Source organism: Urtica dioica, chromosome 4 (genome assembly GCF_054948205.1).
Source record: "Urtica dioica subsp. dioica isolate 48M chromosome 4, U.dioica_male_clone48M_v1_H2, whole genome shotgun sequence".
NCBI lineage: Eukaryota > Viridiplantae > Streptophyta > Magnoliopsida > Rosales > Urticaceae > Urtica > Urtica dioica.
The window spans coordinates 39,798,952-39,870,497 of record NC_142759.1 but is presented as its reverse complement, the minus strand read 5'-3'; positions in this window follow the sequence as shown (position 1 = coordinate 39,870,497).

The window sequence follows — 71,546 nt, the reverse complement described above, 5'->3', positions numbered from 1 at the left end:
TGGCCATACTTGGGATTTAAAAATGTCATTACTGTTGTCGCGGTTTTTCGGACAACGATTTAGGAGTCGCAGACGGTTAGACCCAAGGCCGGACCAAGTGGTCTCGTCTCGACTCGAGCATGTCGGGCTTGGTATCCCAAGCCGTCCCTTAGCTGTAGATGATCTCTATCTCGTCCAAGCACCTGAAACGTGAACAGAAAGGTGTGAACTACAAAGGGGAAACAGAGGGGTTGCCTCTGTTTACCTCTCCGACGCTCAACATTAGTAGGATTGAGGTGGTTTGTAGAGGGTTTAGTGTTTAGAGGTCGAGACTTGAGAGAAACGAGCGAGGTACGAGTTCGACAGCGTTTCAGTACTCAAATTCGGATTACCTGGACCAAGGGAGGTACCTTGGTATTTATAGGCGACCAAGGAGCGTCGTGGACAGCCCCTTGGCCGAGAGACTCCTCTGACCCGGCCATGGACGGCTCTGACCCGGCCATGGCCGGCTCTGACTCGGCCGTGGAGGCCATGGCCGGCTCTGACTCGGCCGTGGAGGCCATGGCCGGCTCTGACTCGGCCGTGGAGGCCATGGCCGGCTCTGACCCGGCCATGGCGGGCTCTGACTCGGCCGTGGAGGCCATGGCCGGCTCTGACCCGGCCATGGCCGGCTCTGACCCGGCCATCGCCGGCTCTGACTCGGCCGTGGAGGCCATGGCCGGCTCTAACCCGGCCATGGCCGGCCTTGAGGTGGCCGTGCGCCGGGAGAGGCTCGGGGAAGCCGCCATATGATGTCGTTTCCGTACCGGGCCGGGACGGACCGGTAACATTAGCCCCCCGAGTTTATTATCGAGTGTAACTCGTGTGATAAACTCGAAGCATCCGCCGTCATTGGCCCACCGGAATAGCCCATCGCCAAGAGGTACGCCCCGGCGCCCTTTAATATTATTATTTTATTTTTTGTCGATCATTCTCATCTCGTTATTCGCGCCCATGGACCCCATCGACCGCCTATCGGGGTGTGGGACCATTGAAGACGATTTGTTTCATTTGCTCGGGGATCAACACGTGGACTTGGAAACTTTTTGGACTCAATTCTCATCTTTCCCGAGCGTTGCTAACGCGCCTCACTCATCAAGCACGAGCAGCGTCGTCACGATGGCCGGGGAAGACCTTGCCTTGGTCGAAGCGTGGTTGACCGGCGATGGAGGGGGCGCTCGGGCCGGAGACGGCCAGCGCCGGCAGGTGGACGCCGGAGATGATGCGTGCGCCGGAGGAGGCGGCCGGGCTCAAGGCGGCACCGGCGGACCAGGAGACGTCGAGGAAGACCCGCTCGGGTCGAGGGACAGCGCCTTGGCGCTCACCGGTGGTCTGGGTGGAAAGGGTGCGCCGGAGGAGGTCGGCCGCGGGAATGGCGCCTCGGCCACGGGAGGCACGGCCTGGGTCGACCCCGACCTCGAGGGAGCCCTCACTCGGCCGGGCGAGGCCGTCGGGACGCCCGCCTGTCGCGTTGGCGGGGAGAGCCGCTCGGGCGCAGCGACCGGCCCCGGGGAAGCCGCGCACGGCGAAACCAGCGCCGGGGGGGGGTGTGTCGGCCGGCGTCGGCGCCTTCTGTGCCGGTCCCGACGTGGGGGAGGTCACCGGGTGCCCTGGAGACCGCGCCCAGGAGGAGAGCCCCTCGAGCCTAGCTGCGCCGGCGAGGACGAGCGCCGCCGGGGAATCGCCGGCGCCGGGGGACGTCGCCCGTGGAGGTGCCAGCGCTGGGCAGGAGGCGGCCCGGCCTGGCGACCCCGGGCAGGAGGTGGCGGCTCGCCTGGCCCCTGGGGAAACCCTAGGCCCGAATGGGCCGGGCTTGTGTGGTGAAGACTTAGCCGGCTGGGAATTGGGCCGGGCCGGCAGGTCAGGCGCGCGGGAAGAGGACCCGGCCGGGCAGGGGCCGGACTGGGCCAGTGGGACGTGCGCGCGCGAGGGAAGCCCGACCAACCGGGGCCTGGGCCGGTCTGCCGGGCCGGGTGCACACGGGGCGAGGGCTGGGGCGCCCGGGCAGAGCCCACGGGCCGAAGGCTTGGCCAGCCGGGAATCGGGCCGGGCCGTCGGGCCAGATGCATGCGTCGGGAGCGCCGGGCCGCTCGCGCCGGGCCCGCGCATGGAGGAGCCACCCAGCCAAGAGACGGGCTGGGTCCTCGGGCTGCACGCGTACGCCGGAGGGAGCACGGTCGGCCGGGAGCCGAGCCGGCCTGACGACGGTGGACCGACCGGGCGGCGATCGGGCGCGCCCTCGAGCGACCACGCCGGGGCCGAGGGGAGCCAGCCGGCTTGTGAGGGCGGCCATGACGAGGCCCCACCTTGTCCAAGCGCGGGTCACGACGCCGATCGTTCGAGTGATTCGCCCAACCACCACGATGCACCTGCCGCGTCGCTTTCCTCGACCGTGCGGGAAGAAACGCGAGCCTCGGCCTTCCCGGTTGGAGAGTCGGCCATACGGGGCGAGCTCGATTGCTCGGGCATCGACGTCCCAAGTTCGCTCTCGATCATCAACTTTACGAGCCTAAGAAGGCGTTACAGTATCCCAGAGTGCGTGTCGATCCTGAGGCTATTACCCGACGATCTTCCTACTCGCCCGCGCAAGGGGTTCGCAGCGGTCCACGAGGCGAGTCTCCGCGGAGGACTAAGACTTCCCTTTCAGCCGGTCATCCAAGAATTGTTAGTTCGCTTAAGGGTGCACGCCTTGCAGATGTCCCCGTCCTTCTATCGGGTGGTTGCGGCGTGGCACATGATGTTTTTTCGGGCGAAGAAGAGGGCCATCACTGCCGACGATATTCAGAACCTCATGATGGTGCGAGGGGTGCCCGGGAAGCCTGGCTTCTACCTGGCGTCGCACCGCAAGCGCCTCGCCATTCTCACCAAGGTGAACTCGAAGCATAGATACCCCTGGGTATGGGTGTCCGAATCGTCTTTCGGGGTCGCGCCCCTCGTCTTCGGTCCCGTGGCCGACTTTCCACCCATGGGTGACATCGAAGGATCCGAGCTTGACGCGGTGATCAGAACGGTCCCAGAATCGAGGCGGCAAGGAACGCTCTTCGAGTCCCCAGACCTAATGGCGAGGACGGGGTGGTTCGTGCCTAGTGACGATGTTCCTTTGTGCCCCGACCTCGACGCGGGGCTCCCGGAGGATCCCGAGTCCGAGGCGGGGGGGTCGTCAGCTCGCGCCCCCGACTCGAGGGGTACTGGCCACGCACATACTTTCGTGTTATCGTGTTATCGTTGTTTCCCATTATTTGTGCTCGTCGTCATGTTTTAACTGACAAACGCTCTTCTCTCCTCTGTAGGTACCATGGCTCGACGTCATCGACCGCGCGCGCAAATGCCGAGAGCGATGCCCGCTGACGACGCTACGATCGCGGCTCGCCCCCCAGCCGAGGCCCGTCGCGGGGGGTCACCATCGCGGGCGAGGAACGAGGCGACCTCTTCCAACAAGCGACCATCATCGACGGCTTCTCTCGGGTCACCGTCCGGACACAAACGTGCTCACACGTCGACGGTGTCAGACAGTTTGGACTCCATGCTCTTAGCGGAGGCGGCAGAGTTGAGAGACCAGTGCTCCCGGGGGATCCTTGAGACCTCCTTGCGGGATTTCAAGGGCCTGCTGACAACGAGCGATCTTGAGCACTTCCAGAACGGGATCGGCGACGGTGGAAAGGTATGACTCATTTTCACGTGTTATGTATCGTTGTCGTGCTTATTGTGATTATACGTGTTTCCTTCGTTTCCACAGATGCTCGCACGCCAAGAGCGGAGCGATCGCATTCTCCGAGATATGCTACGACGCATGCAGATCATGGAAAAGGAGAAGGCGAGCATGACGGCTGCGCACGCTGCCGCCCTAGCGGAGGTTCGCACCGCCCAAGAGTTTGAGACGCTAGAGAAGGAGCTGGAGCGAGCTCGCGGAGAATCGGCCGCCGAGAAAGTGCTTCGTGAGAAGGCGGAGCAAGCAGCTGACACCTTTCTGGGGGAAACGAAGAAACTCCAGGCGGCACTCTCGAGCCGGGATGCGGAGCTGAGCATCGTCCATGCTCGGCTATCGGCGAGCGAGATTGCTCGGGTCAAGGTGGAGACGGAGAGGGACACCTTGCGGGCGGAGATGCAAACGCTCGTCGAGGAGAAGGAAGATGCCGTGCGATCCAAGGCGTAGTTGGAGGACGACTGGGACTTGACGTTGGAGGCGGCCCGATACGAAGCGGCGAGGCGAGTCCGAGACGCGACCGCGAAGGAGAACGCGTCCCGCGGGACTACATTTTCTTTCTTTAACGCCATGTTCCCTCCTTATGATGACGAGCCGCCGGAGGACGACCTGCATCCACAGATCCCCGCCGAGGCTGCTCAGTCGACGACCCACCAGCCTGACGGAGAAGCCGTTGGCGGGTTTGGCGCCCCTGACCCCGAAGGAGACGAAGAGCAAGTCGACTTTGGCTCGGACTAGTTGAGTTTTCCTTGGTTTTTCGCGCACTTGTTTAGCGCTCGCTTTATGCTTTCTTTCGGATTATTGTAATGTTTGCGTCGTACTTTCGTACTTTTCTTGTTGGGTTGTTTACGCAATATCGTTTTGCTTTGATTGAAGCTTTCTTTTCATCGTGCGTCTTATTTTCTCGACTTGCTACGCTTAGTGTAATCGATTTGCGCAATTTGAATAGTGCGTGTCTTACGAGCCCGGCTTGCTATGCTTAGCGTAACCGGTTGGCACGGCTTACTGCCGTATTTGGCGGCGAAGTTTCCCGCGGACGCTGGCTAGACCAGTTTCATCCGGCGGGTGCGATTTTCGGCCATCCATTTGTGACTCGCTGCCTATCGGCGTGCGCGAGCTGGGTGGCCGTCACGCTCATCCTCCGGCGAGTACGCTACCTATCGGCGTGCATATCGCGACGAGCTCGCAGTTCCCAGTGAGCGTGGTACATGTCGGTACGCGTGTCACGTTTTGGGTTTTGACTGCCAGGATCGACCGTCCGGTGCGCGGACGTGATCCATCGATGCCTTGTTGCCTATCGGGGTGCAAGGTGCATCGATGCGCGAGAGGGTCGCAGCAAAAGGCGTGCGAGGTTGGAGGTCCGGTGCGCGGATCCAACTTGTCGACGTTTCGCTATTTCTCGGTGTACGACCTCAACCCGTGCGAGACCGTCGCACGAGGAGGGTACGAGGTCGGAGGTCCGGTGCGCGGATCCGATTTATGGGTGTTTTGTTACCACTTAGTGCGTGGAAAGTGGAGTAAGCGAGCTTGTTACTCTCATCTTATCCTGCTTAGCCCCCCGAGTTTCTTGGGTGCTCGTAGAGAAGGCTAGAAACTAAGATACAAAGTTTTGAAGTTAAATGTAATTCATTAAATTATTGAAATGGTTCAAAAATTACATCCCAGGCCTTTGGCCAAACTTGAAATTTAAAATTGACTTTGCTAAAATCGAAAGTTACATGAGAACAACAAAGCGTAAAAATGGACGAATGAACATCTATTGATAATATTGTCGGAGGTGCTCCGCATTCCACGGGTGTGTGAACACGAGTCCTTCCATGTTCTCGAGCTCGTATGTGCCATTGTGGATGGCTCGGCGCACACGGTACGGGCCTTCCCAGGTGGGGCCTAGAACTCCCGCACCTTGCACTTTGGTGTTTTGGAACACCCTTCGAAGAACGAGGCTCCCGTCGGCGAACTTCCGCAGCTTGATCTTTGAGTTGTAGTACTTCTCGACCTTCCTCTTTTGCGCAGCAAGCCGGGTGAGTGCGTCCGCCCTCCTTTCGTCTATGAGGTCTAGCTCGAGCCTGATCGCGTCGTCGTTGGCGGCTTCGTCGTACTCCTCGATGCGCAAGGTTGGCAGCTTGGTCTCGACGGGTACCACAGCCTCGACGCCGAACGCGAGAGCGAAAGGGGTTTCGCCGGTCGCGTTTCGAGCGGTGGTGCGATATGCCCATAAGACCATGGGGAGCTCGTCGGCCCAAGCCCCCTTTCTTGCCTCTAGCTTCTTCTTCAGGTTCTCCTTGATCGTCTTGTTCACCGCCTCGACCTGACCGTTGGCTTGAGGATGGCGGGGAGAGGAGAAAGTCTTGCTAATGCCAAGTTGTTCGCACATTTCTCGGAGGCGCGCATTGTCGAATTGTTTTCCGTTGTCGGTTACAATTGACGCAGGGATCCCGAAGCGGCAGATGATGCTTTTCCAAATGAAGCTTGTCGTGTTCGCCTCGGTGATCTTTGCTAGCGGCTCAGCCTCTACCCACTTCGTGAAGTAATCGATAGCCACGATCGCGTGCTTGTATTGTCTCGGGGCCGTAGGTAGCTCGCCGATGAGGTCGATTCCCCACTTCGCGAAGGGTCGCGGCACGATAATCGGACACAAAGGGGCCGGTGCTTGGCGCGGAATGTGGGCGAACCTTTGGCACTTGTCACACTTCTTGGCCCACTCGTGGGAGTCCTTTTTCAAGGTCGGCCAGAAATATCCAAGTCTCAGCAACTTCAATGCCAAAGATTGCCCGGCGGCGTGGTTACCGCACACCCCCTCGTGCACCTCGTGGAGTGCTTTCCTCGCCTCCACCTCGGTCAGGCAACGGAGAAGGGGCATGGAGTAGCCTCTCTTGAACAAACTATCCTCCCTCATCGTGTACTTTGGGGCTAGGCTCCTCAGCTTTCTAGCTTCTTCTTTATCCTCGGGGACGACTCCTCGTTTAAGGAATTCCACGAGCGGGGTCATCCATGAGGGAGGCGGAGTCTCATCAATGACCCCTACGTCGCCTCTCGAGACGTAGGGTCGGGTCAACATTTCGATTGGGACGCTGCCCTCGCCCTCCTCGTCTATCCCAGACGCGAGGCGAGCTAGGGCGTCGGCGTCAACGTTCGCCTCTCGAGGAACCTGGACGATCTCGAACCACGACAGGGCCTCCAAGTTCTTTTGGGCCTTGGACAAGTAGGCGATCATGTGTGGCTCCTTTGCGGCGTAGTCGCCCTTAACCTGATTCACGATCAATTGCGAGTCGCAATGGATGTGCAGGTTTTGGGCGCCCAACTTGTTCGCTAGCTCCAAGCCACCAATCAGAGCCTCGTACTCTGCCTCGTTGTTGGAAGCCTTGAACTCGAACCGCAGGGCGTACCTCAGCTTTTCCCTATCGGGATTTGTGAGCACAACGCCGGCGCCAGCCCCCCGGGCGTTTGACGCGCCATCCACGTGCAAGTCCCAGACCGGCCCTATCGGGTCGTTGGTTCTCTTCTTTGACGACTCGCTATGGTCGTCCTCCTTGTCTTCCGTGGTCTTACTACTTTCGTCGCCCTCGTTGGTTGGGGGCGCGCTTGTGAACTCGGCGATGAAGTCGGCGAGGGCCTGACCCTTAATGGCGGTTCTCGGTTGGAACTCGACCCCGTATTCGCCCAGCTCTTGGGACCATATCGCCATTCGAGAGGAGGTCCCTTTTTGAAGGGCCTTCTCGATGGGATGCCCCGAGCGGACCACGATGGGGTGCGCCTGGAAGTAGGGCCAGAGCTTTCTCGCGCTCATGACGAGGGCGAGGGACAGTCTCTCGATTTCGGGGTATCGGGTTTCGGCGTCGAGGAGCGCCTTGCTAACGTAGTAGACCGGCCATTGTACCTTGTCCTCTTCGCGTATGAGGACCGCGCTCACGGCCCTATCGGAAACCGCGAGGTAGAGGTATAGGGTTTCGCCATTCTTTAGCTTCGCGAGGAACGGGGGGGAGGTGAAATAGGCTTTCATATCTCGGAATGCTTCCTCGCACTCCTCCGTCCATACGAACCCGTCGGTCTTTTTCAGTGCCTTGAAGAACGGTTGGCACCTATCAGTGGCTTTGGAAACGAATCGCGTCAGGGCGGCGATCCTTCCCGTCAAGCTTTGAACTTCTTTGACCTTTTGTGGCGATCTCATCTCTAAGATCGCCTTAATCTTTTCAGGATTGGCCTCGATCCCGCGGCGGCTCACCATGTAGCCCAGAAACTTTCCAGACTCGACCCCGAAAGCGCACTTGTTGGGGTTAAGCTTCATCTTGTAGCGCCGCAGAATCGTGAACATTTCCCTAAGGTCTCGAACGTGGTCGCGGGCTTTGAGGCTTTTGACAAGCATGTCATCCACGTAGACCTCCATAGTCTTGCCAATTTGATTGGCGAACATGCGGTTCACCAACCTTTGATACGTTGCTCCCGCGTTTTTGAGGCCAAAGGGCATGACCTTGTAACAGTAAAGTCTGCGGTTCGTAACAAAGGTGGTTTTAATTTGATCCGGCTCGTGCATGCGGATCTGGTTGTAGCCTGAGTAGGCGTCCATGAAGCTTAGCAATTCGTGGCCCGCAGTGGCGTCCACGAGCTGCTCGATCCTCGGGAGAGGGAAGCTGTCTTTCGGGCAGGCTTTGTTGAGATCTTTGTAGTCGATACAGATCCGCCACTTCCCGTTTGGCTTCTTGACCATTACCACATTGGACACCCACTTGGGGTGCTCCGCCTCCCGGATGAAGTCGGCGGCGAGAAGTTTGTCAACTTCTTCACCAATGGCTTGGTACCTCTCCCCACTGAACGCCCGTCGCGGTTGAACGCGCTCATCCACCCTCTTGTCGTCGTTGAGACGATGAACCATGATCTCGGGGTCGATCCCCGGCATGTCGGCGTGTGTCCACGCAAAGACATCTTTGTGCTCTCGGAGGAAAGCGGCGAGCTCGCTTCGGGTCTCAGACGGGAGTTAGGTGCCTACCTTGACTACTTGGTCAGGCTTGGCGTCGTCCAACACGACGGAAACGAGGTCGTCCGGCGTCTCCACCTTTTGACGCTCGACATCGTCCCTTTGGTCTAGCTCTCCGAAGGTGCCTCCCTCCTCTAAGTTGCACGGGAATTTGTCCCCGAGTTGGAAGACGGTGCACACCACCTTCCCTTTCCCTTTTCCGTCCACGCCCTGGATGTAGCACATCCACGCCATGGATTGGTCTCCCATCATCACGGCGATTCCCTTCTCGGTTGGGAACTTCATCATCAGGTGATACGTGGACGTTATGGCCTTCAACCGATTGAGAGTCGGGCGGCCGACGATGATGTTGTACGCCGAGGGTTGATCCACCACTAGGAACGATACGATGTGGGTAACCTCGAGCCCCCCCGGCGTACCGAAGGTAACCGGGAGGTCGATAGTTCCCTCCGTCATAACCCTCTCCCCAGAGAAGCCGAAGAGCGGGGTTGAGATCGGGGTCGGTCTTACCCCGGAAAGTTTCATCCTGTCCAATGCCGACTTGAAGATTATGTCGGCGGAGCTCCCATTGTCGATCAGGATTCTCCGGACGAGGTTGTTGGCGACCGGGGCAGAGACGACTATCGCGTCGTTATGTGGATGGAGTACTCGTGTCTTCTTGCCCGGTGAAGAACATGGATTCGAAGGGGGCCGGAGGAGGGACCTCGTACGTATGGTTGATGTAGTGCGCTATTTTCCCTTGGGAAACTTCGCGCACGTACTTCTTCCTCTGCGTAGCCGAGTCTCCGAACTCCGGGCCGCCTAAGATCGCGCCCACTACGTGAAGTTGCGAGCTCTGTGGTTCTTCGGTTGCCGCGCGGTCCGTGACGGTCACCGTCGCCGGACCTTTCCTTCCTTGCCGCGGGCGGCCCCCGTGCGCCGCGGCCGTCCCGATAGTTCTAAGGACGTACTCCTTCAGCTTCCCATCTTGAATCAGGGCCTCAATCTGACGCTTGAGCTGATAGCATTCAGATGTCAGGTGCCCGTGATCCTGATGGTAGTCACAGTACTTGCTTTGATCCCTCTTGGCGGGATCCTTCGTGAGAGGGGTTGGGCTCCCCAACTTGTCACGGTGCAGAGCTAGGATTTGCTCCGGCGGAGTGTTCAGAGGAGTGAATCGCGAGAACTTTCGAAAGCTGTCGACATGTGGAGGCCTCGGCCCGGGGATGGAACGGCCGTTAGGGGCCTGGCTTCCCTTATTCCTCCTCTTTCGGGGGTCGGGACGATCTTCATCTCGATCGTCGCGGCGGCGACTCCCCTGTCCTCCTGACTTTCGACCATCTCGGCCATCGAGATAGTCCTCGACTCCCATGTATGTGCGGGCTCTTGTCATTAGCTCCGCCATGTCACGCGGGACTTGGCCAACAATAGACTTGAGGAAGTCGCTCGTGCGTACTCCCTCAGTGATCGCCGTGATGGCGTCCCTGTCGTCGAACCCTTCGACCTTGTGAGACTCCTCGGTGAAGCGAGCGAGGTATTGTCTCAACGTCTCGTCTTTTCCTTGTCGGATAGAAAGGAGGTGGGTCTTCGGCTTCTTTTGTGCCACGAGGGTGGCGAATCGGGCGAGGAAAGCCTCTCGCAAGGCCCGGAAAGACGGGATGCTTCCCGGCCTCAAGCTTCGGAACCATTCAAACCCCGAGCCTGTGAGGGTCAGGCTGAAGGCTTGGCAGAGGGTGGCGTCCGCCTGCCCCTGCATAGTCATCCACGTCTCATAGTGTTGGACGTGGAAGTGGGGGTCCGTACGTCCATCGTAGGGGGGAATGGACGGTAACTTGAAGTTCCCCACGCATGGTTGTGCGAGGATTTGCGCGGCGAAGGGAGAGTATGATTCCTCGATCCCTCCGTACGGCCTTTGCCTCCCCGACTCCCTCATTTCGATGATTTGATTCTGGAGGCTTTGAATCATCGTGACAATGTCGAGCCCGTTAGCGGGGCCGACCGTCGGGGCCACGGGAGTCACCGATTGGCGTTCGTTGGACGCTTGGTCCACGACATTGGCCTGCGGCCGGCCGAGAGTTGCGGCGGGGAGCGCATCCCTTCGAGAGTTTAGCCTTTGGCGGAGATCCTCCCCTCGGGAGTTTCTCTGCGCCGTCAAGCGCTCTCTAAGGTCCACACTCGGTGCGGGGCGAGGTGAGGTCGCCCTTGGTCGGACCGTCCGGCGGGCGCTTCGGCTGTCGGCCCCATCATCTACCGGAGTCGCTCTCTCCTCGGCGAGGGGCCGTGTCCGGCCGCCTCTTGAAACCGAGGGGGCGAGTCCCCGGGAATGTGACCGTGCCTGCTGCCGCGCTAGGTGCGACGGCCCGGCCAAAGCATCGTTGGGCCTCTCGGGCCGCGAAGGGGCGAGGCTAGGCGTTGCCTCGTTGGTCCTCGACTCCCCCACATATTCGGAGTCGGAGTAGTCTTTGGCGGACCTATCTTCGACGTCATAGCCGAGGAGGTCGGCTATGAGCGTACCGTCGACGCTGGGGCGGTCAAGGAGCTCCGCAAGCCGCCGGGCCGTGTCCTCTCGGAGCACGGCCTCGGGGTCAATCATCGGGTCTTGGGGCTGGCTCTCGCTATCGCGAGGTTGCCCTTCAAGACGATGTGCGAGGCGTCGAAGACCGTACCTCGAGCTCGTCGCTCGGGTACCCGCGGAGGTAGTGGGAATGTGACTCATCTCTCGAGAGTCGTGAGAACAAAGGGAGAAAACAGGTAGAGGGAATGCGTCGTCAAGGTCGAGAGACCTCCTCCTTCTACCGCCAAAATGTTGTCGCGGTTTTTCGGACAACGATTTAGGAGTCGCAGACGGTTAGACCCAAGGCCGGACCAAGTGGTCTCGTCTCGACTCGAGCGTGTCGGGCTTGGTATCCCAAGCCGTCCCTTAGCTGTAGATGATCTCTATCTCGTCCAAGCACCTGAAACGTGAACAGAAAGGTGTGAACTACAAAGGGGAAACAGAGGGGTTGCCTCTGTTTATCTCTCCGACGCTCAACATTAGTAGGATTGAGGTGGTTTGTAGAGGGTTTAGTGTTTAGAGGTCGAGACTTGAGAGAAACGAGCGAGGTACGAGTTCGACAGCGTTTCAGTACTCAAATTCGGATTACCAGGACCAAGGGAGGTACCTTGGTATTTATAGGCGACCAAGGAGCGTCGTGGACAGCCCCTTGGCCGAGAGACGCCTCTGACCCGGCCATGGACGGCTCTGACCCGGCCATGGCCGGCTCTGACTCGGCCGTGGAGGCCATGGCCGGCTCTGACCCGGCCATGGCCGGCTCTGACTCGGCCGTGGAGGCCATGGCCGGCTCTAACCCGGCCATGGCCGGCTCTGACTCGGCCGTGGAGGCCATGGCCGGCTCTGACCCGGCCATGGCCGGCTCTGACTCGGCCGTGGAGGCCATGGCTGGCTCTGACTCGGCCGTGGAGGCCATGGCGGGCTCTGACCCGGCCATGGCCGGCTCTGACTCGGCCGTGGAGGCCATGGCCGGCTCTGACCCAGTCATGGCCGGCCTTGAGGTGGCCGTGCACCGGGAGAGGCTCGGGGAAGCCGCCATATGATGTCGTTGCCGTACCGGGCCGGGACGGACCGGTAACAATTACAAAAGTTGAAAATGAAATGACACGACAAAACATAGAGTGAGTGGGAACAGGCATCTATTGGTAGTACCGCCGAAGGTGTTCCGCGTTCCAGGGGTGCGTGAATACGAGTCCTTCCAAGTTCTCGAGCTCGTACGTGCCGTTGTGGATGGCTCGACGCACGCGGTACGGACCTTCCCAAGTGGGGCCCAAGACCCCCGCCCCTTGCACTTTGGTGTTTTGGAACACCCTCCTGAGGACGAGGCTTCCGTCGGCGAACTGCCGCAGCTTGACCTTGGAGTTGTAGTATTTTTCGACCTTCCTCTTCTGTGCAGCAAGGCGGGTGAGCGCGTCCGCCCTCCTCTCATCTATGAGGTCCAGCTCGAGCCTGATTGCGTTGTTGTTGGCGGCTTCTTCGTACTCCTCGATGCGAAGGGTCGGTAGATTGGTCTCGACGGGCACCACGGCCTCGACGCCGAATGCGAGAGCGAAAGGGGTTTCGCCGGTCGCGTTTCGTGCGGTGGTTCGGTATGCCCATAGGACCATGGGAAGCTCGTCGGCCCAAGCCCCCTTTTTCCCTTCCAATTTCTTCTTCAGATTCTCCTTGATCGTTTTGTTGACCGCCTCTACCTGACCGTTGGCCTGAGGGTGGCGTGGGGAAGAGAAGGTCTTGCTAATGCCCAATTATTCGCATATTTCCCGGAGGTGCGCGTTGTCGAACTGCTTTCCGTTATCGGTTACGATCGACGCGGGGATTCCGAAGCGGCAGATAATGTTCTTCCAGATGAAGTTCGTCGTGTTTGCCTCGGTGATTTTTGCCAGCGGTTCGGCTTCTACCCACTTCGTGAAATAGTCGATTGCCACGATCGCATGTCTGTACTGCCTCGGAGCCATAGGTAGCTCGCCGATGAGATCGATTCCCCACTTCGCGAAGGGGCGCGGCACGATGATCGGACATAGCGGTGCCGGCGCCTGGCGCGGGATATGGGCGAATCTTTGGCATTTGTCGCATTTTTTGGCCCACTCGTGGGAGTCCTTTTTCAAGGTCGGCCAAAAATATCCGAGCCTTAAGAGTTTCAACGCCAAAGATTGTCCGGCGGCATGGTTTCCGCACACCCCCTCATGCACCTCGCGAAGCGCTTTCTTCGCCTCGACCTCGGTCCAGCAGCGGAGGAGGGGCATGGAATAGCCTCTTTTGAACAGGTTATCCTCCCTCATTGTGTACTTCGGCGCCAGGCTTCTCAGCTTTTTGGCCTCCTCTTTGTCTTCGGGGACGACTCCTCGTTTAAGGAATTCCACGAGCGGAGTCATCGATGAGGGGGGCGGAGCCTCGTCAACCATCCCCACGTCGCCTCTCGAGACGTAGGGTCGGGTCAATACCTCGATTGGGACGCTGCCTTCGCCCTCCTCGTCTATCCCGGACGTGAGGCGAGCCAGGGCGTCAGCGTCGATGTTCGCTTCTCGGGGAACTTGGACAATCTCGAACCATGACAGTGCTTCTAGGTTCTTTCGGGTCTTGGATAAATACGCGACCATGTTTGGTTCTTTAGCGGCGTAGTCGCCCTTAACCTGGTTCACGATCAACTGCGAGTCGCAGTGGATGCGCAAGTTTCGGGCGCCTAGCCTGTTTGCCAGCTCCAAGCCAACGATCAGAGCCTCGTACTCCGCCTCGTTGTTGGAAGCCTTGAACTCGAACCGCAAGGCATATCTCAGCTTTTCCCTATCGGGATTTGTGAGTACAACGCCGGCGCCAGCCCCCCGGGCGTTTGACGCGCCGTCCACGTGCAAGTCCCAGACCGGCCCTATTGGGTCGTTGGTCCTTTTCTTCGATGGCTCGCCGTGGTCGTCCTCTTGGTCTTTCGTGTTCTTACTATTCTCGTCGCCCTCGTTGGCCGGGGGTGCGCTCGTGAATTCGGCTATGAAATCGGCGAGAGCCTGGCCCTTGATGGTGGCTCTCGGTTGGAACTCGACCCCGTACTCGCCCAACTCTTAGGACCATATCGCCATTCGAGAGGAAGTCCCTTTTTGGAGGGCCTTCTCGATGGGATGTCCCGTGCGGACCACGATGGGGTGTGCTTGGAAGTAGGGTCGGAGCTTCCTTGCGCTCATGACAAGGGCGAGGGACAACCTCTCGATTTCCGGGTATCGGGTCTCGGCGTCGAGGAGCGCCTTGCTAACGTAAAAGACCGGCCATTGCACCTTGTCCTCTTCGCGTATGAGAACCGCGCTTACGGCCCTGTCGGAAACCGCGAGGTAGATGTACAAGGTTTCGCCATCCTTCGGCTTTGCAAGGAACGGGGGGGAGGCGAAATACGTTTTCAGCTCGCGGAACGCTTCCTCGCACCTCTCCGTCCATACGAACCCGTCGGTCTTCTTCAATGCCTTAAAAAATGGTTGGTACTTATCGGTGGCCTTGGACACGAACCGTGTCAGGGCGGCGATCCTTCCTGCCAGACTCTGAACTTCTTTTACTTTCTGCGGCGACCTCATCTCTAAGATCGCCCTAATCTTCTCAGGGTTAGCCTCGATCCCGCGGCGGTTAACCATGTAGCCCAAGAACTTTCCAGACTCGACCCCAAACGCGCACTTGTTGGGGTTGAGCTTCATCTTGTAGCGCCGCAGGATCGCAAACATCTCTCCCAGGTCTCGAACATGGTCGTGGGCCTTGAGGCTTTTGACGAGCATATCGTCCACGTAGACCTCCATGGTTCTGCCAATTTGATTGGCGAACATTCGGTTTACCAACCTCTGATACATCGCTCCCGCGTTTTTGAGGCCAAAGGGCATGACCTTGTAGCAGTAGAGTCCGCGGTTTGTAACAAAGGTGGTCTTGATCTGGTCCGGCTCGTACATGCAGATCTGGTTGTAGCCCGAGTAGGCGTCCATGAAGCTCAACAACTCGTGGCCCGCCGTGGTGTCCACAAGTTGCTCAATCCTCGGGAGGGGGAAGCTATCTTTCGGGCAAGCCTTGTTGAGATCTTTGTAGTCGATACAGATCCGCCATTTCTCGTTTGGCTTCTTGACCATTACCACGTTGGACACCCACTTGGGGTGTTCCGCCTCCCTGATGAAGTCGGCGGCGAGAAGTTTTTCAACCTTTACACCGATGGCTTGGTATCTCTCTCCGCTGAACGTCCGACGTGGTTGAACGCGTTCGGCTACTCTCTTGTCGTCGTTGAGGCGGTGAACCATTATCTCGGGGTCGATTCCCGGCATGTCGGCGTGTGTCCATGCGAAGACGTCTTTGTGCTCGCGGAGGAAGGTGGCGAGCCGGGCTCGAACTTCGGACGGGAGTTGGGCGCCTACCTTGACTACTTGGTCAGGTTTGGCGTCGTCCAACACGACGGAAACAAGGTCGTCAGGTGTCTCCACCTTTCGACGCTCGACATCGTCTCTCTGGTCCAGTTCTCCGAAGATTCCTCCTTTCCCTATTTCGCATGGGAACTTGTCCCCGAGCTGGAAGACGGTGCTCACCATTTTTCCCTTTCCTTTCCCGTCCACGCCTTGGATGCAGCACATCCTGGCCATTGATTGGTCTCCCAACATTATGGCTATCCCTTTGTTCGTCGGGAATTTCATCATCAGGTGGTAAGTGGAAGTGATAGCCTTTAAACGATTGAGAGTCGGGCGGCCGACGATGATGTTATATGCCGAGGGCTGGTCCACGACCAGGAATGACACGATGTGGGTCACCTCGAGCCCCCCGGTGTGCCGAAGGTAACCGGGAGGTCGATAGTTCCCTCCGTCATGACCCTTTCCCCGAAGAAGCCGAAGAGCGGGGTTGATATCGGGGTCGGTCTCATCCCGGAGAGCTTCATCTTGTCTAACGCCGACTTGAAGATTATATCCTCGGAGCTCCCATTGTCGATTAGGATTCTCCGGACGAGGTTGTTGGCGACCGGGGCCGAGACGACTATCGCGTCATTATGTGGGAGGAGGACTCGTGCCGCCTCTTGGCCAGTGAAGAACATGGACTCGAACGGGGCCGGGGGAGGAGCCTCGTATGTGTGGTTGATGTAGTGCGCTATTTTCCTTTCGGAAACTTCGCGCACGTACTTCTTCCTTCGCGTGGCCGAGTCTCCAAACTCCGGGCCTCCCAGGATCGCGCCCACGATGTGCAGTTGCGAGCTTTCCGGTTCTTCAATGGCTGCTCGGTCCGTGACGGTCACCGTCGCCGGACCCTTTCTCTCTTGCCGCGGGCGCTCATCGTGCGCCGCGGCCGTCCCGATCGTTCTAAGGACGTATTCCTTCAGTTTCCCATCTTGAATCAGGGCCTCGATCTGGCGATTGAGTTGATAGCATTCGGATGTCAGATGACCGTGATCTTGGTGGTATTCGCAGAACTTGTTTCGATCCCTCTTTGCAGGATCCTTTGTGAGAGGAGTAGGGCTCCCTAGCTTGTCGCGGTGCAGAGCTAGGATCCGCTCCGGTGGGGTGTTCAAGGGGGTGAACGCTGAGAACTTTCGAAAGCTATCGACGTGTGCCGGTCTCGGCCCGGGGAGGGAGCGGCCGTTAGGGGCCTGGCCTCCCTTGTTCCTCCTCTTTTGAGGGTCGGGACGATCTCCGTCCGGGTCATCGCGGCGTCGACTACCTTGTCCCCCTGACTTCCGGCCATCTCGGCCATCGAGATAGTCTCCGATCCCCATATATGTGCGGGCTCTCGCCATTAGTTCCGCCATGCCCTGCGGGACTTTTCCGACAATGGACTTAAGGAAGTCGCTCGTGCGAACTCCCTCGGTGATTGCCGTGATGGCGTACTTGTCGTCGAACCCCTCAACTTTGTGAGACTCCTCGGTGAAGCGCGCGAGGTATTGCCTTAATGTCTCGTCTCTCCCTTGTCGGATGGAGAGGAGGTGGGTTTTTGACTTCTTTTGTGCCACGAGCGTGGCGAAGCGGGCAAGGAAAGCCTCCTGCAAGGCCCGGAAGGACGAGATGCTCCCGGGTCTCAGGCTCCGGAACCACTCAAAGCCCGACCCTGTGAGGGTTAGGCTGAAGGCTTGGCATAGGGTCGCGTCCGGCTGCCCTTGCATGGTCATCCACGTTTCGTAGTGTTGGATGTGAATGTTCGGGTCAGTCCGCCCATCATAGGGAGGGATGGACCGCAATTTGAAGTTCCCCACACAACGCTGCGCGAGGAGTTGCGCGACGAAGGGAGAGTATGACTCCTTAATCCCTCCATACGGCCTTTGCCTCCTTGATTCCCTCATCTCGATGATTTGGTTTAGGAGGCTCTGGATCATCGTGACCATGTCAAGCCCATTAGCGGGGCTGGCCGCCGGAGCCACGGGAGTCGCCGGCTGGCGCTCGTTGGATGCTTGGTCCACGATATTTGCCTGAGGTTGGCCGAGAGTCGCGGCGGGGAGCGCGTCCCTCCGAGAGTTGAGCCTTTGGCGGAGATCCTCCCCTCGGGAGCTTCTCTGCGCCGTCAAGGGCTCTCTAAGGTCCACGCTCGGCGCGCGGTGGGGCGAGTTCGCCCATGGTCGGGCCGCGCGGCGAGTGCTTCGGCTATCGGCTCCATCATTACCCAGAGCCGCTCTCTCCTCGGTGAGGGGCCGTGTCCGGCCGCCTCTTGAGACCGAAGGGGCGAGTCCCTGGGAATGTGACCGTGCTTGTCGTCGCGCCGGACGCGACGGACCGGCCAAAGCACCATTGGGCCTCTCGGACCGCGAATGGGCGAGGCTAGGAGTCGCCTCGTCGGTCCTCGACTCCCCCACATAGTCGGGGTCGGAGTCGTTATGGGCGGATCGATCCTCGACATCGTAGTCGAGGAGATCGGCAATGAGCGAACCGTCAACGCCGGGACGGTCAAGGAGCTCCGCGAGCCGCCGGGCCGTGTCCTCTCGGAGCTCGGCCTCGGGGCCGTTCACCGTGTCTCGGGGCTGGCTCTCGCGATCGCGAGGTTGCCCTTCGAGACGGAGTGCGAGGCGTCGGAGACCGTACCTCGAGCTAGTCGCCCGGCCGGCCGCGGAGGTGACGGGCAATTGACTCATCTCTCGAGAGTGTTGTCGTTTAAAGATGAAGAAGAGTGGTAGAGGGAATGCGTCTCCAAGGTTGACACACCCCCTTCTTCTAGCGCCAAAATGTTGTCGCCGTTTTTCGGACAACGATTTAGGAGCCGCGGGCGGTTAGACCCAAGGTCGGACCGAGTGGTCTCGCCCGGGCTCGAGCGTGTCGGACTTGATGGCCCAAGTCGTCCCTTAGCTGTTGGTAACGTCCACTTCGCCCAAGCACCTGAAAAACAAGCGGGGAGGCGTGAACTACAAAGGGAAAACAGGGGGGGTGCCCCTGTTTACCTCTCCGACGCTCAACATTAGTCGGGTTGAGATGGATAAAAAGGGGTTTGAGCGTTTAGGGGCCAAGACTTGAGAGAAACGAGCAAGAGGTGAGTTCGGCAGCGTTTTTGCACTCAAGAAAATGGAATTACCTCTTTGAAGAGGGAGGGCCTGTTGTATTTATAGGCGGCCAAGGGACCATTGGTGGGCCCCTTGGCCGAGAATAGCATGGGTTCGGTCCTTGACCGAGGATAGCCTAGGCTTGGCCGAGTATAGCCCTTGGCAAAGGATAATGCAGGTTGACGTCAGTGGCATGTCCTAGGCAGAGGATAATGTAGATCGGCGTCAGCGGTATGCCCTTTGGCAGAGGATAACGTAGGCTGGCGTCAGCGGTATGTCCTTTGGCAGAGGATAATGTAGGCTGGTGTCATTGGCGTGTTCCTTCGTTGGGGATGGGCCTCTGACACCGAGGTCGAGCTCGACCAAGGGCGAGCTGACGAGCTCGACCACAGGCGAAGTGACGAGCTCGACCAAGGGCGAGCTAACGAGCTCGACCGAGCGAAGTGACGAGCTCGACCAAGGGCAAGCTGACGAGCTCGACCAAGGGCGAGCTGACGAGCTCGACCGAGCGAAGTGACGAGCTCGACCAAGGGCGAGTTGACGAGCTCGACTAAGCGGAGCGAAGTGACGAGCTCGACCAAGGGCGAGCTGGCGAGCTCGACCAAGGGAAGTGACGAGCTCGACCAAGGGCGAGCTGACGAGCTCGACTAAGGGCGAGCTGACGAGCTCGACCAAGGGCGAAGGGACGAGCTCGACCAAGGGCGAGCTGGCGAGCTCGACCAAAGGCGAGCTGACGAGCTCGACCAAGGGCGAGCTGACGAGCTCGACCGAGCGAAGTGACGAGCTCGACCAAGGGCGAGCTGACGAGCTCGACCGAGCGAAGTGATGAGCTCGACCAAGGGCGAGTTGACGAGCTCGACTAAGCGGAGCGAAGTGACGAGCTCGACCAAGGGCGAGCTGGCGAGCTCGACCAAGGGCGAGCTGACGAGCTCGACCGAGCGAAGTGACGAGCTCGACCAAGGGCGAGTTGACGAGCTCGACTAAGCGGAGCGAAGTGACGAGCTCGACCAAGGGCGAGCTGGCGAGCTCGACCAACGGAAGTGACGAGCTCGACCAAGGGCGAGCTAACGAGCTCGACTAAGGGCGAGCTGACGAGCTCGACCAAGGGCGAAGGGACGAGCTCGACCAAGGGCGAGCTGGCGAGCTGACGAGCTCAACCAAGGGCGAGCTGACGAGCTCGACCAAGGGCGAGCTGACGAGCTCGACCGAGCGAAGTGACGAGCTCGACCAAGGGCGAGCTGACGAGCTCGACCGAGCGAAGTGATGAGCTCGACCAAGGGCGAGTTGACGAGCTCGACTAAGCGGAGCGAAGTGACGAGCTCGACCAAGGGCGAGCTGGCGAGCTCGACCAAGGGAAGTGACGAGCTCGACCAAGGGCGAGCTGACGAGCTCGACTAAGGGCAAGCTGACGAGCTCGACCAAGGGCGAAGGGACGAGCTCGACCAAGGGTGAGCTGGCGAGCTCGACCAAAGGCGAGCTGACGAGCTCGACCAAGGGCGAGCTGACGAGCTAGACCGAGCGAAGTGACGAGCTCGACCAAGGGCGAGCTGACGAGCTCGACCGAGGGCGAAGGGACGAGCTCGACCAAGCGAAGGGGCGAGCTCGACCAGTCAAAGTGGCAAGCTCGACCAAGCGAAAGGGCGAGCCTGATCGAGTGAAGTGACGAGCTCGACCAGGGGCGAGCTGACGAGCTCGACCGAGGGCGAGCTGACGAGCTCGACCAAGGCCGAGCTGACGAGCTCGACTAAGCGAAGTTACGAGCTCGACCAAGGGGTAGCTGACGAGCTCGACCAAGGGCGAGCTGACGAGCTCGACTAAGGGCGAAGGGACGAGCTCGACCAAGGGAGTGTTGTCAATGGTGCCCACAAGAAGAGTTGTAGTCTTTATTTTGTACATTTGATGTAATAAAGTCTCATGAAGACTCTTGCTTGTAATTGCCTATCTATTCATTAATAAAGTGGAAACGTTCATTCATTCTTTCTTTGTTTGAAGCTATATGATAAAACCTTAGTCTTTTAGTCCATAAACAAACTTAACAACTTACGAAGAGACAAATGTAGATTTGCATGAACAAACTCTTCGTAGTTTGCTTAAAACGATATTTTCGCAATCTTAGGGTCAAAGGACTATTGACCTCAGTATGATTGTTAGAAGAATCTATGATGTCTGGTTATGAGGCATTGAGAGTTGGGGACTCTATAGTTCTTCTAGGTATCTTCCGAAGGTACTGAATTGACCAGTGCACTTCTAGAGACAATATAAGAACAAACCATTTAACCTCTTATGTCTCGAAGTCACTATGTATGAATTGCATCATGCTTACCTTAATCCTGAAATCAGACATGCCATTTCACACCTTAGTATTCTCATTTGAGAAAGTCAAAGTTCGGACTCACTATGTGATTCCGAACAAGGCCTATTGGTGAAGTACTAAGTTGTGAGTCTGTCATGAGTAACTTTGTGAAGTTCTCATAGATATGGAATTCATGTACAAGATTGCTGAAATGCAATGTATGTCACCTCATGCTTTGTTCCTTGGAGTGTGAATAAATGAACTGGCCAGTGTCCAAATTGAGTCCTGACTCTTTTGGATGAAACAATGTGACTTGTTAGCTCCTCGTCAATACATTGTTTCTAACTTATTCACAAGCGACAAAGGAGTTGAGGAAATAACAGCTAGAAGGGTAAAATGGTAATTTAGTAAATCCCGACTAGCTGATGACATTCATGAAGGGTAAACATAGATAATATTCAGTGGATCTGCTCATTATAATTAGGTGAATTCTTGAGTAGAAAATAAATTCATTTGAACCGAGAGATTTTCAGTGTCAACTCTTTAGTGGAGTCAGTTGGCATTAAGCTAAACTTGGAAAAGGTTTGTGAACTTTTGAGTCCAAGTGTTTAGCTCAAGCTTTGTTCATTTGGGTCCATGAGGTCACTGTCACGAATCACATCGAGTAGGAATAGTTAAACTGAAAGCTAAGTCAAAACAAGAACGAGACAGTTTTACGAAAATTGTCAAAAGGGTATTTTTGTCTTTTTGGACATAGGACGAAAAAAATGTCAATAAATTTTTTTGACATTGTCATATGATGACAAATGAAATAAATATTACTCAGCCATATTAGTGTAATTGGGCCTTGAGGATTAATTTCATTTCATAGAATTTTACTTGAAAATTCTTAATGGGCTTTTCTTATGTTGTCATGAACAAATGAAGAAACATCTAGAAGCTCCTTCTAGAAGCTCAAATTTCGTCCAACCCAATGAAAATAAGGCTGAATTTCGTTCATGCCATAGTGGGAAAGAGAGTTTATTTTGTGCATTGATGTATGAAGATACTTGCCAAAAGAAAAAGGGGAAACAAATTTCCTTACGAAGGAAAGTGCATTTTCGGCCAACTAAGAGGAAATCAAATGAGGAAACAAATCCTAAGCCTTCATGAGGCATGTTGGACGTGCAAGGCAATAGGAAAAGAGGAAACTACCTTTTGAAGGTAATCCTCCTCCTATAAATAGGAGCCTCATTCCTCACATTTCATTCATCCAAGTTTAAGAGATTTGAGAGACTCTCTCTCTAGAACTTTGGCCGAACTCCTCTCTCTCTCTCTAGTTTATTTTCGATTTTGTTTTGGCACCTAGGTCCTCATTTGACCTAGAGTTTAGATCTGCGACTTCAAGACTCGTTCTTAAGTCGTAGTGTTTAAAAGTGCCCACTCACTGATTCCTTTTATTTCGAGGTATTTAGTGATAGAAACTATCGTGGTTGCTCGAGGTGCCGAGGAAAGAAAGAGAGACGTGCTGCGAGGAGACGAGCGTTGCAAACTTTCCAAAAGCTTCTACAAAGTTCAAGCTTCAAGAAAGGTTAGTAAACTTCTATACTCATAATAGGTTTTAATTACATGTACTTGCTCTTTGTCTAGGTTAGTAAAAACTGTTTTTACTTGAAAAGAAATTTTTTAAAATTCTGCCGCTTCCCGAAGCGTTTAATCTTTTTCTTAAACCCTAGATCAATTCCAACAAATGGTATCAGAGCTATGATCAAAGAGATGCATGTACACGTTTAATCTTTGTGACAAGTTAGAATTCTAATCTTAGATTTTTTTTAATTTATTGCTCATGCCTTTAAATTAAAAACCATGTTGTTTTTCTATGATTTTGGGATGTTTTTAAAACACATTAGAATCAGTTCTAAAAGTTTTTAATTTTTTATATTGAAAAACGTGTTTTAAAGGTTTGAGAAATTTCGAGTAAAATTTTGTGACTAGTTTTGTTATCTTGCTAGTTTCTTATTTTTACTTGAATCGTTTTATGCTTGTTGTTATTTCTTTTATGCCTTGTTATTACCTTGCTAATAAAACACAAATAAAAGCTTTAACAACCTTCATAAAACGTTCCGTTACACTCGATTCTTTTTCGCACCTAAAAAGGACCAAGCTTTAATTTATTTCTTTTTCTTCGAGCTGGAGTAAACCCGCATTAAAAGTGGCATACGTCTCTGCTCAGAAATCGAAATTTAATGATTCTAAAATGAAATTAAAGCTCTGTCTATCCTCTGTCCAATGCCACCAGTTTCGGCTCAAAAGGACATCGGAGTCGCAAGATATGGCGATTTTACTCCGAGGTGCGCGGCTGTCTGAAACTCCAGTTTTTAGAAATCCGGATTTTCAAACCCCACTACCATGAGTTATAGAACTCTAATGAGAAAATTTTCTTGAGAAAAAATGTTTTTCATATGATTATAAACATGATGTGTAAAGATTAAAAGTTTTGATTTTTGAAAGATTAATTGAAATTGAGTTTTTACAAAACTAATTTGAATTTTGAAAAACCGTTTTCACTTTCAAACTTGAAAAATATTTTGTCACCCATATCAAATAAGTTTTCAAAATGTTTTCAAAACTATATCTATATCACATATGTTCAAAATCTATATGCTCTTGAAAATTTGAGTTGGAGGTCTCCTTGTAGACAAGCCGAAAAATAAAAAGATGTGTAATCTCAAACTTTCAAGTGTTCGAGTGAGTTGAAGTTCACACTTCCCTCACGCACTTTCCCGAAATAGAAAATAGGAAAAGATCGAGTATGTACCTTGTGCCTTTATGCACTAATACTGCTCTGAACATGTCGATCTAGGATTCTCTTCTAGTTGTCCGCTCTGTCGAACTAGGAAATTTGTTTCCGAAGTTAAAAGAGTCGATGAACCAACTCCAAAAACTAAGTGGGAGGGTTATACTTGTTGTTTGTAACCCACGATCCCCAACACTAATGAAAAGTGCAAGTGTCGCCGGACTAAGAGTCACCCTCGTGGCCCTCTCTTAAATGAGAGTACTCAAGGGCGCTTTGCTCTGATCATTGCTCAATGAGCTACGTCCGAGAGTGAGACGATGATGACAAGACCTCCCCTCGGCGGATTGTTTTTCAAAGTCAATCTTTTGGACTAAGTGGTTGGTTACACACTTAGACTCAATCCCTAGTAATCCTCCCTCGAGGCCCTGCGAAAGGATGTGAGTGATCAAACCAATTTACAAGGTGGCTAGTCAAAATTGATGTATTGACATCTTGGCTATGCATTAATGATGAGTCATTTACTTATGAAAGGAGACTCGTTGCGGCCTTCCCTCGAAGGAGTAAAGTGTCATTTCGTTCATAACACCTTTGGATTTTATAAAGTCTTAAACAAACTTAAATCCTAAACCAAAGACTAATCATAAACTTGTTTCAACTTTTATAGGCAATATGTCTCCCAACTCTCTCTCTTTCATTCTTTCCTCGAACAAACTCGAAAACGTAAACTACATAGACTCGAAATGTAACCTCGACATAATACCTACCGTTAACAAGCACAAATGGGTACTCACCACCCCGTGTCCTCCTCTGACGAATGATGATTCAACTCAAGAGGACAATGACGCCTTAGCGGCCTGGCTTCGATCCGATGAGATTGTGAGGTGCTATATCTTGGCATCTATGAACAATATGCTGAAAGAGCAACATCGTGACTTCGAGACTGCCGCTGACATGCTCTACAATCTCCTTGAGATGTTTGGAGGGCAAAGGCGTCAAACAAGGCTACAAGCAGTCCGACAGTTTATGAACTGTCATATGCAGGCTAGGACTCCTGTTGGAGACTTCATGATACTGATCATTAGTTTTCTGAATAAAATGGAAATCCTAGGATCTGAGATTGATGGGAAGAATATCATAGATATGATCTTAGAAACTCTCCCCGCATCTCTTGATACCGCCAAGATGAACTACTCCATAAACAAGCTAGAGTACACTGTTACCAAGCTTATGAAGGAGTTTCACACTGCTGAAGGTCTCACTAAGAGAAAGAGGAATCAAGGAGAGGCACATGCTACTGAGCAAAGAGCCTCCGCCTCTGGAACTAAGAAGAGACCTCACAAGGCCGATAAAAAGAACTGTCCTGCCAATCTCAAAGCAAAGGAACATAGTATTGTACTAGTTACCGAAGCATGCTTAGTAGCTGATAATGTATCAACGTGGATTCTTGACTCCGCTGCTATTAACCATATTTGTTGTTCCTTGAATGGTTTCAAGAAAACCAAAAGCTTAGAGGAAGGCGAGTTCTGTTTCAAATGGGGTGATGGGAGCCTGGTGTCTGCAAAGGCTGTGGGATCCGTGACGCTGTCTTTTGAAGACCGCACTTTAAACTTGAATAATGTATATTTTGTTCCTACCTTTGGGAAGAACTTAATATCCATTGCTCGTCTTCGTGAGCAAGATTATTGTTTAAAGTTCATTAAGAATGGAATTCGTATTTCGTTTCCTGATAATTCTTTTGTCACTGATGCATGTATGAAGAATGCTCTTTTCTACATCTATCCCACCCAACCTTCTCTTTTAGACACCGAAATAGATAATGATCTAATTAGGGAGCCAAAGAGGATCAAACTTTCTGAATCCTCCGATCTAACAAAATCAACACACCTATGGCACTTAAGACTTGGTCATATCAGTCTAGAAAGGATTAAGAGACTTGTGAGGGATGGTCCACTCCAAGCCTCTGCAATAGGTTCACTACCTACTTGTGAATCCTGCATAGAAGGAAAAATGACTAAGCGACCTTTCTCTGATAAAGGTCGAAGAGCCACTGAGTTGCTGGAACTAATACATTCTGATGTATGTGGTCCGCTCATCCAACAGGCACGTGGAGGATACGAATACTTCGTTACCTTCACTGATGATTACTCACGATATGGGTTTGTCTATTTGCTCAAACACAAATCCGAGACCTTTAACGTATTTAAGGTCTTTAGGGCTTTAGTGGAAAAGCAAACTGGCAAAGTGATCAAAACCCTTCGATCTGATCGAGGTGGTGAGTATATGTCTGGAGAGTTCGATGACTTTCTTAAAGAAGAAGGTATCGCTTCTCAGCTTACCGCACCTGGCACACCTCAACAAAACGGAGTGTCAGAGAGAAGAAACCGAACTCTTATGGAGATGGTTAGATCGATGATGAGTTACTCATCACTCCCGCTTTCCTTTTGGGGATATGCCCTCGAAACAGCCGCTTGCATTCTGAACCAAGTTCCGTCTAAAACGGTTCCTGGTACTCCTTATGAAAGATGGACTGGCCGTAAAGTAAGTTTGGGCCACATCCGAATTTGGGGTTGCCCTGCACATGTGCTAAGGCAAAAGACTAGCAAGTTGGCTAGTAGGTCAGAATTGTGCCTGTTTGTGGGATATCCAAAGGAAACCAAAGGTTTCATTTTCTATAGTCCCGAGGACGATAAGACTTTCGTTAGCACGAATGCTCGTTTCCTTGAGGAGGACTTCATGAAGGATGCGAAACCTAGAAGCAAAATTGTGCTTGAAGAATAGTTGGGTGAGGAAGCTTCTACCTCATCTGTAAGAACTGTTCTTACCCCAACTGAAACACAACCTAACTCATCAGAATCTCATCAAGTAGTACTTCGACGTAGTGGGAGGGCTACTCAAAAGCCTGACAGGTACATGTCTTATGGAGACTCTCTTGTAGCCGTCTCCGACATGGATGACCCTGTTTCCTATAGCCAAGCGATGGCTTGTTCTGAATCAAACCTTTGGCTTGACGCCATGAAAGTTGAAATGCACTCGATGTATGTCAACAAAGTCTGGAAACTTGTAGACCTTCCTGAAGGGATTAAACCCGTAGGGTGTAAGTGGATATACAAGAAGAAAATGGGTCCTGATGGGAACGTCGAGACGTTCAAAGCATGACTTGTGGCGAAGGGTTATACCCAACAAGAAGGGATTGACTATGAAGAAACCTTCTCGCCAGTCGCGATGCTTAAATCCATCCGCATACTCCTATCCATAGCTGCAGCTCTCGACTATGAGATCTGGCAAATGGATGTCAAGACAGCCTTTCTGAATGGCAATCTTGACGAGCGCATTTACATGGCTCAACCAGACGGTTTCGTGGATAAAGGTCAAGAGACCAAGGTTTGTGAGTTGCTTAAATCCATTTATGGACTAAAGCAAGCATCTAGGTCATGGAATATTAGATTCGATGAAACTGTAAAGAGCTTCGGCTTTGAACAGTCAATAGATGAGCCTTGTGTTTACAAGTTAATACACGAAGGCAAAGTTGTGTTTCTGGTACTATATGTGGATGATATACTACTCATTGGTAATGACGTGGGTAAGTTATCTGAGGTTAAGGTCTGGCTGGCAAAGCAATTCGATATGAAGGATCTAGGAGAAGCCGCATACATTCTGGGAATCCAAATCTTTCGAGATAGGAAAAACCGGACCCTGTCGCTCTCTCAAGCATCTTATATTGATAAGGTGATGGATCGCTTCTCGATGCAAGACTGCAAGAGGGGTCAAACACCCTTTAGGCATGGAGTTTCACTCTCTAAGGACCAGTCTCCCAAGACTGCACAAGAGATTGAAGACATGAGGAAGATTCCTAACGCCTCTGCCGTAGGAAGCCTCATGTATGCTATGCTTTGCACTAGAACTGATATATGTTTCGCCGTTGGCGTAGTTAGCCGTTTCCAATCCAACCCTGGACCCGAGCACTGGATTGCTGTTAAGCATGTTCTTAAGTATCTTCGAAGAACTAGGAACTTGATGCTTACATACTCAGGTATTAACCTGACTATGACGGGATATACCGACTCCGATTTTCAAGCTGATAAGGATTCCAGGAAATCCACTTCGGGATCTGTGTTCATCCTTAATGGTGGAGCTGTTGTGTGGAGAAGTATTAAGAAATCTTGCATTGCTGACTCCACAATGGAAGCAGAATATGTGGCTGCTTGTGAAGCATCCAAAGAGGCTGTATGGCTTAAAAAGTTCCTTAAGTATTTGGAAGTTGTTCCAAACGTCGACGAGCCCATGATCCTTTATTGTGATAATAGTGGGGCTGTCGCTAACTCAAAGGAACCTAGAAGCCATAAGCGCTCTAAGCATATTGAGAGGAAATACCATTTGATTCGAGAGATCGTGCAGCGCGGAGACGTGGAAGTGAAGAAGATCTCAACGGTGGACAACCTCGCAGATCCATTCACCAAGGCCCTAGCGAACAAGGTCTTCGACCAACATCGTGAGGGATTAGGCATGAAGGACTACACACACCTTCTTTGAGTCAAGTGGGAGTTTGTTGTCAATGGTGCCCACAAGAAGAGTTGTAGTCTTTATTTTGTACATTTGATGTAATAAAGTCTCATGAAGACTCTTGCTTGTAATTGCCTATCTATTCATTAATAAAGTTGAAACGTTCATTCATTCTTTCTTTGTTTGAAGCTTTATGATAAAACCTTAGTCTTTTAGTCCATAAAAAAACTTAACAACTTACGAAGAGACAAATGTAGATTTGCATGAACAAACTCTTCGTAGTTTGCTTAAAACGATATTTTCGCAATCTTAGGGTCAAAGGACTATTGACCTCAGTATGATTGTTAGAAGAATCTATGATGTCTGGTTATGAGGCATTGAGAGTTGGGGACTCTATAGTTCTTCTAGGTATCTTCCGAAGGTACTGAATTGACCAGTGCACTTCTAGAGACAATATAAGAACAAACCATTTAACCTCTTATGTCTCGAAGTCACTATGTATGAATTGCATCATGCTTACCTTAATCCTGAAATCAGACATGCCATTTCACACCTTAGTATTCTCATTTGAGAAAGTCAAAGTTCGGACTCACTATGTGATTCCGAACAAGGCCTATTGGTGAAGTACTAAGTTGTGAGTCTGTCATGAGTAACTTTGTGAAGTTCTCATAGATATGGAATTCATGTACAAGATTGCTGAAATGCAATGTATGTCACCTCATGCTTTGTTCCTTGGAGTGTGAATAAATGAACTGGCCAGTGTCCAAATTGAGTCCTGACTCTTTTGGATGAAACAATGTGACTTGTTAGCTCCTCGTCAATACATTGTTTCTAACTTATTCACAAACGACAAAGGAGTTGAGGAAATAACAGCTAGAAGGGTAAAATGGTAATTTAGTAAATCCCGACTAGCTGATGACATTCATGAAGGGTAAACATAGATAATATTCAGTGGATCCGCTCATTATAATTAGGTGAATTCTTGAGTAGAAAATAAATTCATTTGAACCGAGAGATTTTCAGTGTCAACTCTTTAGTGGAGTCAGTTGGCATTAAGCTAAACTTGGAAAAGGTTTGTGAACTTTTGAGTCCAAGTGTTTAGCTCAAGCTTTGTTCATTTGGGTCCATGAGGTCACTGTCACGAATCACATCGAGTAGGAATAGTTAAACTGAAAGCTGAGTCAAAACAAGAACGAGACAGTTTTACGAAAATTGTCAAAAGGGTATTTTTGTCTTTTTGGACATAGGACGAAAAAAATGTCAATAAATTTTTTTGACATTGTCATATGATGACAAATGAAATAAATATTACTCAGCCATATTAGTGTAATTGGGCCTTGAGGATTAATTTCATTTCATAGAATTTTACTTGAAAATTCTTAATGGGCTTTTCTTATGTTGTCATGAACAAATGAAGAAACATCTAGAAGCTCCTTCTAGAAGCTCAAATTTCGTCCAACCCAAGGAAAATAAGGCTGAATTTCGTTCATGCCATAGTGGGAAAGAGAGTTTATTTTGTGCATTGATGTATGAAGATACTTGCCAAAAGAAAAAGGGGAAACAAATTTCCTTAAGAAGGAAAGCGCATTTTCGGCCAACTAAGAGGAAATCAAATGAGGAAACAAATCCTAAGCCTTCATGAGGCATGTTGGACGTGCAAGGCAATAGGAAAAGAGGAAACTACCTTTTGAAGGTAATCTCCCTCCTATAAATAGGAGCCTCATTCCTCACATTTCATTCATCCAAGTTTAAGAGATTTGAGAGACTCTCTCTCTAGAACTTTGGCCGAACTCCTCTCTCTCTCTCTAGTTTATTTTCGATTTTGTTTTGGCACCTAGGTCCTCATTTGACCTAGAGTTTAGATCTGCGACTTCAAGACTCGTTCTTAAGTCGTAGTGTTTAAAAGTGCCCACTCACTGATTCCTTTTATTTCGAGTGATTTAGTGATAGAAACTATCGTGGTTGCTCGAGGTGCCGAGGAAAGAAAGAGAGACGTGCTGCGAGGAGACGAGCGTTGCAAACTTTCCAAAAGCTTCTACAAAGTTCAAGCTTCAAGAAAGGTTAGTAAACTTCTATACTCGTAATAGGTTTTAATTACATGTACTTGCTCTTTGTCTAGGTTAGTAAAAACTGTTTTTACTTGAAAAGAAATTTTTTAAAATTCCGCCGCTTCCCGAAGCGTTTAATCTTTTTCTTAAACCCTAGATCAATTCCAACAAGGAGGGCTGGCGAGCTCGACCAAGGGAGGGCTGGCGAGCTCGACCAGTCAAAGTGGCGAGCTCGACCAGGCGAGCTCGACCAAGCGAAAGGGCGAGCTTGACAGAGTGAAGTGACGAGCTCGACAAGGGGCGAGCTGACGAGCTCGACCAAGGGCGAGCTGACGAGCTCGACCAAGCGAAGGGGCGAGCTCGACCAGTCCAAGTGGCGAGCTCGACCAGACGAGCTCGACCAAGCGAAAGGGCGAGCTGAGGCCGAGGTCAGCCTCGAGGGGCCGAGCTCGGTTTTTGGGCCGAGGCTGTCGGGCCGGCCCTTGTCCGAACAGGCCCACGGGCCGATCAATGGCCAGGGCAAGTCTGACCGTTTTTTCCCCTATGATTGGTCGCGATTGGGGCTGGGTCGATAACAATGAGCATAATAAATTTACTAACCTCTTTAGAAGCTTGAACGTTGATGATCCTTCGGAAGGTTGAAAACGTTCGTCTCCTCGCAGCACGTCTCTCTTGCTTTCCTTGCCAACTCGAGCAACCACGAAAGTTACTATCACATGAATCACTCGAGAATAAAGGAATTAGTGAGTGGGCACTTTTAAACACGACGACTCAAGAACAAGTCTCAAAGTCGAAGAGCTAAAACCACTAGGTTAAATGAGGACCTAGGTGCCAAAACAAAAACAAAAATAACTAGAGAGAGAGAGGTGAAATCGGCCACAAGGTCTAGAGAGAGAGTCCCTCAATCTCTAACTTATGTGGAATGAATCAAATGAGAGGAATGAGGTGGGGTATTTATAGGAGAAGGATTACCTTCAAAAGGTAGTTTCCTCATACCCCTTGCACGGTCCAAATGAGCTTCTAGAATCCTTTGGATTTGTTTCCTCATTTGCTTTCTCTCTTAGTTGGCCGAAAATGCACTTTCCTTCTAAAGGAAATTTGTTTCCTCTTTTTCTTTTGGCAAGTATCTTCATACATCAATGCAAAAAATAAACTCTCTTTTTCTCTATGGGGCTGCACGAAATTAGTCTCCCATTCTCTTGGGTTGGACGGCCAAAGAGCTTCCAGAAAGCCTTTCTAGATTTTTCTTTACTTGTTCATGACAACATAAGAAAAGCCCATTGAGAATTTTCAAGTAAAATTCTATGAAATGAAATTAATCCACAAGGCCCAATGAACACATTATGGCCAAGTGATCTAGGCCATCATATGTGTTGTCGCCGTTTTCCGGACAACGATTTAGAAGCCGCAGGCGGTTAGACCCAAGGCTGGACCAAGTGGCCTCGCCTGGGCTTGAGCGTGTCGGACTCGGTGTCCCGAGTCTTCCCTTGGCTGTCGGTGGTGTCTGAGCTCGCCGGGGTACCTAGAAGGGATGAGAGAACCGTGAGCTAGAAAGGGGAAACAGAGGGGGTGCCTCTGTTTACCTCTCCGACGCTCAACATTAGTGGGATTGAGGTGGATAATATAGGGTTTAAGTGTTTAGGGGCCGAGACTTGAGAGAAACGAGCGAAAGGTGAATTCGGCAGCGTTTCCTTTCTCCAATTTGGATTACCTTTGGAAGAGGGAGGGCCTCTTGTATTTATAGGCGACCAAAGGGGTCATTGTTGGGCCCCTTGGCCGAGTGAAGTAAGTCACCGAGGATAGCCCATGGCCGAGGATAGCCATTGGCCGAGGATGGCCCATGGCCGAGGACAGCATTTGGCCGAGGATAGCCATTGGCCGAGGATGGGCCATGGCCGAGGATAGCCCCTGGCCGAGGATAACATAGGGTGGCGTCACTGGTGGGCCCGTCAGTATGGGCTCGGCAGGGGATAATATAGACTGACGATATTGATGTGCCCCCTGGCCGAAGATAACATAGGCTGGCGTCACAAGCGTGCCCCTGGGCTGAGGACAACATGGGCTAGCATCATTGGTGGGCCCCTTGGCCGAGGATAGCCTAAGCTCGGCTGAGCTCGCCAGGCCGAGGTCGAGCTGAGGCCGAGGTCGAGCTCGCCGGGCCGAGGTCGAGCTGAGGCCGAGGCCGAGCTCGCCAGGCCGAGGTCGAGCTGAGGCCGAGGTCGAGCTCGCCAGGCCGAGGTCGAGCTGAGGCCGAGGTTGAGCTCGCCAGGCCGAGGTTGAGCTCGCTAGGCCGAGGTTGAGCTGAGGTCGAGCTAAGGCCGAGGCCGAGCTCGCCAAGCCGAGGTCGAGCTGAGGCCGAGGTCGAGCTCGCCAAGCCGAGGTCGAGCTCGCCAGGCCGAGGTCGAGCTGAGGCCGAGGTCGGGCTGAGGCCGAGGCCGAGCTCGCCAGGTCGAGGTCGAGCTGAGGTTGAGCTGAGGACGAGGTTGAGCTCGGTCTTGGGCTGAGGCCATTGGGCCGTCTTTTGGCCTAATCGGCCCAAGGGCCGATTAATGGCTTGGGCAAGTCCGATTGCCTTTTATTTTACCCTTTGAATAGCTTCGATCGGGATCGGGCCGATAACATTAACCCCCCGAGTTTATCGTCGAGTGAAGCTTGTGCGATAAACTCAAGATTCCCATCATCCCCAACCCACTGAAGCGACCCATCGCGAAAAAGGTTCGACCCGAGCCTCCTTCACTTTTTAATTTCCTTTCTCTGGTTAAATTTCGTTTTTTTTCCTCGCTACACGTGCCAATGGTCCCCACTAACCATCTGTCGGGGCGTGGATCCATTGAAGATGACCTCTTCCCTCTGCTCGTGGATCAAGATGCAGACCTAGATGATCTTTGGGCGCAATTCTTACCCCCTGTGGATACCCAAAACGCAGCGCCCCCATCAATGCCTTCGGGCGATGGGTCGGTTGAGATGGCTGGAGGGGATCCTCGTTTGGTCGATGCGCGGCTGGCCGACGCGGAGGAGGGTACGCGCACCGGAGTCGTCGCCAGAGGAGACCCCGAGGTTGCCGGGAACGCTCGCGGCCTGGGGGGAGGTGCGCCCGCCGAGGCGAGTCCGTGCGGAGGCGGGTCGGCCACCGTCGGTCCTGTCTGTGCTGGAGGTGTTGCCAGGAGAGGCCCAAACCGCGCTGGTGGAGCTCCCGCCCTGGAAGGAGTCGCGTCGGCCGGGTCGGGCGCAGGAGGAGTCGCGCCGGTCCCAGGCGGCGACGTTGGGGCGGTCCGGCAGTCGAGCGGCGGCGGTCCGAGTACTCTGGGTCCGGTCCCCCTCGAGGAGGGGTGTATTGGTGGAGGTCGATCGGAGACGGGCAGTGATGCTGGCGGTAACGCCGACACTAGAGATGAGGAAAGCCGGCCGGACAGTGCCGGCCAAGGGGCGGCGGCCGAGGCGCTGGTTGCCCTAGCCCTAGGGGCCGGTGGCGTCCCGCCTGGCGAGTCGGGCTGTGCCGCCGGGCCAGGCGCAAGCGCCAATGGGCCGGGCGAGAGCCCAAGGAGCCCGGGTGGCCTCGGCGCACGAGGGAACTCTCTGGATAGGTCGGGCGCCGACGGTGGGCCCGCTGCCGGGCCGGACAAGGAGGAGACAGGGCCGGCTGGCCCGGGCGGCCGTCGTGAGGGGTCTGCAATCCGTGGCGACCTGGACTGCTCGGGCGCCGATGTCCCAAGCTCGCTCTTGGTCGTTAGCTTTGCAAGTTTGAGAAAGCGTTACGGCATCCCAGACTCGGTGTCGATCCTGAGGCCGTTGCCCGACGATCGCCCGACCCGTCCTCCGAATGGACACGCGGCCATCCACGAGGCGAGTCTTCACGGGGGGCTACGGTTACCCTTCCAGCCGGTGATTCAAGAGCTATTGATTCGGTTGGGGGTGCACGCGTCGCAGATGTGCCCGTCCTTCTATCGGGCGGCCGCCGCGTGCCATATGATGCTCTACCGAGCGAAGAAGCGGGCAGTCACTGTCGACGATATCCAGGATCTCGTGGTTGTTCGCGGGGTTCCGGGGAAACCGGGCTTCTATTGCGCGTGCCCTCGGAAGCGCATCTCCATCGTTACCAAGGTTACCTCGAAGCACCGATACCCTTGGGTGTGGGTTTCCGAGTCGGCCTTTGGGTCCGCGCCCTTAGCGTTTGGGCCCGCGGTCGACTTTCCCTCCGTCGGGGACGTAGAAGATTCCGAACTCGTATCTGTGATCAAGGCGATCCTGGATTCGAGGCGGCAGGGGTCACTGTTCGAGTCCCTGGACCTCATGGCGAGGACCGGGTGGTTCGTGCCTTGTGGCAACGTCCCTCCGTGCCTCGGTCTTGGCGTGGAGGTTGCGGCAGACCTTGTATCAGAGGCGGGGGGTTCGTCCGCCCCTCCCCCCGACGCGGGGGGTACTATCCGTTCTCATGCTCACGCGTTATCGCGCTCTCTGTTGTTTTAAGCTTATTGTGTGTATTCCAACTTACTGCCGCCTTTCTCTCCTTTAGATACCATGCCCAGACGACATCGGCCGCGCACACACGTGCCGGCAGCGGTACCTATTACTGAAGCCACGACCGCGGCTTGCCCCCGAGACGAGGTTCGCCGTCGAGGGTCGCCGCCGTAGGCGGGGAACGAGGCGATCTCTTCTAACAAGCGACCGTCGTCGTCGACTCCCTTCGGGCCACCCTCCGGCCACAAGCGCGCCCACACATCGACGGTGCCGGATGGTATGGATTCGATGCTCCTGGCGGAGGCGGCGGAGTTGAGGGATCAGTGCTCCCGAGGGATTCTTGAGACCTCTCTGCTAGATTTCAAGGGTTTGCTGACGGCAAGCGATCTGGAGCATTTCAAAAATGGGATCGGCGACGCTCGAAAGGTACGATACGCCCGCTCATCTCATGCATAACCTTGTGCCAACTTCGATTATACGCATATCGCTTGTCTTTGCAGATGCTCGCACGTCAAGAGCGAAGCGGTCGCATTCTCCGGGACCTGCTGCGGCGCATGCAGATTATGGAGAAGGACAAGGAGAGCACGACGGCCGCCCATGCTGACGCCCTAGCGGGAGCCCGTACTGCTCAAGAATTTCAAGCACTCGAGGAGGAGCTGAAGCGAGCTCGCGAGGAGTTGGTGACCGAGAAATTGCTCTGCACGGCCGGGCAGGCGTCTCGGGAGAAGGCGGAGCAGGCGGCCGACACCTTCTTAGGGGAGACAAAGAAGCTCCAGGCGGCGCTCTTGAGCCGGGACGAGGAGCTGAACATCGTCCATGCCCGGCTGTCAGCGAGTGAGATTTCCCGGGTCAAGGCCGAGAGGGAGAGGGATACTTTGCAGGCGGAGGCGCAGGTCCTTGCCGAGGAGAAAGACAACGTTGTGCAGTCTAAGATGGACCTGGAGGATGACTGGGACCTCGCGCTGGAGACGGCCCGCTATGAGGTGGCCAAACGGGTCCGAGACGCGACCATGGAGGAGAATGTGTCTCGCGGGACCACGTTTTCCTTCTTCGATGTCATGTTTCCTCCTCTGGATGGCGAGTTGCCCGAGGACGATCTGCGTACTCCAGCCCCCGCGGAAGCTGCTCAGTCGGTGAACCTTCAACTCGACGGAGAAGCCATCGGTGGGTTTGGTGCCCCCTGCCCCGAGGAAGATGAAGAGCAGATCGACTTCGGCTCGGAGTAGCCGGGTTTTCTTTGGTTTTCTGTGCACTTGTTTAGCGCTTGCGTCATGCTTTCTTCCTTAATTTTGTTGTGCCCTTCTTCCGTTAGAAGTTTGTCGTGTTCTTATACTTTCCTTTTTGGGTTGTTCGCACAACATTGTTCGCCTTAGTCAACGCTTTTCTGTCTGTTATGCGTCTTATTTTCTCGACTTGCCATGCTTAGCGTAATCGATTCGCGCGTTGTGATTGGTGTGTGTCTCACGAGCCCGGCTTGCCTTACCTAGCATAACTGGTTTGCACGGCTTACTGCCGCACTTGGTCCGTTCATTCGGCGGGTGCGACCTTCGTCCGTTCATTCGGCGAGCTCGTCTAGGAGCAGTGGCGAGATCGACTAGGAGCAGCGGCGAGCTCGACTAGGAGCTCGACCAGGCGAAGTGGCGAGCCCGAATAGGAGCAGTGGCGAGCTCGACTAGGAGAAGCGGCGAGCTCGACTAGGAGCAGCGGCGAGCTCGACTAGGAGCTCGACCAGGCGAAGTGGCGAGCCCGACTAGGAGCAGTGGCGAGCTCGACCAGGAGCAGCGGCGAGCTCGACTAGGAGCTCGACCAGGCGAAGTGGCGAGCCCGACTAGGAGCAGTGGCGAGCTCGACTAGGAGCAGCGGCGAGCTCGACTAGGAGCAGCGGCGAGCTCGACTAGGAGCTCGACCAGGCGAAGTGGCGAGCCCGACTAGCAGCAGTGGCGAGCTCGACCAGGAGCAGCGGCGAGCTCGACTAGGAGCTCGACCAGGCGAAGTGGCGAGCTCGACTAGGAGCAGTGGCGAGCTCGACTAGGAGCAGCGGCGAGGCGAAGTGGCGAGGCAAGCTCGGCTTAAGCGAACTGGCGAGCTCGGCCTAGGAGAACTGGAGAGCTCGGCCTAGGCGGACTGGCGAGCTCAGCCTAGGCGAACTGACGAGCTCGGCCTAGGCGAACTGGCGAGCTCAGCCTAGGCGAACTGACGATTTTTGACTTGGCGAACTGGCGAGCCGGCGAGCTCAGCCTAGGCGAACTGGCGAGCTCGGCCTAAGCGAACTTGCGAGCTCAGCCTACGCGAACTGACGAGCTCGACTCGGTGAACTGGCGAGCTGGCGAGCTTAGCCTAGGCGAACTGACGAGCTCGGCCTAGGCGAACTGGCGAGCTCAGCCTAGGTGAACTGACGAGTTTTGACTTGGCGAACTGGTGAGCCGGCGAGCTCAGCCTAGGCGAACTGGCGAGCTCGGCCTAGGCGAACTGGCGAGCTCAGCCTAGGCGAACTAACGAGCTCGACTTGGCAAACCGACGCTGGCGAGCTCGGCCTAGGCGAACTGGCGAGCTCGGCCTAGGCGAACTGAAGAGCTCGGCCTAGGCGAACTGACGAGTCCGACTTGGCGAACTGGCGAGCTGGCGAGCTCAGCCTAGGCGAACTGGCGAGCTCGGCCGAGGCGAACTGGCGAGCTCAGCCTAGGCGAACTGACGAGCTCGACTTGGCGAACTGGCGAGCCGGCGAGCTCAGCCTAGGCGAACTGGTGAGCTCGGCCTAAGCGAACTGGCGAGCTCAGCCTAGGCGAACTGACGAGTTCGGCCTAGGCGAACTGGCGAGCTCAGCCTAGGCGAACTGACGAGCTCGACTTGGCGAATTGGCGAGCTCGAAATCCCAACAATCTGTTACTCAACTCGAGGACTTATGTGGAGTTTGCACGAGGAGTTACGTGATAAGTCTTTCCTTGGGACCTCCGGCCTAACCATCGGCCCCTTGAGACTTTGTTATACTTTTGTTTTTGAGTCGTTTTTTTTTGTTGACCGAGTGAGCTCTAGTTTCGTTGAGCATTGTTTCCCGTTAGCCCCCCGAGTTTCTTGTGTGCTCGCAGAGAAGATGAGAAATTGTTACAAAGTAAAGTAAAGGTTTCGAAGCGAAGTGTAGTTCGATTACAACGTTGAAATAGTTAAATAAAAAAGATTACATTCCCAGGCCGTTCGGCCGTACTTGAGATTTAACAAATGTCATTTCAAAGAATTGAAAATGGAATGACATAACAAAACATAGAGTAAGCGGGAACGGGCGTCTATTGGTAGTACCGCCGAAGGTGTTCCGCGTTCCAAGGGTGTGTCAATACGAGTCCTTCCAGGTTCTCGAGCTCGTACGTGCCGTTGTGGATGGCTCGGTGCACGCGGTACGAACCTTCTCAAGTGGGGCCCAAGACTCCCGCCCCTTGCACTTTGGTGTTTTGGAACACTCTCCTGAGGACGAGATTTCCGTCGGTGAACTGCCGTAGCTTGACCTTGGAGTTGTAGTACTTTTAGACCTTCCTCTTTTGTGCGGCAAGGCGGGTGAGGGCGTCCGCCCTCCTCTCATCTATGAGGTCCAGCTCGAGCCTGATCGCGCTGTCGTTGGCGGTTTCTTCGTATTCCTCGATGCGCAAGGTCGGCAGCTTGGTCTCGACGGGTACCACTGCCTCGACTCCGAACGCGAGAGCGAAAGGGGTTTCGCCGGTCGCGTTTTGCGCGGTGGTTCGGTACGCCCACAGGACCATGGGGAGCTCGTCGGCCCAAGCCCCCTTTTTCTCCTCCAGCCTCTTTTTCAGATTCTCCTTGATCGTTTTGTTGACCGCCTTTACCTGACCGTTGGCTTGAGGATGGCGGGGGGAAGAGAAATTCTTGCTAATGCCCAACCGCTCGCACACTTCTCGGAGGCGCGCGTTGTCAAACTGCTTTCTGTTATCGGTCACAATCGACGCGGGAATCCCGAAGCGGCAGACAACGTTCTTCCATATGAAGTTCGTTGTGTTTGTCTCGGTGATCTTTGCCAGTGGTTCGGCCTCTACCCACTTCGTGAAATAGTCGATTGCCACGATCGCATGCTTGTATTGTCTCGGAGCCATAGGTAGCTCGCCGATGAGATCGATTCCCCATTTTGCGAAGGGGCGCGGTACGATGATCGGACATAGCGGTGCCGGTGCTTGGCGCGGGATATGGGCGAACCTTTGGCATTTGTCGCACCTTTTGGCCCACTCGTGGGAGTCCTTTTTCAAGGTTGGCCAGAAATATCCGAGCCTCAAGAGTTTCAACGCCAAAGATTGTCCGGTGGCGTGGTTTCCGCTCACCCCCTCATGCACCTCGCGGAGTGCCCTCTTCGCCTCGACCTCGGTCAAGCAGCGGAGGAGGGGCATGGAGTAGCCTCTTTTGAACAGGTTGTTCTCCCTTGTCGTGTATTTTGGCGCGAAGCTTCTCAGCTTTTTGGCCTCCTCTTTGTCTTCGGGGACGACTCCTCGCTTAAGGAATTCTACGAGCGGTGTCATCCACGAGGGAGGCGGAGTCTCTTCAACTACCCCTACGTCGCCTCTCGAGACGTAGGGTCGAGTCAGCACCTCGACCGGGACGCTGCCTTCGCCCTCCTCGTCTATCCCGGACGCGAGGCGGGCTAGGGCGTCAGCGTCGATGTTCGCTTCTCGGGGGACTTGGACGATCTCGAACCATGAGAGTGCCTCTAGGTTTTTTCGGGTCTTGGATAAGTACGCGACCATGTTCGGCTCTTTAGCGGCGTAGTCACCCTTAACCTGGTTCACGATCAACTGCGAGTCGCAGTGGATGCGCAGGTTTTGGGTGCCTAGCTTGTCTGCCAGCTCCAAGCCAACGATCAGAGCCTCGTACTCTGCCTCGTTGTTGGAAGCCTTAAACTCGAACCGCAGGGCATATCTCAGTTTTTCCCTATCGGGATTCGTGAGCACTACGCCGGCGCCAGCCCCCCGGGCGTTTGACGCGCCATCCACGTGCAAGTCCCAGACCGGCCCTGTCGGGCCGTTGGCCCTCTTTCTTGACGGCTCGCCGTGGTCGTCCTCCTCGTCTTTCGTGCCCTTATTACCTTCGTCGCCATCGTCGACCGGGGGCGTTGTGAATTCGGCGAATAAGTCGGCGAGGGCCTGACCCTTGATGGCGGTTCTTGGTTGGAACTCGACCCCGTACTCGCCCTCTTGGGACCACACGGCCATTCGAGAGGAGGTCCCTTTTTGAAGGGCCTCACTTGATGGGATGTCCCGTGCGGATCACAATGTGGTGCGCCTGAAAGTAGGGTCGGAGTTTTCTCGCGCTCATGACAAGGGCGAGGGACAATCTCTCGATTTCCGGGTATCGAGTCTCGGCGTCGAGGAGCGCCTTGCTGACATAGTAGACCGGCATTGCACCTTGTCTTCTTCGCGTATGAGAACCGCGCTCACGGCCCTGTCGGAAACCGCGAGGTAGATGTACAAGGTTTCGCCATTCTTTGGCTTTGTGAGGAACGGGGGGAGGCGAAGTAGGCTTTCATTTCGCGGAACGCTTCCTCGCACTTCTCCGTCCACACGAACCCGTCGGTCTTCTTTAGTGCCTTAAAAAACGGTTGGCACTTGTCGGTGGCTTTGGTCACGAATCGCGTTAGGGCGGCGATCCTTCCCGTCAGACTCTGAACTTCTTTCACTTTCTGCGGCGACCTCATCTCTAAGATTGCCCTAATCTTCTCGGGGTTAGCCTCGATTCCGCGGCGGCTAACCATGTAGCCCAAGAATTTTTCGGACTCGACCCCAAAAGCGCACTTAATGGGGTTGAGCTTCATCTTGTAACGTCGCAGGATCGCAAACATTTCTCCTAGGTCTCGAACGTGGTCGTTGGTCTTGAGGCTTTTGACGAGCATATCGTCAACGTAGACCTCCATAGTTTTGCCGATTTGATCGGCGAACATTCGGTTCACCAACCTTTGATACGTCGCCCCCGCGTTTCTGAGGCCAAAAGGCATGACCTTGTAACAGTAGAGTCCACGGTTTGTAACAAAGGTGGTCTTGATCTGATCCGGCTCGTGCATGCGGATCTGATTGTAGCCTGAGTAGGCGTCCATGAAGCTTAACAACTCGTGGCCCGCCGTGGCGTCCACAAGTTGCTCGATCCTCGGGAGAGGGAAGCTGTCCTTCGGGCAGGCTTTGTTGAGATCTTTGTAGTCGATACAGATCCGCCACTTCCCGTTTGGCATCCTGACCATCACCACGTTGGACACCCACTTGGGGTGTTCCGCCTCCCTGATGAAGTCGGCGGCGAGAAGTTTTCCAACCTCTTCACTAATGGCTTGATACCTTTCTCCACTGAACGTTCGTCGTGGTTGAACGCGCTCAGCCATTCTCTTCTCTTCGTTGAGACGGTGAACCATTATCTCGGGGTCGATCCCCGGCATGTCGGCGTGTGTCCATGCGAAGACGTCTTTGTGCTCGCGGAGGAAGGTGGCGAGCCGGGCTCGAACTTCGGACGGGAGTTGGGCGCCTACCTTGACTACTTGGTCAGGTTTGGCGTCGTCCAACACGACGGGAACAAGGTCGTCCGGTGTCTCCACCTTTGGCCGCTCGACATCGTCTCTCTGGTCCAGTTCTCCGAAGATTCCTCCCTTCCCTATTTCGCACGGGAACTTGTCCCCGAGTTGGAAGATGGTGCTCACCATTTTTCCCTTTTCTTTCCCGTCCACGCCTTGAATGTAGCACATCCTCGCCATCGATTGGTCTCCCAACATTACGGCTATCCCTTTGTCCGTTGGGAACTTCATCATCAGGTGGTAAGTGGAAGTGATGGCCTTTTGCCGATTGAGAGTTGGGCGGCCGACGATGACGTTGTACGCCGAGGGCTGGTCCACGACCAGGAATGACATGATGTGGGTCACTTCGAGCCCCCCCGGTGTGCCGAAGGTAACCGGGAGGTCGATAGTTCCCTCCGTCATGACCCTTTCCCCGAAGAAGCCGAAGAGTGGGGTCGATATCGGGGTCGGTCTCATCCCGGATAGCTTCATCTTGTCCAACGCCGACTTGAAGATTATATCGGCGGAGCTCCCATTGTCGATTAGGATTCTCCAGACGAGGTTGTTGGCGACCGGGGCCGAGACGACTATCGCGTCGTTATGTGGGTGGAGGACTCGCGCCGCCTCTTGGCCGGTGAAGAACATGGACTCGAACGGGGCCGGGGGAGGAGCCTCGTATGTGTGGTTGATATAGTGTGCTATTTTCCCTCCGGAAACTTCGCGCACGTACTTCTTCCTTTGCGTGGTCGAGTCTCCAAATTCTGGGCCTCCCAGGATCGCGCCCACGATGTGCAGTTGCGAGCTTTCTGGTTCTTCAATGGCTGCTCGGTCCGTGACGGTCACCGTCGCCAGACCCTTTCTTTCTTGCCGCGGGCGCTCATCGCGTGCCCCGGCCGTCCCGATCGTTCTAAGGACGTATTCCTTCAGTTTCCCGTCTTGAATCAGGGCCTCGATCTGACGCTTGAGTTGATAGCATTCGGATGTTAGATGCCCGTGATCTTGGTGGTATTCGCAGAACTTGTTTCGATCCCTCTTTGGAGGATCCTTTGTGAGAGGAGCAGGGCTCCCTAGCTTGTCGCGGTGCAGAGCTAGGATCCGCTCCGGTGGGGTGTTCAAAGGGGTGAACGTCGAGAACTTTCGGAAGCTATCGACGTGTGCCGGTCTCGGCCCGGGGAGGGAGCGGCCGTTAGGGGCCTGGCCTCCCTTGTTCCTCCTCTTTCGAGGGTCGGGACGATCTCCGTCCGGGTCATCGCGGCGTCGACTACCTTGTCCCCCCCGACTTCCGGCCATCTCGGCCATCGAGATAGTCCTCGATTCCCATATACGTACGGGCTCTCGTCATTAGCTCTGCCATGCTTCGCGGGACCTTCCCCACAATGGACTTGAGGAAGTCGCTCGTGCGAACTCCTTCGGTGATCAACGTGATGGCGTCCTTGTCGTCGAAGCCCTCGACTTTATGAGATTCCTCGGTGAAGCGAGCGAGGTATTGCCTCAATGTCTCGTCTCTCCTCTGCCGAAGGGAGAGGAGGTGGGTTTTTGACTTCTTTTGTGCCACGAGCGTGGCAAAGCGGGCGAGGAAAGCCTCCTGCAAAGCCCGGAAGGACGGGATGCTCCCGGGTCTCAGGCTCCGGAACCACTCAAAGCCCGACCCTGTGAGGGTTAGGCTTAAGGCTTGGCATAGGCTCGCGTCCGGCTGCCCTTGCATTGTCATCCATGTCTCGTATTGTTGGATGTGGAAGTTCGGGTCAGTCCGCCCATCATAGGGAGGGATGGACGACAATTTGAAGTTTCCCACGCAAGGCTGCGCGAGGATTTGCGCGACAAAGGGAGAGTATGATTCCTCGATCCCCCCATATGGCCTCTGCCTCCCCGACTCCCTCATCTCGATGGTTTGGTTTTGGAGGCTCTGAATCATCGTGACCATGTCGAGCCCGTTAGCCGGGCTGACAGCCGGGGCTACGGGAGTCGCCGGCTGGCGCTCGTTGGATGCTTAGTCCACGATATTGGCCTGAGGTTGGCCGAGAGTTGCGGCGGGGAGCGCGTCCCTCCGAGAGTTGAGCCTTTGGCGGAGATCCTCCCCCCGGGAGTTTCTCTGCGCCGTCAAGCGCTCTCTAAGGTCCACGCTCGGCGCGCGGCGAGGCGAGTTCGCCCTTGGTCGGGCCGCGTGGCGAGCGTTTCGGCTATCGGCCCCATCATTGCCCAGAGTCGCTCTCTCCTCGGCGAGGGGCCGTGTCCGGCCGCCTCTTGAAACCGAAGGGGCGAGTCCCTGGGAACGTGACTGCGCCTGCCGTCGCGCCGGACGCGACGGGTCGGCCAAAGCGCCATTGGGTCTCTCGGACCGCGAATGGGCGAGGCTAGGAGTCGCCTCGTCGGTCCTCGACTCCCCCACATAGTCGGGGTCGGAGTCGCTGTGGGCGGATCGATCCTCGACATCGTAGCCGAGGAGATCGGCAATGAGCGAACCGTCGACGCCGGGACGGTCAAGGAGCTCCGCAAGCCGCCGGGCCGTGTCCTCTCGGAGCTCGGCCTCGGGGGCGTTCACCGGGTCTTGGGGCTGGCTCTCACTATCGCGAGGTTGCCCTTCAAGATGGTGTGCGAGGCGTCGGAGACCGTACCTCGAGGTTGTTGCCCGAGTACCCGCGGAGGTAGTGGGAATGTGACTCATTGTTCAAAGGTCGGGGTGAAAGTGGTAGAGGGAATGTGTCGCCAAGGTCGAGAGACCCCCTCCTTCTAGCGCCAAAATGTTGTCGCCGTTTTCCGGACAACGATTTAGAAGCCGCAGGCGGTTAGACCCAAGGCCGGACCAAGTGGCCTCGCCTGGGCTTGAGCGTGTCGGACTCGGTGTCCCGAGTCTTCCCTTGGCTGTCAGTGGTGTCTGAGCTCGCCGGGGTACCTAGAAGGGATGAGAGAACCGTGAGCTAAAAAGGGGAAACAGAGGGGGTGCCTCTGTTTACCTCTCTGACGCTCAACATTAGTGGGATTGACGTGGATAATATAGGGTTTAAGTGTTTAGGGGCCGAGACTTGAGAGAAACGAGCGAAAGGTGAATTCGGCAGCGTTTCCTTTCTCCAATTTGGATTACCTTTGGAAGAGGGAGGGCCTCTTGTATTTATAGGCGACCAAAGTGGTCATTGGTGGGCCCCTTGGCCGAGTGAAGTAAATGGCCGAGGATAGCCCATGGCCGAGGATAGCCATTCGCCGAGGATGGCCCATGGCCGAGGATAGCATTTGGCCGAGGATAGCCATTGGCCGAGGATGGCCCATGGCCGAGGATAGCCCCTGGCCGAGGATAACATAGGGTAGCGTCACTGGTGGGCCCGTCAATATGGGCTCGGCAGGGGATAATATAGACTGACGCTATTGATGTGCCCCCCGGCCAAAGATAACATAGGCTGGCGTCACTAGCGTGCCCCTGGGTTGAGGACAACATGGGCTAGCGTCATTGGTGGGCCCCTTGGCCGAGGATAGCCTAAGCTCGGCCGAGCTCGCCAGGCCAAGGTCGAGCTGAGGACGAGGTCGAGCTCGACGGGCCGAGGTCGAGCTGAGGCCGAGGCCGACCTCGCCAGGCCGAGGTCGAGCTGAGGCTGAGGTCGAGCTGAGGCCGAGGTCGAGCTCGTCAGGCCGAGGTCGAGCTGAGGCCAAGGCCGAGCTCGCCAGGCCGAGGTTGAGCTGAGGTCGAGCTGAGGCCGAGACCGAGCTCGCCAGGCCGAGGTTGAGCTGAGGTCGAGCTGAGGCCGAGGCCGAGCTCGCCAGGCCGAGGTCGAGCTGAGGCCGAGGTCGAGCTCGCCCGGCCGAGGTCGAGCTGAAGCCGAGGCCGAGCTCGCCAGGCCGAGGTCGAGCTCGCCAGGCCGAGGTCGAGCTGAGGTCGAGCTGAGGCCGAGGTCGAGCTCGGTCTTGGGCCGAGGCCATTGGGCCGGCTTTTGGCCTAATTGGCCCAAGGGCCGATTAATGGCTAGGGCAAGTCCGATTGCCTTTTATTTTACCCTTTGAATAGCTTCGATCGGGATCGGGCCGATAATAATATTCATTTGAGAAAGTCAGAGTTCGGACTCACTATGTGATTCCGAACAGGGCCTATTGGTGAAGTACTAAGTTGTGAGAATGTCATGAGTAACTTTGTGAAGTTCTCATAGATATGGAATTCATGTATAAGATTGCTGAAATGCAATGTATGTCACCTCATGCTTTGTTCCTTGGAGTGTGAATAAATGAACTGGTCAGTGTCCATATTGAGTCCTGACTCTTTTGGATGAAACAATGTGACTTGTTAGCTCCTCGTCAATACATTGTTTCTAACTTATTCACAAGCGACAAAGGAGTTGAGGAAATAAGAGCTAGAAGGGTAAAATGGTAATTTTGTAAATCCCGACTAGCTGATGACATTCATGATAATTAGGTTGAATTCTTGAGTAGAAAATAAATTCATTTGAACCGAGAGATTTTCAGTGTCAACTCTTTAGTGGAGTCAGTTGGCATTAAGCTAAACTTGGAAAAGGTTTGTGAACTTTTGAGTCCAAGTGTTTAGCTCAAGCTTAGTTCATTTGGGTCCATGAGGTCACTGTCACGAATCACATCGAGTAGGAATAGTTAAACTGGAAGCTAAGTCAAAACAAGAACGAAAATTGTCAAAATGGTATTTTTGTCTTTTGAGACATATGATGAAATGAATGTCAATATATTTTTTGACAAGTTCATTTGATGACTTAATGTCACTCGGCCATAACTTGATTATTGGGCCTCATGAATTAATTTCATTTCATAAGAATTTTATTGAAAATTCTTAATGGGCCTTTCTCATGTTGTTATGAACAAATGAAGAAGCTTCTAGAAGCTCCTTCTAGAAGCTCCTTCTAGAATGATGTTGGGCGCCCAAATACCCAAGAGAAAGAGAGATTATTTTGTGCATAAATGTATCAAGATACTTGCCAAAAGAAAAAGAGGAAACAAATTTCCTCTATGAGGAAAGCATAAGTTCGGCCAACACAAGGGAAAGAGAGAGACAAACTAAATGAGAAAACAAATCCAAGGCTTATTGAAGCACATGTTGGACGTGCAAAGCAAGGGAAAAATAGGAAATAAGATTTCCTCATAAAGGCTTGGAAAATAAGAGGAAACTACTTCTTTCCAAGGCCAACCCTTCTCCTATAAATAGGACCCTCATTTCTCTCATTCTATTCATTCCACACAAGTTAGAGATTGAGAGACTCTCTCTCTAGACATTGTGGCCGATCCTCTCTCTCCCTCTCTCTTCATTTTCGATTTTTTGTTTTGGCACCTAGGTCCTCATTTGACCTAGTGTTTAGCTCTGCGACTTCAAGACTCGTTCTTAAGTCGTAGTGTTTAAAAGTGCCCACTCACTAATTCCTTTTCTCTCGAGTGATTTAGTGATAGAAACTTTCGTGGTTGCTCGAGGTGCCGAGGAAAGAAAGAGGGACGTGCTGCGAGGGGAGACGAGCGTTGCAACTTTCTAAGAGCTTCTCAAAGATCAAGCTTCAAGAAAGGTTAGTAAACTTCTTAGCTCATAATAGTTTTTAATTACGTGTACTTGCTCTTTTGTCTTGGTTAGTAAAAACTGGTCGTACTTGTAAAAGAAAATTTTTAAAATTCCGCCGCTTACCGAAGCGTTAATTATTTTCTTAAATCCTAGATCGATTCCAACAAGAATGTACGCGGCTTCTCCTAGATCCTTCATATCGAATTGCTTTGCCAACCAGACCTTAACCTCAGATAACTTACCCACGTCATTACCAATGAGTAGTATATCATCGACATATAGCACCAGAAAGACAACTTTTCCTTCGTATATTAACTTGTAAACACAAGGCTCATCTATTGACTGTTCAAAGCCGAAGCTCTTTACAGTTTCGTCGAATCTAATATTCCATGACCTAGATGCTTGCTTTAGTCCATAAATGGACTTAAGTAACTCACAAACCTTGGTCTCTTGACCTTCTTCCACGAAACCGCCTGGTTGAGCCATGTAAATGCGCTCGTCAAGATTACCATTCAGGAAGGCTGTCTTGACATCCATTTGCCGGATCTCATAGTCGAGAGCTGCAGCTATGGATAGGAGTATGCAGATGGATTTAAGCATCGCGACTGGCGAGAAGGTTTCTTCATAGTCAATCCCTTCTTGTTGGGTATAACCCTTCGCCACAAGTCGTGCTTTAAACGTCTCGACATTCCCATCAGGACCCCTTTTCTTCTTGTGTATCCACTTACACCCTACCGGTTTAATCCCTTCAGGAAGGTCTACAAGTTTCTAGACTTTGTTGACATACATCGAGTACATCTCAACTTTCATGGCGTCAAGCCAAAGGTTTGATTCAGAACAAGCCATCGCTTGGCTATAGGAAACAGGATCATCCATGTCAGAGACGGCTACAAGAGAGTCTCCATAAGACATGTACCTGTCAGGCTTTTGAGTAGCCCTCCCACTACGTCGAAGTACTACTTGACCAGATTCTGATGAGTTAGGTTGTGTTTCAGTTAGGGTAAGAACAGTTCTTACAGATGAGGCAGAAGCTTCCTCACCCAACTTTTCTTCAAGCACAATTTTGCTTCTAGGTTTCGCATCCTTCATAAAGTCCTCCTCAAGGAAACGAGCATTCGTGCTAACGAAAGTCTGATCGTCCTCGGGACTATAGAAGATGAAACCCTTGGTTTCCTTTGGATATCCCACAAACAAGCACAATTCTGACCTACTAGCCAACTTGGTAGTCTTTTGCCTTAGCACGTGTGCAGGGCAACCCCAAATTCTGATGCGGCCAAGATTCACTTTACGGCCAGTCCATCGTTCATAAGGAGTACCAGGAACCGTCTTGGACGGAACTTGGTTCAGAATATAAGCGGCTGTTTCGAGGGCATATCCCCAAAAGAAAAGATGGAGTGATGAGTAACTCATCATTGATCTAACCATCTCCATAAGAGTTCGGTTTCTTCTCTCTGACACTCCGTTTTGTTGAGGTGTGCCAGGTGCGGTAAGCTGAGAAGCGATACCTTCTTCTTTAAGAAAGTCATCGAACTCTCCAGACATATACTCACCACCTCGATCATATCGAAGGGTTTTGATCACTTTGTCAGTTTGCTTTTCCACTAAAGCCTTAAAGACCTTAAAAACGTTAAAGGTCTCGGATTTGTGTTTGAGCAAATAGACAAACCCATATCGTGAGTAATCATCGGTGAAGGTAACGAAGTATTTGTACCCTCCACGTGCCTGTTGGTTGAGCGGACCACATACATCAGAATGTACTAGTTCCAGCAACTCAGTGGCTCTTCGACCCTTATCGGAGAAAGGTCGCTTAGTCATTTTTCCTTCTATGCAGGATTCACAAGTAGGTAGTGAACCTATTGTAGAGGCTTGGAGTGGACCGTCCCTCACAAGTCTCTTAATCCTTTCTAGACTGATATGATCAAGTCTTAAGTGCCATAGGTATGTTGATTTTGTTAGATCGGAGGATTCAGAAAGTTTGATCCTCTTTGGCTCCCTAATTATATCATTATCTATTTCGGTGTCTTAAAGAGAAGGTTGAGTGGGATAGATGTAGAAAAGAGCAATCTTCATACATGCATCAGTGACAAAAGAATTATCAGGAAACGAAATACGAATTCCACTCTTAATGAACTTTAAACAATAATCTTGCTCAAGAAGACGAGCAACGGATATTAAGTTCTTCCCAAAGGTAGGAACAAAATAAACATTATTCAAGTTTAAAGTGCGGTCTTCAAAAGACAGCGTCACGGGTCCCACAGCCTTCGTAGACACTAGGCTCCCATCACCCCATATGAAACAGAACTCGCCTTCCTCTAAGCTTTTGGTTTTCTTGAAACCATTCAAGGACCAACAAATATGGTTAGTAGCAGCGGAGTCAAGAATCCACGTTGATACATTATCAGCTACGAAGCATGCTTCGGTAACTAGTACACTACTATGTTCCTTTGCTTTGAGATAGGCAGGACAGTTCTTTTTATCGGCCTTGTGAGGTCCCTTCTCAGTTCTAGAGGCGGAGGCTTTGTGCTCAGTAGCATGTGCCTCTCCTTGATTCCTCTTTCTCTTAGTGAGACCTACAGCAGTGTGAAGTTCCATCATAAGCTTGGTAACAGTGTACTCTAGCTTGTTCATGGAGTAGTTCAACTTGAAGGTATCAAGAGATGCGGGGAGAGTTTCTAAGATCACATCTATGACATTCTTCCCATCAATCTCAGATCCTAGGATTTCCATTTTACTCAGATGACTAATGATCAATATCATAAAGTCTCCAACAGGAGTCCTAGCCTTCATGCGACAATTCATAAACTGTCGGACTGCTTTTTGCCTTGCTTGACGCCTTTGCCCTCCAAACATCTCATGGAGATTGATGAGCATGTCGGCGGCGGTCTCGATGTCGCGATGTTGTTGTTGCAACACATTGTTCATTGATGCTAAGATGTAGCACCTCACAATCTCATCGGAGCAGAGCCAGGCCGCCAAGGCTTCTTTGTCCTCTTGAGTTGAATCATTATTCGTCAGAGGAGGACACGGGGTGGTGAGTACCCTTTTGTGCTTGTTAACGGTAAGGATGATATCGAGGTTATGTTTCGAATCTTCGTAGTTTTCGTTTTCGAGTTTGTTTGAGGAAAGGATGAACGAGAGAAGGTTGAGAGACATATTGCCTATATAAGTTGAAACAAGTTTATGATTAGTCTTTGGTTTAGGATTTAAGTTTGTTTAAGACTTTATAAAATCCAAAGGTGTTATAAACCAAATAATAATTTACTCCTTCGAGGGAAGGCCGCAAAAAATCTCCATTTATAAGTAAATGACACATCATTAATGCTTAGCCAAGATGTCAATACATCAATTTTGACTAGCAACCTTTTAAATTGGTTTGATCACTCACATCCTTTCGCAGGCCCTCGAGGGAGGATTACTAGGGATTGAGTCTAAGTGTGTAACCAACCACTTAGTCCAAAAGATTGACTTTGAAAAACAATCCGCCGAGGGGAGGTCTTGTCTCATTGTCTCACTTTCGAATTTAGCTCATTGAGCAATGATCAGTGCAAAGCGCCCTTGAGTACTCTCATTTAAGAGAGGGCCACGAGGGTGACTCTTAGTCTGGCGACACCTGCACTTTTCATTAGTGTTGGAGATCGTGGGTTACAAACAACAAGTATAACCCTCCCACTTAGTTTTTGGAGTTGGTTCATCGACTCTTATAAGTTCGGAAACAGATTTCCTAGTTAGAGAGCGACAGAGCGGACAACTAGAAGAGAATCCTAGATCATCATGTTCAGAGCAGTATTAGTGCATAAAGGCACAAGGTACATACTCAATCTTTTCCTATTTTCTATTTCGGGAAAGTGCATGAGGGAAGTGTGAACTTCAACTCACTCGAACACTTGAAAGTTTGAGATTACACATCTTTTTATTTTTTCGGCTTGTCTACAAGGAGACCTCCCACTCAAATTTTCAAGAGCATATAGATTTTGAACATATGTGATATAGATATAGTTTTGAAAACATTTTGAAAATTTATTTGATTTGGAAGACAAAATATTTTTCAAGTTTGAATGTGAAAACGGTTTTTCAAATTCAAACTAGTTTTGTAAAAACTCAATTTCAATTAATCTTTCAAAAATCAAAACTTTTTAATCTTACACATCATGTTTATAATCTTATAAAAAACAATTTTTCTCAAGAAAATTTTCTCATTAGAGTTCTATAACTCATGGTAGTGGGGCTGAAAATCCGGAATTCTATAAAACTGGAGTTTCGGAACAGCCGCGCACCTCGGAGTAAAATCGCCATAACTGGCGGCTCCGATGTCCTTTTCACCTGAAACCGATGGAATTGGACAGAGGACAGACAGAGCTTTAATTTGATTCAAGAATCATTAAATTTTGATTTCTGAGCAGAGAGTTATGCCACTTTTAATGCGGGTTTACTCCAGCTCGAAGAAAATGAAATAATTAAAGCTTGGTCCTTTTTAGGTGCGAAAAATAATCGAGTGTAACGGAACGTTTTATGAAGGTTGTTATAGCTTTTATTTGTGTTTTATTAGCAAGGTAATAACAAGGCATAAAAGAAATAACAACATGCATAAAACGATTCAAGTAAATAAAAGAAACTAGCAAGACAATATAACTTAGTCACAAAATTTTACTCGAAATTTCTCAAACCTTTAAAACACGTTTTTCAATATAAAAAATCAAAAACTTTTAGAACTGATTCTAATGTGTTTTAATATCATCCCAAACTCATAGAAAATCAATATGATTTTTAATTTAAAGGCAAGAGCAATAAATTAAAAAAAAATCTAAGAAAACAATTCTAACTTGTCACAAAATTAGTAAACTTTCGAAAACGATTTTCAAGCTCATAATTTTAAATACATGTACATGCATATCTTTGCCCATAGCTCTGATACCATTTGTTGGAATTGATCTAGGGTTTAAGAAAAAGTTTAACGCTTCGCAAAGCGGCGAAATTTTAAAAATTATCTTTTCAAGTAAAAACAGTTTTTACTAACCTAGACAAAGAGCAAGTACATGTAAATAAAAACTAATATGAGCATAATAAATTTACTAGCCTCTTTAGAAGCTTGAACGTTGATGAGCCTTCGGAAGGTTGAAAACGTTCGTCTCTCTTGCTTTCCTTGCCAACTCGAGCAACCACGAAAGTTTCTATCACATGAATCACTCGAGAATAAAGGAATTAGTGAGTGGGCACTTTTAAACACGACGACTCGAGAACAAGTCTCAAAGTCGAAGAGCTAAAACCACTAGGTCAAATAAGGACCTAGGTTCCAAAACAAAAACAAAAATAACTAGAGAGAGAGAGAGGAGAAATCGGGCACAAGGTCTAGAGAGAGAGTCTCTCAATCTCTAACTTATGTGGAATGAATCAAATGAGAGGAATGAGGTGGGGTATTTATAGGAGAAAGATTACCTTCAAAAGGTAGTTTCCTCATACCCCTTGCACGTCCAAATGAGCATCTAGAAGCCTTTGGATTTGTTTCCTCATTTGCTTTCTCTCTTAGTTTTCCGAAAATGCACTTTCCTTCTGAAGGAAATTTGTTTCCTCTTTTTCTTTTGGCAAGTATCTTCATACATCAATGCACAAAATAAACTATCTTTTTCTCTATGGGGCTGCATGAAATTAGTCTCCCATTCTCTTGGGTTGGGCGGCCAAAGGGCTTCCAGAAAGCTTTTCTAGATTTTTCTTTACTTGTTCATGACAACATAAGAAAAGCCCATTGAGAATTTTCAAGTAAAATTCTATGAAATGAAATTAATCCACAAGGCCCAATGAACACATCATGGCCAAGTGATCTAGGCCATCATATGACCATGTCAAAAAAATTTATTGACATTCATTTCATGCTATGTCCAAAAAGACAAATTTACCCTTTTGACAATTTTCGTAAAACTTGTCTCGTTCTTGTTTTGACTTAGCTTCCAGTTTAACTATTCCTAATCGATGTGATTCGTGACAGTGACCTCATGGATCCAAATGGACAAAGCTTGAGCTAAAATACTTGGACTCAAAAGTTCACAAACCTTTTCCAAGTTTAGCTTAATGTCAACTGACTCCACTAAAGAGTTGACACTGAAAATCTCTCGGTTCAAAAGAATTTATTTTCTACTCAAGAATTCAACCTAATTCTAATGAGTGGATCCACAGAATATTATCAGTGTTTACCCTTCATGAATATCATCAGCTAGTCGGGATTTACTAAATTACCATTTTACCCTTCTAGCTGTTATTTTCTCAACTCCTTTGTCGCTTGTGAATAAGTTAGAAACAATGTATTGACGAGGAGCTAAAAAGTCACATTGTTTCATCCAAAAGAGTCAGGACTCAATTTGGACACTGGCCAGTTCATTTATTAACACTCCAAGGAATAAAGCATGAGGTGATATATATTGCATTTCAGCAATCTTGTACATGAATTCCATATCTATGAGAACTTCACAAAGTTACTCATGACATACTCGCAACTTAGTACTTCACCAATAGGCCTTGTTCGTAATCACACAGTGAGTCCGAACTCTGACTTTCTCAAATGAGAATACTAAGGTGTGAAATGACATGTCTCATTTCAGGATTAAGGTAAGCACGATGCAATTCATACGTAGTGACTTCGAGACATAGGAGGTTAAATGGTTTGTTCTTATCTTGTCTCTAGAAGTGCACTGGTCAATTCAGTACCTTCGGAAGATACCTAGAAGAACTATAGAGTCTCCAACTCTCAATGCCTCATAACCAGACATCATAGATTCTTCTAACAATCATACTGGGGTCAATAGTCCTTTGACCCTTAGATTGCGAATATATCGTTTTAAACAAGCTACGAAGAGTTTGTCCTTGCAAATCTACATTTGTCTCTTCATAAGTTGTTTAGTTTGTTTATGGACTAAAGACTAATGTTTTATCATAAAGCTTCAAACAGACACGGAAGAATGAATGAACGTTTCAACTTTTTATTAATGAATAAGCAATTACAAGCAAGAGTCTTCATGAGACTTTATTACATCAAATGTACAATATAAAGATTACAACTCTTCTTGTGGGCATCATTGACAATAGCCTCGACCTCCCGGGCGCCGGCCGAGCAATGGCCGGGTGGAGGCCGAGGGGAGCAGGCCGAGTAGAGGCCGAGAGGGGCAAGCCTCGACCTCCCGGGCACCGTCCGAGCGCTGGCCGAGTGGAGGCCCAGAGGAGCACTCCTTGACCTCCCGGGCGCCGGTCGAGCAATGGCCGGGTGGTTGCCGAGAGGAGTAGGCCTCGACCTCTCGGGCGCCGGTCGGGCGAGGAACGCTCACCCACCAGAGCGCCGGCCGAGCGTTGGCTGGATGTTGGCCGAGTATGGAGCCTCTGGCTTCCCGGGTGCCGGCCGAGCCCCGACCGGGCAGACCGGCCTTGGGCCTCTCGGCCATGGCCCGGCTATTGGCCGAGTGGGGTTCCCCCGGGTTTCTCTGGACGTCGTCGACCCGGGACGGGCCGACAACATTAGCCCCCCGAGATTCTGGTCGAGCGTATGTCGAGTGGAAACTCAAGAAACACGTTGACGCGTGGACTTCAGACGAACACTCTCGAGTTCGTGAGTGCGTCGTAGAGAGGCCTTAGTGCATCATGAGGGACGGCTTTGGTGCTTCATGAGGGACGGCCTTGGTTGTCTTTTGTTTTACGTGTCTAATGTTCTCGACTTACCAACGAAGGTGTAATCGATATGCACGGCTTTATTGGTGGTGCACGGCTTATTTTCTCAACCTACCAATGAAGGCGTGATCGATTTGCACGGCTTTGTTGTGTGCGGCTTATTTTCTCGACCTACCAATGAAGGCGTGATCGATTTGCACGGCTTTGTTGTGCGCGGCTTATTTTCTCGACCTACCAATGAAGGCGTGATCGATTTGCACAGCTTTATTGCTGGTGCACGGCTTATTTTCTCAACCTACCAATGAAGGCGTGATCGATTTGCACGGCTTTGTTGTGCGCGGCTTATTGTCACGACCTACCAATGAAGGCGTGATCGATTTGCACTGCTTTGTTGTGCGCGGCTTATTTTCTCGACCTACCAACACTACTACAAAACAAGGATTCTACAACGCTTAAAAACCGTTGTGGAATGATTCTACAACGCTTGTCAAGCGTTGTAGAATCCTGCGTTGTAGAAGCTTCTACAACGCTTAAATATCCGTTGTAGAATCTAAGGGGCTTCTACAACGCTTCAACATCCGTTGTAGAATCCAAGAGGTTTCTACAACGCTTAAATATCCGTTGTAGAATCCAACTTTCTACAACGGATATCTAAGCGTTGTGGAACCTCCTACAACGGTATACATCCATTGTGAAATTTCTAAATAATTAAAAAATCCCCGCCGCGGCGACATATAATTTTCGCCGCGGCGAGATTTTTATACAACGGATATTATATCCGTTGTAGAATCAACTCGCCGCGGCGGGAATTTCGCTGCGGCGACGTCAAATCTTAGCCGCGGCGACATGATTCTACAACGGATAATTAAGCGTTGTAGAAAGGCGATGAATTTTTTTTAAAAAACTCGCCGCGGCGAAGAAAAAATCTCGCCACGGCGAGACTAAGATTTCTAATTTGCCTGCTCTCCGTATCTTTTCTCGCCGCGGCGAATAATATTTCTCGCCGCGGCTCGAATTACTTGCCGCGGAGAGAAGTATAGTTCGCCGCGGCGAGAATATTTATTTTTCAATCCAAAATCTGTTTTTACACGATATACTAGCACCTAAAAATAATCTTCAATACCAAAAATAATATCCTCATCTTCAAAACATTCAAAATCTAATATATACATCTACAACCAATCCATAATTCAATAAAAAAAACTAGCTAATCATCACAATTAATAAATGTTTGTACATAACTTACCCATTCTTCCCTAACTCTCTCTAAATCCTCATTTGTATAGGATTTCTTAGAAATTTTCCTACACCTCCTACGACTATATCACGCATATAAGAAATCACAAAATACCCGCATTCCGTGTTTCCCGTTTGTCTCAGAGCGTCCCAAGCCTTGATGTACGTTGATTGCCCGTTACTATGGGCGTTTTGATGCTCGAGCTTGAAATCAACAAGAACCCTATATAACACGGAGATTATAAGAGAAAAAACATCTAGAACGATTTATAATAAAAATTATTTAAGAAATCAAAATATTACCTTTTTATCAATCGATTTAAATCGATTGGGATTTTATTTCTCAACGGGTCAAAGAACATAGCGCTATTTCTCCAAAGGTCGAGGACAACGAGCATCCAATGCGCACCTTTGTTATACGGCATCAAAACTAGTTCACCAAATTTGCAATGTCGTACCTCGTTTCCAACGTCCTTGACTCGTTTTGACAAATAAGCCTCCTCGTCGTCATTTTCGATGTACGAACTTAAGCTCGGATTTATAAAACAATAATTTCGAGTCTTCTTCGCCTTTTCTAGCCTCGAGCGTAGATAGCTATGACAAACAAATATTTAGTTGATCAAAACACTAAATATTGAATATTGATATTAAAAAACGCATATAAAGAAAACTCTTACTCCATATAAACCGTTATGCTCCCCGCGCCAATTTCCAAGTATTGCAAAAAATTGGAAACGTCTTCAAATGACACCGGAATCGGGATAGCCGCGAGACTTGGACTAACATTGACCATAATCACATCCCCTTCCGGTAACATTACTTTGTTGGCATGTTGAGCGAGCAATCGATACTTCGGATTAATCACCTTGTACGAAATCTTCTTAGCATCATCGATGCTAGTTTCACTCTCAAATTGACCATAATCACATCCCCTTCCGGTAACATTACTTTGTTGGCATGTTGAGCGAGCAATCGATACTTCGGATTAATCACCTTGTACGAAATCTTCTTAGCATCATCGATGCTAGTTTCACTCTCAAAACCGAGCTTTGAGAGTTGTTTGACAACCGGACCGCGACTCTCTATTCCCGTGTCCATTTCTATGAGTCTCTTCGGCCACGAGACAAACCCGCCTATAGCATCTTCAATGGTTTGAGCTTCTTCGGTGGGAATTGGCAATTTTGCTTTTTTAATCAAAACCCCCAAAATGGCCACGCGTAAATTTCCTTCCTCCAAAGGTGAGAAATGAACTACGCCTCCATTCATGTACGCTCGCCCATTTGCAACATGAATTGTGCCTCCTTTCACAACATCATCAATGAAAAGAAGACACTCGACGCTTTCATCCGAACACGGTGTCACCGGCGTGGTTGGATTCAAAGAGCAACTAGCACGAACACTATTGGGTTTTTCCACAACGACATGATCGATCTTCGGACGATCATCAACGATGTTAGGATCGATCTTCGGACGATCGCCAACATCGTCGTGTTCTAAGAAAATCACGAATATATATCAATATCTTAATACCAAAATATTTAGCTTTATAGATAAAAAAAAATAATGAACATACCTAAAGAGACCGCGTCATTAACGTGTTCTTCAACGTTTGCCATCTCTTCATCATCAACAACCTTGTCCTTGAGATTCTCTTCCACACGCTCGACACTAGGCGACTCGATATTAGCATCTCCGACATTAATGCTACCATTTCCACCGAAGGCTTTCATCACCAAAGATTTCAACTCGCTCATCTCCCGACGCATCCTAATTAATTCTTCGTTCGGCGTTGGAGGAACAAAGTACTTGAAACGCGAAGTGTGTTTGGATTGACCGCAAACTCGCGACGTTCCCAAAGCTTCTTGCAAAATGCTCTTTCCCGATTCTTGCACCCATGTCCCTTGCGTTGCTTGTTGTGATAACGTTTTCTACACAAAATTATTTTCAAATAAAATTACAAGATTAATTGTTATAACAAATGTAAAGTACTTACGATTTTTTCTGCCATTAGTTTGTCTTTCTCATCCTTGTAGTTATCTACGTCTTTCATTCGCGAATCAATCCAAAGTTCCTCTTTCGTAGGCCATTCCCCCGTTTCTTCGTGCTAGTAAGAAGTAATTATACAATAATTAATAAACAATGGCAAATTTGGAATAACTAAAAAAAATAAATGAACCTAACCTTTTCTTGATCAAGCTTTCGATATCCATTTCGGCCCGTTCGAGATTCGTACACACTTTTTCTGGTATTTGCTTTCCTATGTTCCGATGTTTGTTTGAACACTTCGGTTCGTCTATACTCAACAAATGCTATCCAATCTTCTTCGGTGACACTTGTGTAGAATTTCAAAACACAAGCCGGTCTCTTTAAGGCGATTGGATCGTTGATGATATCTTTGAGTAGATCGTTGTATAGCTCATGACGAAATAACCTTGCCGCTTCTCCGACTCTCATAAGGCAATCGTGCTTTTGTTCAATAGGAATCGTAAATCCTTCTAACATTTCGTTCCAAATCCGTTCTTTAATTTGATTATTCTCTTTAGATCTCCAATCGCGCATCGAAAGTGGAACGTATTCTCTAGCTAGCACGCCAAAGTAACTCGACAACTCATCACCCTCCTTACCAATTGGTTGTCCCTTATCATCAAATTGTACCGGAATTTTTTTTACCTAGAGTTTTGGCCTTATTAACCCGACTCATAAGAGTGAGTGTTTCTTCTTTTTCCTTTTTCATCGGAATTTAGTGCTAGTTGTCTTCTAACTTTTCTTTTACCACTATCGCTAGAAGTAGTAGTAATGGACGACATTGAATCTAATAAACAAAATTCAAAACATAATTTCAATTTTCAACTCAAATGTAATCAAAATTTCAACTCAAATATAATAAAAATCCAATATAAACTCAACTCCAATTACAATATAAACTCAAATCCAATCCGATTCTAAACAAAAACACAATTTCAATCCCAATTCAATCTAATATCAAATATATTTCTCAAATCAAATCAATATCAAACTTAAATTCAATAAACTCAAATCCATTACAATATCTCCTAATCTCAAATCAATATCGAATTCACACTAAATAAGTCCATGTAAAAATGTTCAAAAACATTACCCGGAGTTGGACGAGCACAAGGGCGGCGAAGAAAAGGTGGTGAGATGAGGGCCGGAGAGGTAATGGCCGAAGGCGGCGAGGTGAGGGCGCACGGCGAGGTGAGGGAGCGCGGTGAGGTAAGGGCGCGCGGCGAGGTGAGGGCGCGCGGAGAGGTGAGGGCGCGCAGCGAGGTGAGGGCGCGCGGCGAGCCTTGAGTTGTTCCTCGAGTCGAGCCTCGAGTTGTTCTCCTCTAGTCGAGCCTCGAGTCGTTCCTCGAGTCGAGCCACTCTCGTCGAGTAGAAACCTTCATATTTCGCATTGCAAGAATGGTATTCGAAGAACCCTAAAGTCCCGCAAGAGTCCGGCAAGACGAGCCATTCGCCGCGCGCACAGCAAGCTGCGCCGGCCAGCCGCGCAGCAAGCAGCGTGCCGCGCCAGGCAAGCGCGCGCCGCGCCAAGACGCGCCCGCGCCGTGCGCTCCATGCGCCGCGCACCCGCGCGCCGCGCCAGATGACCCGCGCGCCGCTCTTTGTGCGCCGCGTGCACCGTGCGCCTCCGCTTGATTCCACATGCGTTCCTAGTCCCACATGGACGAAAAAGAAGCCTTCTAAGGCCCCCAAACACCTATAAATACCCTCTCTCATTGAGGGGAAATCCCATCCCATTTTTTCTCAAGGAACTTGAGACTTCTCTCTGCTTCTCTGGATGCCATCCTTGGCCTGAAGCGGATTCTCCTCGATTTCTCGTTCTCAGAGATTCTGAAGCGGTTTACGGGGACTCCAGAGTGCCGCCTCTCTTGATCGAACGATTAATCTTGAGCCCACGAGCGCTCTAACGGTTTTCGACTGAAAGTCGCCTACGCGTCTAGCACCCTAGACGTGTCCACCATTTCTGACGAAAAATCGCCTACGCATCCGGCATTTCCAACTAGGAATCGCCTACACGTCCGGAATCTCCGCCACAACAAGGAACTCTTGACTTAGAGTCTTCCACGTCTCCAAAAGAGAGAAAACACACATTCTCTCTCGCATACGCGATCTCCGAAGTTCTGAGACGTCGCCGAGGACTCCTCCGCGCCTCGTCTCCTTCGTTGAGCACGCCTCTCCACCAAGGCTCCGCGCCTCATACTGCGTCTCACATGCTTGAACTACGTTCTGACCTGATCCCACACACGGGTACGTAGGCAGCCGACACCCAAGGCACGGTCACTCCTCCTCCTCACCCCCTACCTCTCCCGAGAGGCGGGTTGATCGGAGAAAACCTAGCTCGAGACTTTCGAGTTCACACTCTTGGCCCGGGTGCGATCACTTGGTCCGGCCTTGGATCGAACCGCCCGAGGTTTTAAATAGTTGTTCATTTTCGTGCGACAACATTTTGGCGCTAGAAGGAGGGGACTTCCCGACCTATTCAGCCCGAAATCCCTTCTGTTCATCTTCTTCTTTTCTTCTGCGAACTCAACTTTCTCGAACTTGAGAAACGATGAGTAGCCAACCAACCATACGTTCTAAGGGCGTTAACAACCCCGATAACGTCACTGGGACCAAGAAATACTACTTGCGCTCCCAAGCGCATGGTGACAAAGAGTCGCTCCACGTAGAGAGCTCGACCCGCTCACCATCTCCATCTCCTGATTGCAGGGACGACCGCATCACGGAGTTGGAGGAGAGTATCCGCCAACTAAAGGCGAAGAACGCGAGGTACCGCAACTGACTGGTTGCGGAGTTGAGTCGAGCATCGCTCCTCGAGTCGAGTCATTCTCCTCGAGTCGAGCCTTGCTCCTCGAGACGAGTCATTCTCTTCGAGTCGAGCTTCGCTCCTTGAGTCGAGTCATTCTCCTCGAGTCGAGCCTCGCTCCTCGAGTCGAGTCATTCTCCTCGAGTCGAGCTTTGTTCCTCGAGACGAGTCATTCTCCTCGAGTCGAGCCTTGCTCCTCGAGACGATTCATTCTCTTCGAGTCGAGCTTCGCCCCTCGAGTCGAGTCATTCTCCTCGAGTTGAGCCTCGCTCCTCGAGTCGAGTCACTCCCTCGAGTCGAGCCTCACTCCTCGAGACAAGTCATTCTCCTCGAGTCGAGCCTTGCTCCTCGAGTCGAGTCATTCTCCTCGAGTCGAGCCTTGCTCCTCGAGACGATTCATTCTCTTCGAGTCGAGCTTCGCCCCTCGAGTCGAGTCATTCTCCTCGAGTTGAGCCTCGCTCCTCGAGTCGAGTCACTCCCTAGAGTCGAAACTCACTCCTCGAGACAAGTCATTCTCCTCGAGTCGAGCCTTGCTCCTCGAGTCGAGTCATTCTCCTCGCGTCGAGCCTCGCTCCTCGAGACGAGTCATTCTCCTCGAGTCGAGCCTTGCTCCTCGAGACGAGTCATTCTCTTCGAGTCGAGCTTCGCTCCTTGAGTCCAGTCATTCTCCTCGTGTCGAGCTTCGCTCCTTGAGTCGAGTCATTCTCCTCGAGTCGAGCCTTGCTCCTCGAGACGAGTCATACTCCTCGAGCCGAGCCATCCTCTTCGAGACGAGTCATTCTCCTCGAATCGAGATGAGTCATTCTCCTCGAATCGAGCTTGCTCCCCGAGTCGAGTCACACTCCTCGAGTCGAGCCTTACTCCTCGAGACAGGTCATTCTCCTCGGGTCGAGTCATTCTCCTCGAGTCGAGCTTCGCTCCTCGAGACAAGTCATTCTCCTCAAGTCGAGCCTCGCTCCTCGAGTCGAGTCATTCTCCTAGAGTCGAGCTTCGCTCCTCGAGACAAGTCATTCTCCTCGAGTCGAGCCTTGCTCCTCGAGTCGAGTCATTCTCCTCGAGTCGAGCATCGCTCCTCGAGTCAAGTCATTCTCCTCGAGTCGAGCCTTGCTCCTCGAGACGAGTCATTCTCTTCGAGTCGAGCTTCGCCCCTCGAGTCGAGTCATTCTCCTCGAGTTGAGCCTCGCTCCTCGAGTCGAGTCGTTCTCCTCGAGTCGAGCCATGCTTCTCGAGACGAGTCACTCTCCTCGAATCGGGCTTCGCTCCTCGAATCGAGCCTTAAACTTTACGCACGAAGAGCCTCCGTCCGTGTCTCACGAAACGATTTACCAAGCGAGTTGTGCATCCGCACAATGACGCGATAGTTCTCAAAGCCCAAGTGGCTAACAACTTGGTGAAAAGAGTTCTCATCGACAACGGCAGTGCTGCCGACATAATTTTCAAGTCCACCTTAGAGCGCATGAAGCTCGGGGGGCTACGCCCAACTCCGACCCAAACACCTTTATTCGGGTTCACTGGGGAGAGAGTCATGACCGAAGGCATCATCGATCTACCGGTCACCTTCGGAACTCCCGGAGGCATTGAAGTCGTTCACATGGTCCCATTCCTAGTGGTCGACCAAGAGTCCCCCTACAACGTGACCGTTGGGCGACCCACGCTGAACCGACTAAGGGCCATTACTTCAACATACCACCTACTGGTGAAGTTCCCCACCGAGGATGGAATCGGCACCATGGCTGGAGATCAATCCCAAGCCAGAATATGCTACATCCAAGGAATCGATGGAAAAAGTGCTAGTAAGACGGTTAACACAATCTCCCAGCTCAAAGATAGCGTCGAGTCGACCAAGGTCCTCCGCGAAGTCCACGAAGACATCTGCATGACACCCAAGTGTAAGGTGCCGACGTCCTCATCCCAAGCAGAGAGGAACCCTGCAGAGTCCTCCAAGTCATACATGACGGGACCTACTACATCAAATACACAGACGAAACACCGATCTGTCGCCTATGGAATGCGGAACACTTGAGGCAGTACTACCAATAGCCAGCGCTTCCCCCCATTTTATTTCTTTGCTTTCCAACATTCAATAAGGCCTACGAGCCAACGTTTTAGGATTTCAAATTTTTGCAATATTAATAAAGTTCGAGGTTTTTCTTTCAAAATCCACTTTTTCAAAGATTTTCGATCATCAAAGATTACGCTTGTAAACCTAAAAACTCGGGGGGCTGGTGACATAGGCAATGGTAAGTGCGCTCAAAATATTCAAGAAAGTACGCTCCACAAAAGGAAAGCACGCTCCATAAAAACAAAACACCCGAACACAAACAGGAACGAGCGTTCAAACCAAGACGCCTTCGCAGCGCGCCGTAGGACATCCACGAGATGCAGGCTGAAGACGCCTCCGCGGCGCGCCATAAGACATCCCTGAGATGCAGGCTGAAGACGCCTCCGCGGCGCGCCATAAGACATCCCAGAGATGCAGGCTGAAGACGCCTCCGCGGCGCGCCGTAAGACATCCCCGCGATGCAGGCTAAGACGCCTCCGCGGCGCGCCGTAAGACATCCCCGTGATGCAGGCTAAGACGCCTCCGCGGCGCGCCGTAAGACATCCCCGTGATGCAGGCTAAGACGCCTCCGTGGCGCGCTGTAAGACATCCCCGAGATGCAGGCTAAAGCCGTCCCTCGCGACGCACTTAAGACGCCTACATGGCGCACGTAAGACGCGTAAAGGCGCAGCCCGTAAGACGCCTACATGGCGCAACCTAAGATGCCTACATGGCGCACGTAAGACGCGTAAAGGCGCAGCCCGTAAGACGCCTACATGGCGCAACCTAAGACGCCTACATGGCGCACGTAAGACGCGTAAAGGCGCAGCCCGTAAGACGCCTACATGGCGCAACCTAAGACGCCTACATGGCGCACGTAAGTCGCGTAAAGGCGCAGCCCGTAAGACGCCTACATGGCGCAACCTAAGACGCCTACATGGCGCACGTAAGACGCGTAAAGGCGCAACCCGTAAGACACCTACATGGCGCAACCTAAGACGCCTACATGGCGCACGTAAGACGCGTAAAGGCGCAGCCCGTAAGACGCCTACATGGCGCAACCTAAGATGCCTACATGGCGCACGTAAGACGCGTAAAGGCGCAGCCCGTAAGATGCCTACATGGCGCAACCTAAGACGCCTACATGGCGCACGTAAGACGCGTAAAGGCGCAGCCCGTAAGACGCCTACATGGCGCAACCTAAGACGCCTACATGGCGCACGTAAGACGCGTAAAGGCGCAGCCCGTAAGACGCGTAAAGGCGCAACCCGTAAGACGCCTACATGGCGTAACCTAAGACGTCTACATGGCGCACTTAAGACGCCTACATGGCGCAACCTAAGACGCCTACATGGCGCACTTAAGACGCCTACATGGCGCACGTAAGACGCCTACATGGCACAACCATAGCACACCTAAAACGCCTACATGGCGCAACCAAGATGCCTACATGGCTCATCTAAAACGCCTATACGGCACACCTAAGAAGCCTGCATGGTGCATCTAGGCCATCCCTCGCAATGTGCCTAAGGCGCCTAAACGACGCACAAAACCGCTTCTCACGACGCGCTAAGAGTCGCCAGAAAACGTTGAATATGATGACTAAATCGCAACGCACCTGAACCGCCGTACAAGGCGCAGTTCATGCTGTCTTCGCCATGCGAGTTAATTGAAGCTGCTCGCAAAAACTCGCGAACCCCGCCTCCGAGCAAGAACCTCGATCGGCCTGAACTAGCTGAGACATCGCTCCTCGAGTCGAGCCATCCTCCTCGAGTCGAGCTTCGCTTCTCGAGTCGAGTCAGTCTCCTCGAGTTGAGCTTCGCTCCTAGAGTCAAGTCATTCTCCTCGAGTCGAGCTTCGCTCCTCGAGTCGAGTCAGTCTCCCCGAGTTGAGCTTCGCTCCTCGAGTCGAGTCATCCTCCGCAAGCCGAGTTTCGCTCCTCGAGTCGAGTCAGTCTCCTCAAGTTGAGCTTCGCTCCTCGAGTCAAGTCATTCTTCTCGAGTTGAGCTTCGCTCCTCGAGTCGAGTCATCCTCCTCGAGCCGAGCTTCGCTCCTCGAGTCGAGTCGAGCTTCGCTCCTCGAGTCGAGTCATCCTCCTCGAGTCGAGCTTCGCTTCTCGAGTCGAGTCAGTCTCCTCGAGTTGAGCTTCGCTCCTCGAGTCAAGTCGTTCTCCTCGAGTCGAGCCTCGCTCCTCGAGTCGAGTCGTCCTCCTCGAGTCGAGCTTCGCTTCTCGAGTCGAGTTAGTCTCCTCGAGTTGAGCTTCGCTCCTCGAGTCAAGTCATTCTCCTCGAGTCGAGCTTCGCTCCTCGAGTCGAGTCAGTCTCCTCGAGTTGAGCATCGCTCCTCGAGTCAAGTCATTCTCCTCGAGTCGAGCTTCGCTCCTCGAGTCGAGTCATCCTCCTCGAGTCGAGCTTCGCTCCTCGAGTCGAGTCATCCTCCTCGAGTCGAGCTTCGCTTCTCGAGTCGAGTCAGTCTCCTCGAGTTGAGCTTCGCTCCTCGACTCAAGTCATTCTCCTCGAGTCGAGCTTCGCTCCTCGAATCGAGTCATCCTCCTCGAGTCGAGTTTCGCTCCTCGAGTCGAGTCAGTCTCCCCGAGTTGAGCTTCGCTCCTCGAGTCAAGTCATTCTCCTCGAGTCGAGCTTCGCTCCTCGAGTCGAGTTAGTCTCCTAGAGTTGAGCTTCGCTCCTCGAGTCAAGTCATTCTCCTCGGGTCGAGCTTCGCTCCTCGAGTCGAGTCATCCTCCTCGAGTCGAGCTTCGCTCCTCGAGTCGAGTCATCCTCCTCGAGTCGAGCTTCGCTTCTCGAGTCGAGTCAGTCTCCTCGAGTTGAGCTTCGCTCCTCGAGTCAAGTCATTCTTCTCGAGTCGAGCTTCGCTCCTCGAGTCGAGTCATCCTCCTCGAGTCGAGTTTTGCTCCTCGAGTCGAGTCAGTCTCCCCGAGTTGAGCTTCGCTCCTCGAGTCGAGTCATCCTCCGCAAGCCGAGTTTCGCTCCTCGAGTCGAGTCAGTCTCCTCAAGTTGAGCTTCGCTCCTCGAGTCAAGTCATTCTTCTCGAGTCGAGCTTCGCTCCTCGAGTCGAGTCATCCTCCTCTAGTCGAGTTTCGCTCCTCGAGTCGAGTCAGTCTCCCCGAGTTGAGCTTCGCTCCTCGAGTCGAGTTTTGCTCCTCGAGTCGAGTCAATCTCCCCGAGTTGAGCTTCGCTCCTCGAGTCAAGTCATTCTCCTCGAGTCGAGCTTCGCTCCTCGGGTCGAGTCATTCTCCTCGAGTCGAGCTTCGCTCCTTGAGTCGAGTCATTCACCTCAAAGTCGAGCTTCGCTCCTTGAGTCGAGTCATTCTCCTCGAAGTCGAGCTTCGCTCCTTGAGTTGAGCTTCGCTCCTCGAGTCAAGTCATTCTCCTCGAGTCGAACCTCGCTCCTCGAGTCGAGTCGTCCTCCTCGAGTCGAGCTTCGCTTCTCGAGTCGAGTCAGTCTCCTCGAGTTGAGCTTCGCTCCTCCAGTCAAGTCGTTCTCCTCGAGTCGAGCCTCGCTCCTCGAGTCGAGTCGTCCTCCTCGAGTCGAGCTTCGCTTCTCGAGTCGAGTTAGTCTCCTCGAGTTGAGCTTCGCTCCTCGAGTCAAGTCATTCTCCTCGAGTCGAGCTTCGCTCCTCGAGTCGAGTCAGTCTCCTCGAGTTGAGCATCGCTCCTCGAGTCAAGTCATTCTCCTCGAGTCGAGCTTCGCTCCTCGAGTCGAGTCATCCTCCTCGAGTCGAGCTTCGCTCCTCGAGTCGAGTCATCCTCCTCGAGTCGAGCTTCGCTTCTCGAGTCGAGTCAGTCTCCTCGAGTTGAGCTTCGCTCCTCGACTCAAGTCATTCTCCTCGAGTCGAGCTTCGCTCCTCGAATCGAGTCATCCTCCTCGAGTCGAGTTTCGCTCCTCGAGTCGAGTCAGTCTCCCCGAGTTGAGCTTCGCTCCTCGAGTCAAGTCATTCTCCTCGAGTCGAGCTTCGCTCCTCGAGTCGAGTTAGTCTCCTAGAGTTGAGCTTCGCTCCTCGAGTCAAGTCATTCTCCTCGGGTCGAGCTTCGCTCCTCGAGTCGAGTCATCCTCCTCGAGTCGAGCTTCGCTCCTCGAGTCGAGTCATCCTCCTCGAGTCGAGCTTCGCTTCTCGAGTCGAGTCAGTCTCCTCGAGTTGAGCTTCGCTCCTCGAGTCAAGTCATTCTTCTCGAGTCGAGCTTCGCTCCTCGAGTCGAGTCATCCTCCTCGAGTCGAGTTTTGCTCCTTGAGTCGAGTCAGTCTCCCCGAGTTGAGCTTCGCTCCTCGAGTCGAGTCATCCTCCGCAAGCCGAGTTTCGCTCCTCGAGTCGAGTCAGTCTCCTCAAGTTGAGCTTCGCTCCTCGAGTCAAGTCATTCTTCTCGAGTCGAGCTTCGCTCCTCGAGTCGAGTCATCCTCCTTGAGTCGAGTTTCGCTCCTCGAGTCGAGTCAGTCTCCCCGAGTTGAGCTTCGCTCCTCGAGTCGAGTCATCCTCCTCAAGCCGAGTTTCGCTCCTCGAGTCGAGTTAGTCTCCTCGAGTTGAGCTTCGCTCCTCGAGTCAAGTCATTCTTCTCGAGTCGAGCTTCGCTCCTCGAGTCGAGTCATCCTCCTCGAGTCGAGTTTCGCTCCTCGAGTCGAGTCAGTCTCCCCGAGTTGAGCTTCGCTCCTCGAGTCGAGTCATCCTCCTCGAGTCGTGTTTTGCTCCTCGAGTCGAGTCAGTCTCCCCGAGTTGAGCTTCGCTCCTCGAGTCAAGTCATTCTCCTCGAGTCGAGCTTCGCTCCTCGGGTCGAGTCATTCTCCTCGAGTCGAGCTTCGCTCCTTGAGTCGAGTCATTCACCACAAAGTCGAGCTTCGCTCCTTGAGTCGAGTCATTCTCCTCGAAGTCGAGCTTCGCTCCTTGAGTCGAGCCATTCTCCTCGAGTCAAGCCTTGCCCCTCGAGTTGAGTCATTCTCCTCGAGTCGAGTCTTGCTCCTGAAATCGAACCATTCTCCTCAAGTCGAGCATCGCTCCTCAAAGTCGAGTCACGCTCCTTGAGTCGAGTCTCGCTCCTTGAGTCAAATCATTCTCCTTGAGTCGAGCACTGCTCCTCGAGTCAAGACGTCCTCCTCAAGTCGAGTCACACCCTCCTCGAGTCAAGCCATGCTCCTCGAGTCGAGTCACTCTCCTCGAATCATCCCTCTCGAGTCGAGCATCACTCATCAAGCCATTCTCCCCGAGTGGAGTCATGCTCCTCGAATCGAGTCATACTCCTCGAGTCGAGCATCGCTCCTCGAGTAGAGTCATATTCCTTAAAGTCCAGCCAGTCTCCTCGAGTCGAGCTTCGCTCCTCGAGTCGAGCCTTGAGTCAGTCTCCTCGAGTCGAGCCTTGAGTCGTTCTCCTCGAGTCGAGTCCCGCTCCTCAAACAAACAGCTGGGGCAACCTGAAGAATAGGTTAGCCAAAGCAGAGACCCGCCTCTACACAAATGCGTGTCCCGCTAGCCCACGCATGTCCCCTTTGCTCCGGGGCTAGAGCGATGGACGCAAACGCGTCTGCCTCGCCCACGTCGAGCTACGTCTCCTATCCGCTTGGACCCTCCTCCACGTGTCGATCACACACTCGTGTCGAGAGAGACGGGAAAGCGAGAAAGAGCACTAGCATTCGCAAGAATATTCTCTATGTTCACAAAAGCTTCGCGACAGCGAAGCCCTGGGAGATAAATTTTCCTCAAACACCCCGCGGAAACAACTAAATGTTCACCGCCCGGGGCCTCCCGAGCGATAAACTTGGGGGGCTAATGTTGTCGGTCGTTTTCGGAAAACCCGAGACGCCAAGAAGACACGCCGTTCAAAGGGCCGATGGTCAGGCCGGAGGTCCTGAAGAGCGGCAAGCCTTCTGTCACGAGTCGACTGACAAGTCCTCATGCCAAATCCTCACGTTCTTTGAGTCTAGCCTCGAGTCGTTCGCCTCGAGTCGAGCCTCGAGTCGTTCCTCGAGTCGAGCCTTGAGTTGTTCCTCGAGTCAAGCCTCGAGTCGTTCTCCTCGAGTCGAGCCTCGAGTCGTTCCTCGAGTCGAGCCTCGGGTCGCTCCTCGAGTCGAGCCTTGAGTTGTTCCTCGAGTCGAGCCTCGAGTCGTTCTCCTCTAGTCGAGCCTCGAGTCGTTCCTCGAGTCGAGCCACTCTCGTCGAGTAGAAACCTTCATATTTCGCATGGCAAGAATGGTATTCGAAGAACCCTAAAGGCCCGCAAGAGTCCGGCAAGACGAGCCATTCGCCGCGCGCACCGTGCGCCTCCTCTTGATGCCACATGCGTTCCTAGTCCCACATGGACGAAAAAGAAGCCTTCTAAGGCCCCCAAACACCTATAAATACCCTCTCTCATTGAGGGGAAATCCCATCCCATTTTTTCTCAAGGAACTTGAGACTTCTCTCTGCTTCTCTGGATGCCATCCTTGGCCTGAAGCGGATTCTCCTCGATTTCTCGTTCTTAGAGATTCTGAAGCGGTTTCCGGGGACTCCCGAGTGCCGCCTCTCTTGATCGAACGATTAATCTTGAGCCCACGAGCCCTCTAACGGTTTTCGACTGAAAATCGCCTACGCGTCTAGCACCCTAGACGCGTCCACCATTTCTGACAAAAAATCGCCTACGCGTCCGGCATTTCCAACTAGGAATCGCCTACACGTCCGGAATCTCCGCCACAACAAGGAACTCTTGACTTAGAGTCTTCCACGTCTCCAAAAGAGAGAAAACACACATTCTCTCTCGCATACGCGATCTCCGAAGTTCTGAGACGTCGCCGAGGACTCCTCCGCGCCTCGTCTCCTTCGTTGAGCACGCCTCTCCACCAAGGCTCCGCGCCTCATACTGCGTCTCACACGCTTGAACTACGTTCTGACCTGATCCCACACACGGGTACGTAGGCAGCCGACACCCAAGGCACGGTCACTCCTCCTCCTCACCCCCTACCTCTCCCGAGAGGCGGGTTGATCGGAGAAAACCTAGCTCGAGACTTTCGAGTTCACACTCTTGGCCCGGGTGCGATCACTTGGTCCGGCCTTGGATCGAACCGCCCGAGGTTTTAAATAGTTGTTCATTTTCGTGCGACAACAGAAGAGTCGGTTGAGTTTTGTTCTGAGTATTTAACTAAAACAGACGAAATTGGGTTACCTAAGAATACCAATTTTGATTCAAAAGCTCTATCTACAGGTATTTTTTTAACACTTTATTTGTTTATTTAAATTATATATGAACATTATTTTTAAGTATTTGTTTCATTATAGGTACTTATTCGATCGTCAACCGAAAAGAATGGGAGCAAGCAAGTCTCCATGTGCTACACAACGTTTCCGAGGTCACGCCATTTGTGGATATTCATTTGAATGAGTTGAGAGTGAATAATCCAAAGAAGGGTAGAAATGAAAAATGGTTGCAAGAAGAGCACAACCGTTTGTTTCAAAACTGGATTGGAAAACGCTTATTTAAAGAGGCAGGACATTCATCTACGTTGAGTAAACTATCTGGCGGGCCTTCCTAAATGGTTACAAGGTACACTGCTTGGTCTGTTAATGGTTTTACATTTTACACAAGAGAACGAGACAACAAGCATCCCGTACAAAATAGTGGTGTTACATTGTTTGTCGAAGCTTTACATGTTTCGTCGGCAAAAGATAAGAATCCAAAACATGCTTTTATGAAGTATTACGTATACATTGAAGATATTTGGGAACTTGATTATTGCGGGTTGCGAGTCGCATTATTCAAGTGCAAATGGGCAGACAATAATCACGTTAAAGTTGATAATGAAGGAGTTACAATTGTCGACTTTAGACGGATTGGCTACGAGAATGATTCATTTATTTTGGCTTCGCAAGTAAGTCAAGTGTTTTATGTTTCGGATCCAGCAAATCCTGAGTTATCGTTAGTGGTTCATATGAAAGCGAGAAACGGTAACGAAGAAGAAGACGAAGACATGTCTAGCATTCCTCCGTTCACATCAGGATTACCGCCAATTGATCGAGAGATGGATGATTTTGATGATGACGATGTTTCACATATACTTCGTAAGGATATAGATCCTATTTTTGTTTGATATTGAACATTTAGATAATTTATTTTCATTTTGGATATTATGTTATTCTCCTGTGGACAACGTTATTTTTCATTCAAAATTTCTCTATACAATGTCATTTTCATTAAAATTACATTTCTTCAACATCGCCGCGGCTGAGTACAACTCTCGCCTCGGCAGGATAATCTCGCCGCGGCAATATACAAATCCTGCCGCGGCGAGAACCTTTCTACAACGCTTAAACAAGCGTTGTAGAAACCTCGCCGCGATAATGTATAGTCCATGCCGCGGCGAGGTTATTTCGCCACGGCGAGAATATCACCTCGCCGCGGCGAGATATCTTCTTAAAAACCCCAGACTCTCGGTATAAAAAAAAACAAATTCTCGTCGCGGCAGTATACAAATTCTGTCGCGGTGAGGACCTTTCTACAACGCTTAAACAAGCGTTGTAGAAACCTCGCCGCGGCAACGTATATTCCAGGCCGCGGCGAGGTTATTTCGCCGCGGCGGGAATATCACCTCGCCGCGGCGAGATATCTTCTTAAAAACCCCAGACTCTCGGTATAAAAAAACAAAATCTCGCCGTGGCAGTATACAAATTCCGCCGCTGCGAGGACCTTTCTACAACGCTTAAACAAGCGTTGTAGAAACCTCGCCGCGGCAATGTATATTCCATGCCGCGGCGAGGTTATTTCGCCACGGCGGGAATATCACCTCGCCGCGGAGAGAATAGTCATGCCGCGGCGAGAAAGGTACCTAGACGCGGCGAAGAGGCACTCTACCACCTAATCATTCACTTTTTTTCCAATATTTAACCTGTTCTCCAACTAAAAATGATCATTCAATTAAAATTTCTACAATCAATAAAACAAACCAAACTAGTCTTAAACATATAACATCAAGTTTCAAACCTATATGATATAAAACACACCAAACGAGTCTCAAACAAAGACTGAAGTCTCAAACACAAATAAAACACA